General features: G+C 41.2%; 1 protein-coding gene across 1 annotated transcript; it reads left to right on the forward strand.

Moving 5' to 3' along the window:
- Positions 1–2,081: 2,081 nt before the first annotated feature.
- On the forward strand, positions 2,082–52,872 carry PCP4 (Purkinje cell protein 4). The gene is made up of 3 exons (XM_074814394.1): positions 2,082–2,188; positions 21,726–21,777; positions 52,517–52,872. Exons 1-3 carry the CDS (start codon positions 2,180–2,182, stop codon positions 52,642–52,644), a joined length of 189 nt encoding a protein of 62 aa, XP_074670495.1. The 5' UTR covers positions 2,082–2,179; the 3' UTR covers positions 52,645–52,872.
- The last annotated feature ends 19,217 nt before the right edge of the window (positions 52,873–72,089 follow it).

Here is a 72,089-nt window from a genome sequence, read left to right on the forward strand (position 1 = left end):
TCCCATGAACTTGTGTGTGTTCGAGTCCTTCAGGTGGTCTCAAACCTTCACTTTCAATGGGAGGGACTTAATACTCCCACTCCCTGCCTTGAGGTTCAGGATGTGGGAAGAGAGATTACCATTGAAAATTGAGGCAAAAAATGTGTTGACCACCTCAGCCTTCTCCATGTTGGTTGTCACCAGCTTTCCCGTTTTATTTACCAGGAGAGTAAATGTTCTTTTATCTTCCTTTTCTGGCCAACGTACCCCTAAAAACACTTCTTATTATTCTTCACATCCCTTGTCAAATTCAGCTCCAACTGCGCCTTAGCTTTCCTGATCCCATCCCTACATAGCCAGGCAGCATCCCTATATTCTTCCCAGAATACATGTCCCTGGTTCCACTGCCTGTGGAGCCTTCTCATCCTCAGGTGGAGGAGCCCAGCCCACACCTGCTGGGGAAGAGTGTGAGGAGGGGCGTGCGGCCAGGCAGGGGCCAGGCAGGAATTCAGGCAGGAGCAGACCGAAAGCCATGGCACCTCGATGACTGTGTTCAGTTTTGGGCCCCTCACTACAAAAAGGACATTGAATTACTCGAGCGTGTCCAGAGAAGGGCAACGAAGCTGGTGAAGGGTCTGGAGCACATGTCGTACGAGGAGCGGCTGAGGGAACTGGGGTTGTTTAGTCTGGAGAAGAGGAGGCTGAGGGGAGACCTCATCGCCCTCTACAGCTACCTGAAAGGAGGCTGCAGAGAGCTGGGGATGAGTCTCTTTAACCAATAAGCGACAGGACAAGAGGTAATGGCCTCAAGTTGTGCCAGGGAAGGTTTAGACTAGATATTAGGAAATATTTCTTTACATAACAGGTGCTAGGCATTGGAATGGGCTGCCCAGGGAGGTGGTGGAGTCCCCATCCCTGGAGGTGTTTAAGAGTTGGGTTGACATAGCACTGAGGGATATGGTGTAGTTGGGAACTGTCAGTGCTAGGTTAATGGTTGGACTGGGTGATCTTCAAGGTCTTTTCCAACCTAGACGATTCTGTGATTCTGTGATTCTGTGTGATTCTGGGACGGCTCCATGTGCCCCTTGGTCACTGCATGTCTACTGGTGAGTGGTACGTGAAGGTGAAGTTGCAGTGCCTATGCCTCTGTGACTCAAAGGGGAAGGGTGGCTTCCAGAAAGGTCTCACAAAATTTATTTCACTGCCTCTAGTGAGACTGGTCCTGTAGATAGCTTTTGATGAAGAGGCTTCTGCAAGGTAGTCCCTGGACGTGGAAAGGTTTGGCAAGCTTCTCAAGCTCTCCAGAATAATGCGTTAACTTTTTTATTGATTTAAGGAAAATTTGAGGGAGTTAAATGCATTCCCAGAGCAAACTGAATCTATATTTCTTCACAGATACATGAGTCAGAGCATCTGAATGTGTATTGCCAAATATAGTAATTGTGCTCCATCAAAAGATGGATGTTGGAGTATAACAGCACACTTTCCAAAGTTTTGCTTTAATTATTCGTTCAGAAAAATTACCAAAAGGACTCTTTTCCATATACCTGTGAGAGCAGCTAGATGGAGAAATGCTATATATTTTAACCGAAGTGGCAACGAGCCCCACATTATGACTTGCAGAGCTCCTCAGCGCGAGAACAAAGGCAGGTGGTAGAGAACTCCATGAAACTTTGATTCCTTCATCCCATCCGTACGCAGTAGTTGCCATTTTCAGGCTACCTGGAGCCCATACTCTCTGAAGGGCCGCTCCCTCCCCGGACCGGGCGGCCGAGCCCATACCCAGCCCCCGAGTTGCCCCCCCTCGGTGAGGCTCTCTTTCCTCTGCAGGGGTGCGCCGGGGCCCCCCTGCTTGTGCTGGCCCTTTGGGGAAAGCAGCAGCTCCTGCCTCAGGCCCTCCGCCCTGCCCGCTCGCCCGAGGAGGAGGAGGAGGAGGAGGCGGGGGGGGATTCCCGGCTGTGGGGGTCAGGGAGGCCCGGGCACCCGTTGCCGCCCGTCAGCCGCCGCCGCCGCCAGGGGGCGCCGCGCCCTCTCGGATGGGGGGCGCGGGGGCTCGGCGCGGGCGCGGCGCTGATTGGCTGGCGCGGGCCGGGCTGGGCGCGGGGCGCCGCTTCTTAACGGGCGGCGCGGGGGAGCGGGAGCGCTGTGATCGGGCGGGCTGCCGCGAGCCGGGCTGTCGCGAGCCGGGCTGCCGCGCGACATGAGCGAGGTGAGCGGGCTGTGGGGGGGGCCGGCGGGCTGTGGGGGGCCGGCGGCCGTAGCGGCGCAGCGGCGGAGCCCCTCGGAAAGCGACCCGGGCGGCTGGAGCGTGGGGAGCGCCGGGCGTCAAATGTAACCTTCCCTTTTCGAAGCGCAGGTGGGGAGGGCTGGGTGCTTCCCGGGCTGGGAACCCGGTGAGGGTCTGCTGTGCTTCCCGGCAGAGCTGGGGCACCTGAGAGGTGTCTCTCTAATGGATGGGGAGGCTGAAAGACGCAGCTTCTGTTAAACCTCGTCTTCCGAAAAGCACATCTCCACAGGTGTGTATGCTCCTTCAAAGCATAAAACAGGGCAGTGTTTTGCCCTTTGAAGGACTGTGCACACTAGTGGAGAATAGTTTATTAAAAAGGGAAAGTTATCTGCTAGAGCTCATGGAAAAAAATGCCCTGTTTGTAGTTGGATGCTGATGTAAACTTTATAAATAGTGTCCTGGGAAGGATTACAATTAAGGAAAAAAAATGTAAATAGTGCCAAACACGTAAGGATTTCTTGTACCCTTGTAAATAAATAAGCTGAACACTTTCACTTGTGTTTTTTTGCACTAGAGAAGTTCTCTGGGGCAAACTAGTATTTCTGTTAAATGTCATGAGGTGTGATGATTACTTGACAATGTAGTCAGTTAAATACTGAGCAGGCTTAGCTGGCAGATCCCACATTGTCTTTGGGAATTGGTAGAGATACCTGTAACTATGCCTTACCCAGCACCTGTCTTTGGAGCCTATTTCCTGTTATAAAAGACTTGCTGCTTCGTTAACAAATGGATATTCATTTCTTAGCAGCAAGAGTAAAATCATGAGCAACACCAAATAAGTTTTTACTAGTTGTTGTGCAGGTGTTATACTCGGCTGTATTTTTAGATGAGGTGTAAACCTGAAACAAAAAGCAGTGTGGTAGCGTGGTCTCTGGTGCAAGGATTTATGAGGAGAAGCTTACACCTTGGCTTGCAGGTCAGGCCAAATGGGGAAAGCAGAAGAAATCCTCATTGTGCTTTTCTGCTGCTTGCAGGGATCAGGCAGCCCAGGTGTAATGCACCAGGCTCTCTGTGACCTCTCCTTGGCTGCTGCCTGTATTTATATCAACTGGATGGAGTTCATGCAGTGTGGGGTTTTTTTTTGCTGTCACTATCCCTTTGCCACCCAGGCTAGATGAAGTGTTCTGCAAGATATAACAATTCTATTCTACTCCTTAAAGATGGCATTTGGGGAAAAATCTTTTACTGACAAATAATGCTTGGATGATACTGCTGTACTTAATATAATTGTGCAAGGCACTCTTGTTGTAGCCCTGTGTAGGGTTGTATTTGCTCAGTAATTACCCCTTTATAGTTTGAATTACATTGCTTGCCTTTTGGATTTTAAAAGTCTTGGTGAACATCAAGATCATCCCTAGTACCAGCATAGGGGTTCTCTCTTCATAATAGATTTCCTTGTGCCTCACAAAACAGTATTCCTAGCAAACCCTCAGAGCTGGAAGATGTCTTTCTCTGGCACAGCACTAAGCCCTGTACGTATGCTACTTAGCCCTGCACTCGGTGTCTTCAGTGCTACTGTCACTGTCATTCAACTGACAGCATTGGAGAGTTTATCACTCACAGCTCCAATGGAGAAAAGCTTCCTTGCTGTTACCTGCCTGTCAGCTATTAATCAAAAGACCTTTCTTCTTCCAAAGGGCAGATGGAAGCAGCTGGACCACCCCAAACCACCTCACTGCAGAAGACTTGTTAAAAAACGAGGGAAAAAAGATTAGCAGAAAGCAAGCTCCTTGGACATCTGTTTGCTGTGTTTGGATGGGGGTCTTGATGGATTTCACTTGTAATGCTGTAACAGAAAAATATTTTTATTTTATTTGTTTTAATCTGCTAGAAAATCTGAGGACAGGGTGATGGAAAAGAGGCTCAACTAGAGCCGTTGAAAGATTATCCCAAGTAGAATGGTGTTGGGAGGGTGGGAAGGGTTTTTTGCTTTCTTAACAATTGTAAGGATTTGAGTAGAGCTTGAAATGCGCTTGCAGAAATCTCTAAAGAGAGCTTTCATAGCCTTCAAGTTATTTGCTGAGACTTTGCATGGATTCTTCTTTTACTGCTTCATGCAAAATTAACTTATTTCCTGTTTATGGGCAGTGATTACCAGTCTCCTGGTGGAGAAAGCTGAACAGGAAGCAGCCATTCATCTGACTATAGTACTTTTCTATTTTCTAGTAGCTAACTTATTTTATCAGGAAGGATAAAGAACTCATACAGAAAAGCCCTACACTTCTTTCTCTATAATATTTGTCTGAGAATGTGTTTAAGATGCTGGGCAGAAGTCAGGCCCTGTAACTAGTTACAGGGAATTTGAGGTATGAGTTTATGTAGTGGCGTTGCAAAACATGGTTATTGCTTCCTGCTGCTTGGTTTTGGTGACAGATCACTTAGCTGTATTGGGAACGTCTCAGGAAAGTCACTATATAATGAAACACATTTTTAGGTGTTGAAGTGGCTTTGAAGATCTGTCCTCAAATAACTGAGGAGTCTTTTTTTTAGGTCTGTAGGTGTGTTCCCTTATTTTTAAGGAGCCTAGAGAGAACAGCCATGCTGGAAAACATCAACTACTGTCAGTGAGCACCCATGAGATGCAGCCCTTCTTCCATTAAAGATCTCTGACATAGGATGAATTGGGAGAAGTAGTTTTGAGTAGTGGGCTCATAACAATGCCAAATTGCTATTCACAGCCAGTAGTTTTACCAGTGAGCCTCTAGACTCACAACTGTCAAAAACTTGATTCATCACAGAGAATCCTGTCACCTTATCAGTCACTTAAGTATCTGACACATTGCAGATGATGTCTGGTCACAGTGGCAGTATTCCTGTGGCACAAAGGTTCATAAGAAGCATTTCGTCACAGAAACATTTTTGACATTCACTGCCACTCTTCCTCCTGTGCTGAATGATTCTGGTTGTCATCCAGAATCAGGTCTGGATTTGGGAAGGAGCACACTTAAACAATATGGTGTTACAGCCCTGGATGCTGTTCCAGTGGTTCAGGGATGAAGCACACATATAGGGAGTCAGAGCTTAAAACAGGATTATCTGAGATTGCCTTGTTGGATGCATTTATTTCCTTTTGATCTTAAAGAGTCAGAGTGGTATTGCTGGTGTGTAGGGGAGGAATTCAGCTTTAACGTGTGTTATTTAGGTGTCTGGGTTTAGGAGAGCCACTCAAAATCTACCTAATCAGCCCACATGCCTGAGGCACCTGTGATTTAAGAGAAGAACTTGCATTGGAAGAGCCTTACACAGTGTGAGTGAAGTGCTGTACTGATTGTCAGGGTGCTGATGCGCACCACCTAAGGTAGGGTTTGAGCCAGCAGCTTTATATATTTGAGGAGCAGCCTTGCTACCAGCCAGTAGCAAGAATATTCTAGCTTCCTTTTGAAACAGGCATCAAACAATCAGACACATGAAATTCATAAGGGAGAAGAGGAGAGCTGTTAGGGCTTTGCCTCTGTAGAGTGGTGAGGTGTCTTAGCTGTGGAGGCTAAGAGCTGGGGACTTGATCTCTGCATAAATGTAAGGTATTTCGGTCAGGCATGGAATACAAAGAACACCAGGTCTTGTTTCTTCCTTGAGCTACAGCAAGCTCTTTACCTTTGCCTTATGTTGCCCCTGGGCTCTTGAATCCTGCAGCAACTGCTATGTTGTGTCCACCTTCAAAAGGATCATGAAGGGTGCTTGTCTGACCTGTAATAGGAGTGTGTAGGGCATTCATGGGGGGTTGAGCTGCCATGTGGGGTGTGCTTATCCAGATGGCCTGGAGTACTGAACCTCTTCTGGAGCTCAGATTACCTTCAGTGGGGGAGATATCCTGGCAGCCAATTCGGCAAAGATGGAGGCTTCACTGGAAAGGTGATATGGCCTAACACTGGAGTCAAAGACTTTTTTTCTGAAACTTGAGCCTCACCAGCCCTTGGGGCAGGGTGTGTGCATGTAAGACACTAATCACCAAGGCAATCTCTGCTATGGCTATCTTCAAAACTGGTAATACCGCATGGCCTGGTGGTTTGGGCATGCCCCTAAACTGGCAGAGGAACAGATGGTATCTTCCCTCCAGGTTGAGGGAGAACCTGAAACATGTCTCTTATCACTCTGGACAAGTGTAGTTACCAGGAGGCTGTTAGAGAAGGAGAGGAACATGGCCAAGTGTGAAACATTAGGTGTATGTGGAGGCTTATGCCTGAAACTGTAGCTGCTTCAGGTAGTTAAATGGGAAAACTGGGGTTCTCTCATGGGTTGCTGTCCTGAATTCAGTTGAATCTGTTCCACTGAAATGGTATTTTTGGGTCTTGGAACCAGATGTATTTAAACACCAAAGTGAGGATTGTACACCAATAATCCTGATAGCACTAAATTGAGGAGCTGCTGTTTGTAGGGAGAAAATATGCTGTATTTGTTCAAAGGAGCTGCTGTTACCTTGTGCAGTGCTTGCAGTCTGGGGGAGTGTCTGAGCCAGCCAGTTGTCAGGGGGGCCCTTCTAGATGCATTTTTTGGATACTGCCATGACCCCCAACTGTTAGCTATTGGCTTCACTGAGATTATAACCACAATAGGTACAAAACTGTGTAGATCTAAAAGTGCAGCAAGAACATGTCAGGGTGGAGGAGGAAATTCTGCAGCTGTTACAGGATGGGGGTGGGACAGGTAAGGCACATGAACATCAGTTTTTAATTTTAACTTGCATCTATTTATTAGCTGGGTGGTAAATTGCAGCTCAGAAGAGGAGGAAGGAGGGAGAACAATAAGTTTTAGATCTGTCACTTTGCCTACTCCTTACATCAGTGTGGTTTCAGTGGGATCAGGCATTTTCTAAAACAGCACTTAGAAGTAAGGATGGAAATTGATCTTAATTTGGTGAAACTGGCAGATGTACTCTTTAGAAGCACACTGGTTTACTTGCAATGTATAGAATGCCAACAGATTCAAACAATACCGCACCTTAATAAAGAGCAGTTAGCTTTAATAGTATGCTTCAGATATCATGTTTCCCTGTAAAAGAGTAACTTAAAGGAAAAACTCTCGCATTTGTAAAACAGGAAAACTCCAACCTTTATACCGCAGTACTTGGTAATAGAATATCATTTCAGGTTGCAAAGGCACTTTATTTTCTAGTCCAATATCCCTAAATTCGTAATGCATTGGCAAGCTTGCAAGGGTCATCCAGCTGTTTCTACATTAACCAGATCATGCTCATGATGAAATGTGGTGTATAGTAGCAGTTAACTTCAACAGGAACAGTGGGGGCCTTTTCATCAAAGGTTGCTAGGTGTTTGTTGATTTGAATAGAATATTTTATTTCCAAGCCACTGCTATTGTATGTGTTGGGTTTTTTTGGGGGGATGACTTGGAAAATGTCTCAGTGTTTACATGTTTTATCTCTTCTCTGTAGCTTTGCTACAGAAGAACTTGTAATAGTGTGGCAAGGCCCAGACACTGGGTATGTAAATCATGAGGCACCCACTTCTTGGCTGAAGAGGATTGAGAGAAGGTGGCTGTGTGCATCAGAGGAAAGCTATGCCTTTCTTCATCCTGTCAGTTACAACAGAACCTTAAATTCACTGAGCCATGTAATGCTTTCTTCTCTGCAAGACATAGGATCTTCTAATGAAGATAACATACATTCTCCCTCTTTCTGAGAAAAGGTGTTCTGTTTCTTTTTCTTCAGTTGTTTGGACACTGGGTTTCTAAAGACATAAGTAGAAAATAGGTCAAATCATAACCAACACATCCTTTTCCCCCTTCTTCCTCTACTTTTAAGAAAACCAGTCTTTTCCATCTCTTTCCATAAGAGAAATAGAGACAGACTATATATATAGGCTACCTTTCTCTTAAGAAAATAAATAGCAATCTTGATGGAATAAACTCAGAGCAAGGAACTGCAGAAGAGTTGCAGTTGTGAAGCTTACTATTTATGACAGGATTTGAGGTAACAATTTATCCCCACTCTCTCATGTTTGCTCCTTCTCAGACCAGACTAGTCTACTTATAGGTAAATGGGGGAAGTGTCATATAAGCCATGTCTTTGGCTGGTGCTATCTCATCTGATCAATTCATACTAAGTGGATATAGCCTTATTTATGGACTAGTATGGAATATGGAGGAAGAAGCACAAGTTTAGTCAGAAGAAATGAAAATTGTCTGCCTGCATGCCTTGAATATTGGTTACAGCTGAGCTGTCTTTCCTCTTAGAGAAAAGTATTTTACAGACACTGAATGTTCTTACATTATCACTTTAGTATATAGTGCATGAAACATGAATGCTGAAACTCACTGCTATGGTGAGTACTGTGGTAGTAGACAAATTGATGTTGGAAATCTCTTTTGTTTCTTTCAGTTTTAACAAAAAGGGGGGGAAAAAAACACCTGAAGGGTGGTGTCCTTCAGTCTGACTTTGGAAACTTCAAAGATTCCTGGACTGAGACAGCAAGCTGGTGAGAAGGGTGGCACCTGGTATGAGGGCTTCAGATTTTCTAGTGTATGGAGAGACAGAGCTGTAACTATGGCAAAATGTATGCAAGTGTGTGTTTAGTGTCTTTAACACGGAGTCTTAGTGTCCTAATGCCTGACAGAAAGGTCTGAGCTGTTTTGTCACCAGCCTTATTTGCTGCTCCTTGTCTGGCAGGTTTGAATGTAGTTGTGCTGTGAGCCACTGCTGGATAGTGCCAACAGGACTAGAAAGCAGCAGTAATAGACCCAGAGAAAGCTGAACCAAATGTACAGGTTAACCTAACAGCTTAAACTTAGGAGGGGCATGCACTGCTGTGTACTGGAGCAGGGCAAGGCTGTGCTGGCTCACAGCACAACATGAGTCTCCTAAAAGTGAGGAAGAGGGGAGACCTGTGGGGATCCTGGCTAGCTGTACACACTGGTGTGGATGTATTTGGAGGTATTTTAGGTGCACCTTTTCTGAGAATGATGGAGCACAGTTCAGAAATGTCCAAGCTATCACTGACTAGGGCTATTTCTGGAAACAAGACAATTCTGTTATGCTAAAGCTTGTTAACCTTGACAAGAGTTAGCAGGCTCTTCTGGAGTGAGGCAGTGAGACAGCTGGAACAGTCCTGTCAAGTCAGCATCTCCAATAGGAACTAGTAGGATTGCACATGAGAAGCAGTTTTTCACATAAAGTGTTTTAGTTTTGTAGAGGGTGGAGGAAAACTTTAAAGGAAATTGGGGATCTGCACAATCACTGGGCAGAGTGCTGGAAAGCAGACAGTACCTGCTGCTAATGCTTGGGGATGATTTGCATATTTGGGTTCTCCATGACCTACAAAATAAGCCTTGCTACCCAGCAGGTACCTGGGCACCTGGCTGTCAATCTGCCTTGGTGATGCTTGGTTCTCTATGAATCTAACACTAGAGGGATTACCAGGCATTGAAATAGTAGTTGGCAGCATTCTGACTACAGGAGAAGATACATTTCAAGGAAAAGGCTATCAAGATCGTGATAACTCCTAAATTGGCACAAGTGTGTAACTAAGGAGATGAGGCAAAAATGAAGAGATCTGAGGACATCTTTGACTCCTTGAGGATTTTGGTGATATTGGACCTTCTCCTAGTGGCACTCAGGATATGAAGGAAGGCCAGTGATTTGTGAGGATGTCTTTATAGCTATCATAGCACTTTGCCACAGAAAGTTTGGCTTCAGTGAATTGGTGTTTCTGATCCAGACTTATTGATCCATTCTTGATGGATACCACTGCCCACATATTGCTGTACCTTTGTGTCTCTACTAAGAAGCTGTGTGTGTTTCAGCAAAGCCCTCGATAGACAGCACATTGAGGCTGTGTTGATAGATGAGTGCCCTTTTCTACTAGGGGATGCAGGAGTTGGGCTTTGGATGTCCAGGGTGGACTTCTCTTTAGAAGGGACCAAACAAGCCAAGTGCAGACTTTCGGACAGATGCAACATAATCTGATGGAGAGAAGCCTGGCTGAGATGAACCAGAGTGCAATGCCTAGCTAAACATGAAAACACATTTGAAAATGCTGAAGTCCAAGTTTGGGTGGGGCAGTAGAGGAGAGGTACAGAGACAGGAAAAAAAATTCTCATAAAATTCACAAGCATGTCTTTCACTTGAATTCTCTAGCTTGAATGTTTCAAGTAATGGGATTCTTTCTGTCTCTCTTGCTTTCTTTTGTAGAAAACATGCTTTTCTTTCAAATCCTCAGGATTAAATGATTTTTGTTTTAAAATACTGAATGCTCTGGTTGTTGACTGTTAAGCACATAATTTTAACACTAATTGAAATACTGTGTAGAATGCCTTTTATTTGAATTTAAGAGATAGTATGTGGTGTTCTGGTAATCTGAATTATGTTGAAATCTGGTTCCTTGAATGCCAAACATAAATTAGTAAAATGCGAAGTAAAGGGAGACAGAAGATGGAAACTGCTACAAATTAGAAACATTAACCTGATACAAAGGAGGAGGAAGAGCTTACTAGGCAAGAGGGGTGGCTAGGCAGGCAGTTTTCTGCAGATGACATGGTGGAAAAATAAGATGTGGCTTTATAGCTGCTTTACACACATCACTACTCCACTCAGATTTGACAGATACACACCACCAGAAAAAAGAGCAAACACACTGTTGGTTTGGCACGCTTTAAAATGCATGTGCCAGCACACATGTGCTGCAGTTTAAGCAGGGCAGCCAAATACCTAAGGCAGGCCAGCTTCATGCCAATTTTAATTTGCTAGTCAGACTTGGCTAACTATCACTTTCCTTCAGCAAGCTACTGGACAGCATGAACATCCAAGCCAAACTGAATGAAGCTCTTGGATTACAGGAGATCCTCTCTTTGTTTCACAGGGCTTTTATTCTGAGCACTGTTTTGTATTCTTTGCTTGGACTAAAAGCTTGGTGCATGTCCATCTTGGAACTGGAATTACAGGATGGATCTGCAGATGCAGAAACATTGGTAGCAAAGGATCTAGCATTAAGGTTGTAAATTGCAAAAAAGTTGCAAATTATCTGAATTCTAGCAGTCATGCTATGTAAGTCTTTAATAGATATTTTTGACTGCAGTGTCAGGCAGCACACAGCTGGATTTAAGTGAATGTTATCTGCTTTCTGCATGAAACTTAGGGAACCTATTTTCTGTCTAGGTACAGGATGGGTATGTTAGAATATTAACAAAATGAATGCACGACTGTTTTCTAGAGAAGCACGCTAGGGTCCTTTTTTAATGGCATTACATGATGGCTTGCCATGTTCATGTGTGAATAAGGTGAAAATGTCTAGCTGGGTAACAATATTCTTTCACTTCCTATGCAAGGCACAAAGTGCAGTATTGGAGCCTGATACATAAAGGGAGACTGAAGACACAAAGAATGACTATTTGGTGTGGAGAAACTTGCAAGTTTTCATTGAACTTGAATTGCAAAACAGTTCTTTGGAGGGAGAGTGTTTGAAACAAAGTGGGGGAGCTTTTGCTAAATCTGCCTGACCATGTTTCCCCTGGACTTATTCTGTGGCTAGGGCATTACAGGGACTGCAGAGCACTTACTCTTGGGGCACGTAACCTGGTGGGTCTGTCCTGAGGCCAGGGACCTTGGGAAATACCTACAGCTGCTCAGTGAAAATTGCTTTCTTATCTTCTCTGCTGCTGTTAACAATGAAGCTGATAGCAGCATCAATTTCACTGAACAGCTGCAGGGTCCTGGGAGCTTCTGATTTATGGAAATCTCTATTTTTTGGCCAGCTCTTGGACAGAGTTAGTGACCTGGCTTTTCTTGTGCTTGCTGTATGTGAGCCTATTTGATTGCTGTCTCTGATTCCTGGCAATCAAGGTGACCTTGTGCATCGCCCTGTCCATTTTTCTTTTTAGTATGGCAAAATTGTTTCTAATTGCTTGGCTGTGGCTTAGACTCGTAGCAGCTCTACCAAAGTCTCAGCGGGTCATTTCTGATACAGACTAGAACAATGTGGTACAAATCCTGTCAAGCAAGGCCCCATTTCGAGGCAGCTCCAGCAGCCAATTCAAGGTTCCTCGCGTATGAATCTCCTCATGGCACAGAGCCAGAGATAACAGGTTTGCATTTTCTCTTGGTGCAGCCCCTGGGCAGGGTGTCCTGCCATTGCTTCAGCACACTCTCAGTCCAGTGATTCCCCTGATACTGGAATAGCCATAAAGAAGCTACTGTCAATTGCAGATGGCTGGGGAGCTGCTCAGAGTTGCTCTCTGTGACCAGACTGACTGCCCAGGGGTTTGAAGGAGTAGAGTAAGTGATGCATAAACATCCTTGCTACTTCGTCTTGTTCTTGTCTTGAAAATCAGAAGGCTTTGCCCTAGGGTTGAGGCAGAAAGTTCCTTTGCATGGCAACTTGAAACTGCCATAATTAATACATTTTAACAACCCAGCTGGCTGTATATTAGTGCAGTCTAACAGACTGTAACCTCTGAAATATGTAGGGAAATGGGAAGAAAGTAAGAACAAACTTTTTAATTGTACAACTGGAAAGAAAACCGAAAATGCCAACAGAAACTCCAGAATTTTTGCAGTCTGGGAAGAAGCAGCCTGTTTTAATAATGATAGCCAATGTGATCAGATACAAAGCAATTTGTCAGTGCAGACTTTTGCTGTTAATAACCCAAGCTGTCCCTTGAAGACAGCCTCTAACTCAATTACAGCTGGCTTTGTAGCTCAGCAAATTAAATTACCCTAAACTTCAGAAGGGTTTGGAAGAATGAAATATAAAGTAAATATTTGTTATGGAAGCACCATCTGTAATCAGTTATACTATGCCTAGGTAAGGACTCTGACCCCTTAATTGGCTTAGGGCACTCTTCCTATCTGGGGATAGGATACCCAAGGATACCCAAGATACCATCTGAATCTAAATGCTCTTCCCAGATCCCCAAGGTTCTCTTTGCTCTTAATCAGATGCCACAGTCAGTTGCCATTAACTGTCTGTATTGCCTGCACAGGTGGCCAAGGCTTATAATTTAGGCTACACGGATGGACCCATGTTGCTCCATGTTTTACTCCTTTGCAGAGTAAAGATTGCTAGGAGGCAATGGAACATCACAGGGAGATGCAGCTTGCTGTGTTTCATGGTATGAAGCACTGACTTGCTCCAATTCAGTTCCCAGAACAAAATTGCAGAGCCTCCTTCCCATGGTACTAGCTGCTGCCTGTTCTGTTACCCTGGTACAACTGTTTGTGGATCAGAGACATCAACTACATGACTGAAATGATCGAGCTAAATACATAGCTTGTTTCTGTTGATCATTTCAGTGATTGTTTTCAACACAGCTTTGCTGAAGGGTTATTTTTAGCTTGAATAATTTTAGTGCTCTTCTTTTCTGTATGACCTTGCAAACAAATGTAGGCGAACAAACGAGGCCTTGGGGATGGGGAAGTGTGGCTGGCTTGGGCTAGACTGGGAAGTAGGAGTTCTTAAGGCAGGTTTCCTGCCCAAAAGTGCCATTTCTGGCACTGTAGTGCCAGGTCTGATGCTACCAATAGATAAGAAATAACAGGAGAAAAAAGGAAGAGACCACCTTAACCTCGGTCATTTTTCATTTATGCCATTTAGCTTAATCAATTCTTATGTAATTGAAATATTCCTCTTGGGTCACCTTGATGTTTATTCCGTATCAATTTCTAGTGTAATTAGGATATGGGCTGTGTCACCAGTGTCCAAATGAGAGCTGAGGTATTTTCTGGGGGAAGTGGTGAGAGCATGTCTAATCTGTAGTTGATTTTGCCCTCTTTGTCCTTTGCTAAACAAAACCTAACGTGCAGTTTAGAGAAACTCCACAGTACCACACTGAGGTTCCAACTCTACTCATGCGAGTAATTCTGCTGAATTGAAGACAACTACTTGCTCACATATGAGTTACCCCTGTAAATAAGCCTTGCAGAATCAAATCCTCCATTTCCTGTAGAGAAAAAGGGATTACTTCTCATGGCTGGCATGGTAATTAACAGGATTTGGGAAATACATTCTTGCAGCTGCTTTCAAAATTAACTTCAAAGATTCCATTAATCCTTGCCTCAGAAAAAAATGATTACAATGTCTTTGGAAAAATACCTGCTTAATAATGTTTTAATTCAAAATATGCTAATAACATAAATATTAAGCAAGCTACTGTTTGTGCTAATTATGTTGACTACATTTGGTGTTGGTGTAAATATTCAGTTTAGAACATTATATTGAATCTGAATACAAAATCAGCAGGTTCTCACTGTGCTGATTTATAAATTACAGCCCAGTGTTGGCAGAAGTGGGGCACAGTGGAAGTTGTTCTCTGTGCTATTAGAATACTTAAAAAAAGCACTGTAAGTGGGTTCTTACATCCCAGGCAGTGATTCTCTCTGCCCATTTTCATTAGGTGCCTCCTTATTTAACTGGAAAGCATGCTGGGTGCTGAAGTTCTGTGTATGCTCCGGAGTGCCTGTTCTGGGGACTGACTTCAAGCCAAAAGCTCTGTCTGGACAAAAGTGAACAAATCACACCTCTTAAATTGAGGCAAATGCCCCGAGCTCTGTGAGCAACCCTGTGATTAAGGCACTCTGCCCATTGCATGGAGTAGCATTTTTGCATACATGTGTAAACAAAATCTGTGTTTTACATGGACAATGACCACACTGCAAAAAAACCCCAACCCTGGAGCAGGGACTGAAACCCTGTTTTTCAACTACCCTGAGAAGCCTCAGCTTCAATGTTACTCCTTCAATTGGTTTTTCTGTGCCTGGTTGTCCAGTGAATCAGCAGGAGGGCCAGGGCCTTCCACTAGCATGCCTCCCTGTGCTGTCTCATGGGATCTGTGGGTTCACCCTGACTAAGCAGTACCTAAACCTGCATGTCCTCCTTCCTGGGGAAATGCACCAACTAGTACATCAGCAGTCAACCTGATAAATTGTCTGCTTCTCACACAGGCTGCAGCTTGTATGGACAGCTATACCTTGAATATACTGCTTTCCTTCTGCATTTGAAAGTAGTGTTTGAGGCTTAATTTGCACCAGTGTAAAAGTCAAAGATGCAAGCATATGAATCCTGAGGTCCAGGTTGTGTTCTATATAAAAGGATGAAAGGAAATTACAAAGAGATTGTATCTTGCCCAGATCACTGTGATAGTAAGAGCCAGACACTGATCCACAGTGTCTAGAAGGAAAATAATCTGTAGTTATCCACAGCCTTGTTGTTAATTTCTGACAAACACTACTGTGGTTTCTAGGATGACAATGTGCATGTGTGTGCATACTCATGTGCCTTCAGTGAGTGCAGAAGTCATAGAAAACCAGTGCTGGTCACTGTGCCAACTTTTAGCCACTGCAGTTTGAATCCCATCAGTTCATCTCAGTCCACCTGTGAAGTTTTAATTTATTAAAATAGTTATAAGAGAGCCTTAACAAAGTTAAGGACGATCAAGAGCTAGTCAAGTAGAACACTGCTTGACCCATGAAGATAATTACAGAAATTGTCACAGTGCCAGGGATCGTTTAATTTTGACAGCCAGTATTGAAAGATGGATTCTGGCACTCTTGCTCTGGCAATATCATGCTTCCCTGGAAGTGCAAGACAGCCAGAAAAGTGGCAATAGAAAACTCCCTTTGTGTAAAGGAGCATGCAGAGAAGGTGCTACATAGGTGAGAGTAGAGGCCATATCCTGAAGAACTGAGATCCTAGGGTGAGAACAGCCAGGGAAAAGTGGTAGTCTCCGGAAAGCTACTTCTACCAGAAATGTAAGTTTGGTCATAACCAGGAGTGGACTCCTTTGTACTGGAGTATATATTGATAAGCATTTTTCCTTTCTGTCAGTTGCCTAGAAAATGTGGTCTGCAATTTCTTACAATGATGTGTAAGACAGACGTAATGGACACATTATGAAATGTACCCATCTTTCAGACAAAATATTGGCTAGATGTTCTGTACCTGATGCAATTACCTTAAATGTGGGCTTTGAAGGTCACTTTCATCTCTTAAATATTCAGTATCATGTCTATAAAAATGTGGGGGGGAAAAAATGGAGTAACTTGTAAGGGATGGACAAATAGACCAGGGAGGAAAGTTTGCTTGTGTAGCTTCTAACGTGATTTTCATTACTACATTCAAGCTTCTCTCTGGGATTCTTCAGTTCTGTCTGCAGATGTGCTTTAGGTGACTAGCTGTTAGTGATGTGAATGAACCTGTCTGTACATTACAGAAGTTGGTTTGGGGTTTGCCATCTGGCTGTACTGCAGACCAATTTTGTGAAGAATTATAATAGGAGAGAATGAGTGAAATGGCAGAATTTGTGCGTGGCTTTCCAGCAGTATACTTTCTCCCAGCTGTTCATATTCTTGCTTTTTGATGCATAACTTCAAAAAAAACAGCGGTGCTAAAATTCCAGTCCCAGTACTTAGAGGCCAGGTACCCCTTGCAACTTCAGCAAACAGGAATCTTTGTCACAGCAACATCATTTTTGCTGCTCTTAACTTTTTATCTTAAACATGGTAATATATTTTGTCCTTCTTTCTGTGTTGTGGTTAAGAGTAAAGTTTTTCACACTTAAAAGTGTGAAATGCTGAGTGCTATAGTTTCAAGTCAATACATGACACTAGAAAGAGGTTATCAAACATAGTGAAACAGAAGTCTGCAGTAAAGAAAAGTTTAACCTAATTAATCACATTGAAATCCTGAATTCTGCAGAGTGTATACACTCATCCCAGGTCATAGCTGCTTGGTTCTTGCCCCTACTTAGATTTTGGCTCTTCATTTAGTTTCTGACATAGCTTGTGTTCTTCACTAGAGCATGAAAGAGAAACAATTGCAAAATTCCCATTGATTTCAGTTGGCTCAGGATATTGCCTCATTGCATAATTATTGTCAAGTGGCATGTACACATAATGTATTGATCTACTGACAGTAGCTGATGTTTCCCTCAATGCCCATGCTTGTTTTTAAAGTGAATATATTTCTGTTCTTTTTCAATAGCAAAAATTATACTTGCTGTTAAAAAGCATGGAAAACTTTGGATTCTTAGAACCAGGGGAGTTGCATATAATATGCTTGGACAGGAGGGACATGGAAATGGAGACAGTGAATTATGTAGGATGTAGGTCCCACATTTGATAGTCTGGTTTTTCATAGTTCTGTGTTTTTAATCTAGATTTGTCTAATTCTTTAGTTTGTAGGAAGCATGCATGCTAATGAAATGCCCTAGAAATTCCACCTAGGGGAAACTAAAAAAACATACTATCAACCTTCAGACAGTAGTGGATATGGAAGAAGTATGCTTTGGAATCATACTGATGCCTATAGTCTAATGAACCTCAACTGAGGCTTACTTCAGTAGTCCAAAACTCTCAGTGTCTTCAAAGATCAACCAACACTAAAGATCAGCCTTTTAAAACTTTTTCTTACATTGTACCTGGATAAAGTCAACCCTAATTGTCCTAAGTTGAGGAACTGTACAGTAAGTATCTTGTCCTGAAAACAGCAGGTAGAAATTGCTGTTGCTCCTGATCATTCCGCTGTTGACTAAGAAGCTTTTCTTGCTTGGAAAACATGGAAAGTTCTTAAGCAGATATTTACAGTGACATTTTCATTTGCAGAAAGGTTATAAACTTTATAAATTTGTAAAATGTATTTTTCAGTACTTTTTTCATTTTAAGGCTAAAGCAGCTAAACTCTTTAATTAAAGCAGAAGGCTGTGAAATAAGGTGCTTATGAAATAGTTTAGTTTGTGTCAATTTATGTGTCTTACAGAGAAAATTTTGTATAGAGAACAGATGATAGTCCAGAACAAAGGCTTATTTGGCACACAGCTGGCTGACCCACAGCCATTTTTGTGCTGCATTGTACAAGCATGTATTTCCTTCTGTCACACATGTAATACCTTTTGTTAGGGATGGACTTAATTACAAAACAAGGCTTAAGAAAAGCTTAGTATATGCACAGACTTGTCAATCAGTACAGAACATCCTAATAACATTTCATATGTCAATGAAATGACATTTTTGTCCCAATCCAAGTCTACACTGACTTTCTGCTATTCACTTTACAAAAACTTTCAACCTTTTCTATTCTTTTAATTCTACCCTTGGATGCTCTTTCATTCTTTGTTGTAGAAATAATATATTTTTGAAAATTTTCAGGCACTGCCTTACTGGGATACAGTCTGCTGTACCTTGTTGGCCCTGCACTGAGATGAAGAAGCAGAATAATGTCATTACTGTAAGGGCTCATTTGTCAGAGAACTTTCTGGCAGCTTTGTGTCCCTGATCTTGGGGCTTCTGTGGCTCATTGAAAAACAAACAACCTCTCTGCCCTCAAAAATTCTGTAATCAACACCTGGCTACAATCCCTAACACTGAGGTGCTAATTGGAAGCATAACTGAAAAGGTCAGGCTATTCCAAGGCAAGAATAGAATGTAAGATTAAAGGCAAAAATTAGGCTTGGGGGTGCAGGAGGGGTGAGAAGAATGAGTAGAAAAGCTGCTGCAGTAATTTAACATTCTTCTTGAAAAGTCCTCTGGGCTGCAAATTTACTTTTGACCTTGGTTTGTACACCTAAGGGACTAATTTAGTACAGTTTTACATACCACATTAACTAGCTGCTGTGTATAGCACTGAGAATTTAACAGGAAAGTGAACCTGGTCTTTTCTTACTGGGATTTTGGACATATGGCAGTAGTCCTTTTTCCTTCCTTTTCTGACAAATTGGGAGTGACTCTGATTTTTGGAGACATTTTTAATGATGTGCCTTTGATGTTCTTTAAAACCACTGAGTTAAAAATTAATATAGCCCCAAGCAGTCATAAACTGTTTCCTCCCACGCAACATAGCAACAAAACTGTTTATCCTGTTTTACTGTATAATCATTACAGTTTTGCACTCGTGTTCACTTTGGCTTGATGTTTCTTCTTCGATGCCTAGTGGAAAGCTTATTCAATGTTTTTGTCCTACTGCTTGCCTTAAAATGCTGGAGAATTTTAGAAGCAATCTTTGAATGAAGGAAGCTAGCTACAAGTTATACGAAACAAAGCATTAGACTGCTTTTATCTTGTAAAATATGGTCAACAACTTAGGGATTTTCTTTTTAAAAACAAACCCCAGAAATTAATATTTTCCTGTATTTCACAGATTTTAATTTGATCTATTGCATCTGGGCAAAATACCTGTTATACCAGCTTTTGGAGGGCTTTCATCCATTGCTTCCTGAAAATACCTCTAGTAACTCTTCCTCATGTTTAGTCCTCTTGTGCTCTGAAGGACATAAAGCTAAGCTTTTTGGAGCCTGTGGTAGCATCATGAAAGGTGATGAAAGAAGCAAGAAGTTCCAGCTCCTAATAATATCAGCGTCTTGAAAATGTTTAAAAAAAATAGGTCCACTGAATGTATTGAAATCAAAGGCTAAAGGCTCTGCAGGTGGATGATGACACTATATAGCTTTTTTATAAGTTACAATGCCTTGTTAATGGGAAACTGATTTTCACTTTCAAATCCATTGCACTCACTTAGAAGACAGCACAGTGCTTATAATCAAAATATGTATATAACTGAAGGAAAGACTATCAAAGCTTGTTGGCAGACTTTCAGGCTTCATTCTGTATATGTTCAGCGGTCACCAATCAAACGAATGGCTGTAGATACTTAGACTGATTTCAGACTTAAAGAAAAAATCTTGATCTCATGAACAGAAAAAACTTCATTGACCAAAGCTAAGTTTTTATTTGTTTTCTTTGACAACTTTCTCTCCTCCCTGAGGGGAAATCCTGAGATACAAAGTAAATGTGTGGAACCATATTCCAGCACTCCATCAATAGCAGACCAACCTGACAGGTGTAGCCTAGGGAGGAAAAAGAAGCTTTCATAAAGACTAAGTAGCACAGCCTGAAATGCTCAGGAAATAAGATAACTTGAAGAAGCATTAAAAATAAACAGGGGAGGAAAAAGCAATAATTATGATTTTATAGATGGGGAAAAATCCAGTATTTGTGTTCTTGAGAGGTCCCAGTAAATTAACACTGAAATCTAGCTTCAAGTGTGGATTGAAATATGGAAATATTAACTGAACCTTAAATAAAGACATAAAGGTTAATATCTAGCAAAACTGGTTGGTGGGTGGATTTATGGATTTCTGGCTGTTGGTAACTTACACTTTTGTAAAAGATGTTTATCCCTTTAGAATTCCATCCTTTGTTATGGGTCAAGTTCTCTCCTATTTTAGCTCTGAGGCTCCAGGGAGAAATAAATATATTTCCATCGTATGGGGAGACTGTATCTGTGGTTATAGACTCAGTTGTTTTCTCTAGGGATGCTCTGTCTCATTGCACGGAGTGAAGATGAGCAGAGCCAGTAGAGCAGAGATATAGGCACTGAAGTCTGCCACAGAGAAGACGAGAAACCCCACCATTGACATGTGGATGCATGATAGACCATATGAGCTCTTCTGTATTCTCCTGGGGCATTTGAAGAGCTTTATTTTCCCTCTGGCTTCTATAATAGGAGCTAAGAGTACACATGAAAGTTTTGTACTTACATTGTGAGTAGCTCCATATAAGCAGAAGACCCTGAAAATACCGCTGCTGTGGGAGATGGACAGAAACCAGAGCAGTAGAGAAGGCTTTAACCAGATATTCTAGAGTAAATACCTTCAGATAAGTATGCCTGTATGAATTTTCTTAAGTGAATCAACATGACTGTCCATATTTTGGTACAACTGATTTGGTTTGCAGTGCTACTGTAGCTGTTAACTTTCCTGAGGATGTGCTGCCTCTGGCTGAATGCAGCTGTATTTATTCACTGAATTTAATACTTCTAGTTTTTTTACATGTACAACCTTAGAGGAGGAATTATTTAGTCTATTTCAGTAATACACCCAAGTACAAATAATTTTGCATAATAAAGATGAAGTTTTGCCATACTTAAAGTACCTTACTTCCACCTGTGAGATGCTCCCTCTGGGGGATGCAGCATAACTTTCATAGTGACCATTCCTAAGCTAGAAAACTACCTAGTAGTGTAATCACACTAGTACAGCCCTGCCACTGTGAATATTTATTTGGATTGCACTGGTGTTTGCCACGTGTTACTTAGTAGAATGACTTAAATCAGCTTGTTTCATGGAAAGTCATGAGGCTATTCCTTGGTCAGAGTGAATTGAAGTGGGAAGTTCCATCTCCACTTGTGGCCAAAGTCAGGTCAGAGAATCAGGGAAACGGAGGCACAACAGGGACCTGAAGAATGTCCTACTGTAGCTCATACCCTTGCACTGCTGGAAACTTGATTATGCATATCCCATCACTAATGTGATAATTATATACAGTTGCACACATACAGCTGAACCTAAATGGTACTAAGCATTCCTGTTCTGACTGGTAGTGTTTCAGAGCAACACTGCATGAGAGTGAATGACTATCCAAGGTATCGAGGAGAAATCAGGGAGTAACTGCTAGTAATTTCAAGAGAAAAATGCACATTTAAGTTTGTTCTAACCACTTGCTTTGGGTTTTTTCCCCTAACAGAGACAAGGAACCGGAGCTACAAATGGAAAAGACAAGGCATCTGGTGAGAATGGTAAGGGTAGACTGTATTTCTTGATGGAGAATATTGAGTCAAATTGAGCCAAAATTTTTTTATTGTAATGATAGATGTCAGGTAGCGTGGCCTTGGCTTCAGATCTTAACTTTTGAATGTGTTTTAAAAGCTGGAAGGGCTTCAGTGACGTTGTTTTCTTTAATATTTGTACATTCAAATCATTTCCTAAAGTAGAGACCTGATTCTGAGCTCATACTGTGGTAAACCAAGGGGCTCTGTAGAAGTTAATACAGATACAAATGAGTATAGAACAAGACAGTGTTATGTATGTAAAGGACACCAAGAGACTAGGTTAAGTATTATGAGCAGCTGCTATGTGAATGGGGAAGGTGGACAAAAGTAAACTAATTACAAAGGACTTGCTCGTAAACATAGCTTCTGTGGTCTGATTCATCCCACCTGATTTTAGGCCCATAACTAAGATACCGAAGTTAGAAGCCACTTGCATAGAGCTCATTTGAGCGTTGCTAGAGATAGGCTATGCATAGACCATATGGCAAATAGGCTCCGAACTTTGGCACTCTACATCAGCAAATTGGGACTTATGCTCCACTGCTCTAAGGGGTGAGTCATTGTTTTTCAGACTTTAACAAAGGGGCTTGCCGGAATCAATTTCTGCCCCTTAAGTGGCACAAACAATTCTGATTGGAAAATGTTGATTTTTTTTGTTTGTTTCTGAAGAAAGTCAAACTGAGTTTTCAGTGAAAACAGCAATTGTATTTTAGCTGAAATCTCATTTTATTTTCTATAGGAGGCAGAAATGCTTTATATACAAATGATCACTTGATTAAAATACCATCAGAAACATTTTTTTAAAGGAAGACATTTTGATCAGCTTTATTATATACCCAGCTGATGAGGCAGCATCAGTTTGTAGACACTCATGAACAGGTTGAGGATTGAACTATATAAATATGCTGTCTGCTTCTGTTTGTTCATCCAGTTCTAATTAAAAGAATATATTCTGGTAGTCCATCCCATCTACTAAAAAAGCAGGAAGAATGTTAAGTGTCGTCTTTGAAAAGCCAAGGGTTTTCTGAGATGGGATATTTGAGCAGTTATTTAAGATATGCATTTTGGACTTCATGCGTTCGCCTGTACAGAATTTTTGGGCCCTTTGAGGCAACACATCCTAAAACATTAAGAGACTTCTTTATGCTTAGTTTTCCTGTTACAGAGAGGTGACTTTCCCATAAGGGCTGTTTGCATAATGTTACAGTAAATGAAATCTGTAGACGATGTTCCCACTATGATAAAACACAAATTAGAGTGGAAAAAAGAAATAAATATTTTGGCTTGTTATAGTGTCTTGAATTAGTGGGAACAAATGTACCCTGACAGCAAAGCCATTTGCATTCTCAGGTTAACAGGAAAGGAAAGCAAGCAAAATTATGTCAGCCATTCGGGCAGCATGGGAAGCATGTTTTTCTCTTTACTGTTTGAGCACATTATGAACTGAGCTCATTTGCCTTGAATTTGTTCCCAAATAAAATTGGGGAGTTGTCAAGTTTATCTTAGATTTACTGATCCTGCAGCCTTTTAAAAAACAAATTATTTTTTTTCTCAAAGGGAATTTTGAGTGAGAAGGGACTGCATCATTAATTCACAAATATATATGAATCTAGCTGTAGTTTAGTTTTAGGTATCATATAAACAGGCGGATGCACAGTTAATCTTAGACAAATGGATACCAATTATTTTTTGTAATGAAATTAAAACAAAAAAACTCTCCTACGTAAAAATGAGGAACAGTGGGGAGATGGAAGAATCTTCTGATCTTCCCAATCCACATGCTTGCATGAAAGTAAAGCAGAATCAGAACTTTGAACCTGAGGTTGAATTCTAACTCAAAGAAGCGAAAATGTATAGCTCTTTGTCCTTATTAGCTCTGTGTAGTTAGAACTCAAGCAGAAGTGATTTATTCCTCTCAAAATTGGGGTGTGCTGTAAACCTACATGCACAATATAGATCCTGTTACATGTTTTTTGGCCAGAAGTCTGCAGTATGTCCATGTCTTAAATTTTCATTGTAGCTCTTATCAGCCTCTTCAGATGTTTGTTTCCCTGTCAAAAGGAAATTTTTCCCTCTTGTTGAAAAGGTGGGGGAGAAACCAAAAATCTTTCATCTTGTTAAAAAAATTCATGCTATGAAAACGTTTGCAAAGGCAAAATAATCTGGTCACTGTCCTTGCCCTTGATTACAAGATCAGACAAAGGTGCTAAAAACCATCCCTAACAACAAATAATGATGCTTAGCTGTTTTCAGGGCTTTTGATCCACACAGTGGAGACACAGCTATAGGTCACATGTTGTTAGTGCATTGTTTGTAGAAAATGAATTTTGTGCCTGTCTCTAGGCTGGCTCAAAACAGGAGAAAACTATTGAGCATGGTAATCGGCGTTCTTCTTCTTTGAAGACATGTATGGTGTTGCTGTCACTGTAAAGCATTCAGGGAAATACAATCTCTGAAGATTCCTTTTATAGTAGTGATGGTTTTGTTAGACACTTACGAATGCATGCTCTAGTTTGACCTTCCTTAGATAGCAACATTATATCCTTAGTTGTATTTAGTTCCTACCACCACAGCAGTGGTCTCTCTTAGCTAGCCTCCCTTCCAGTGGAGGATTTTATCACACACAAAATGCAGGCTCAGTCCCAATGTCTACTGAACTGGCACTGCCCTGCTCTAGCAACCTTGCTTTTGTTGACTCAGGGGGATGAACAATGGAAAAGACTGAGCTTCAGAAAAGCCTGCAGTGCAGAGCGGTGATAGGTCACAGTATAAGAGTTTGTGATAATGGGAGAAGAAAATCCCACACAAACTGTACTGTTGTCACATTGATGAATGGACTGTTGTACCTACATGGGACCTTCATTCATCAGCAGTTATCTTCCTTCAGATGCCTTCTTGAATAGTCTTCCAGACTGCTAGGTGGTAAGGTATGAGGGACAAAGCTTCCTCTTCTCTTTCAGACCATTGGTCATTAGCAGATAGGATTCCTCTCCACTATATTTTCTATAATATATACCACTATATCTCCTTGGGTTTTATGCAGCAATAAGCCTGGTAGTTCTTGGAAGCTGTATCAGTATTATCAGTACTGAATAATCACTCATGTTGGAGTAACTTTTACTCACACTGAGAGTTTTACTGTTAACCTTCAGTGACCTTTGTGAATGCTGGTCAAACTCTAGATGACATTTGTCTCGACCTTTTAAACAAGTTGTAGTTTACCCTTTCACAGGTTATGATCAAAATCAGATGGTGATTCATGTCTTCCTAAGGAAGAGTGACTATTGCCTTACAGTGTGCTCTCATGGTATGTTAATGGCTACTGAAGTCAATGGAAGAGATCCTGATAGCTTCAGTGGGCACTGTATAATACTGAGCAGCTTTTCCACCCAAAACATACTATATTGCTGTCAGAGAAGTCTATGTAACTTCATTCTATTGTCAGAGTGTGAAGAACAAAAATATTGTTGAGAGTAAATTACATAAACTAGTTTTCCTGGGTGAAAACTGGTCAAAGAACTATTTTTAAAGGAACACCACCCTAATAATTAGCAGTAATACTATGCATACAGAAGTACCTGTAGAAAAAGAACTCATTGTACGTAGGAGCCATGTAACTGTAGCTGCCATAACATCATTGGGTCTTGAAGGACCTTAGCCTACGTGAAAGCCAAGACATTTGTGTATGCAATTATGAAATTGTAAACTCTGTTATATAATGCTCTATGGTAGAAAATCCAAAGGGAAGACAGCAGTAGTGTCCCCATGCACCCCCTCCTATATAAATCTGACTTGGTCTAATAGTGTGGGATAAGAAACTATGATTTTCTTCTTGCTCACCTGGTTTGGTTAATCTGGCCTAGATGTTTCTACCTTACTATTCTTACTACCTTGGCAGTGTCACAAAGTTCCTTCGTAGGTTAACACTTGTCACTTCTCATTCTGTTTAACATTACCCTGTGGTTTTTTGCTATGTAATTTGCAAGCTGGTATTGTGTAATCTACTCTTTACAGCCTAGCACTACTGGCAGGGAAATAATTGCATCAGAATCAATTATTTCTGTCTTCAAATTTAGAATCACACTTTTTCCTATTAATAGAGCTTACCCTTTCTTAAAATATGTAAGGCATGTGATTATTAATTGTTATTAGTAATTTTCTCAGAATATCAGATTTATCATATAGGAATATGAATATTTATAGTAACAAAATATGTGTTTTCATGTGATGAATTCTATAACTTCCTGGGTCTGAGTGAAATGAAAGTGAATAGGTTTTGCATCAACTTGTAGATTAGGCCTACACAGTCATGGCAAGATGGTCAGCTGTACTGAGAAAGTGAAGCCCTTCTCAGTTTCTACTGATTCTTGAGCATTTGTCTTGTCAGTGTATGATCTCTGCTTTGGGGTGGTAGGAAAACTCTAAATGAATAAATGCTCTGCATTTCCTCCTCTCCATACAGTTCACCATGGGATGCCTTTACATAAGGATAAAGAAACAGGAGAGTTAAAGTAAATTCTTATCTTTTGCATCTAAAATGGAGTCATCTAAACTTGCTTAAATCTGAATGCTTCTAAAAAATATTAACAGTAATGATAAAGAATTGTAAAACAATCATGCATGGTAGAATAAGATATCTCTCTAGTAAGCTTTCCTGTTGGAGGGATATGCATCTTGCAGTGTTATCCATAGTCCATTCACCCACTTAATCTACTCAAGGAATTTGGAAAATTCTGCACTCTGTGCACACTGCATTCAGAATCTTGCTAGGTCCAACAGTGAATAATCATCTTCATAGTTATTTAAGCAAAGTGCTTAGCTTAATAGAGCTTTAATTCCTGGCTAGAGGCCAGAATCATTATTGTAGTATGGTCTAATATAAATATCTGTTTAAGAACTCGAAATTAATTTTCCACTAATATTCTCCAATGACTATGTAAAAATGTACTGGTTTTGGCAACAGCCCTACAAATAAACTCACTTGTGGAAAAAAGACTTTGAGAAGGGAGGGAACGCACAAGGCTAACTTGTATAAACATTCAAAGGATCTCATGGAACATGGTTTGCTGTATCTGCCCAGGTCTAGAGGTCATGTTCATTAGTCACAGGAAAGGACAGTGACTGAGCTGTAGCATTTCAATGCCTTGTGCATTTTCTTTCCCACAAAACATTGCTTGCGTGGCAAAAGATGAAATAGGTATTGCAAGCAACTGCTGAATCAATGTAAAAAAAACCCCCAGCCCTTTCAGACCGCTGCTCTGGTATTTCAACCCCACAGCACTAATCAGAAGTTAGAATGGGGAGTACTGTATGAAACTAATACTAAGTTTTCCTGGGTATTAGGTTGAATGTTGGGAGGAAAATTATCTTGCCCTCTTGTCTCTTTTTATTCTGGTGTTTTGCTAAAATTCTCTTTTTCCATGGTATCTGAATAACCCAGCTAGAGCCCCCCCCCCCCGCCACTGCTGGGGAAACTTAACCCTACCCTGGTTAAACCAGGACACCTTGAAAGTGGTGTTTCATGGAATATGATCTCCCAATCAGTAATGCAGTCTCTCTTCCATTTCTTTCAATCTATATCCAGAGCCAAATTCTGTCCTATCTCATACAACCTAGCTGGTGCTAGTGGGGATTTAGGAAGTGAGATGCGAATTATTTGCTGTACTTCATGCCCCATCTCTTAAAATAGGAAGTCTGTCTCAGCAACATTCATAGACGTATACGCAACCATCAAATAACACAACACCTTCACAAAGCCTAAATACAAAAGTGTTTGAACCCTCAGCACAGTTACATAAGTTGTATTTGGTCATGTACAGATTGCTCAGGCTCAGAGGAAGGTGTAAAAATCCTGTGTGAACTCAACACCATGATCTGTTGCTGAGAGTGTTTCAGATGAGTTAGGAGAAAAATTCAAAGTAAACAGTTCTAGTCAAATCCCATGGTCAGGCACAGCTATGCATGGCAAAAATACTGCAGGCAACCTTACCTGCTGAGTTTCATTTCCGGCACTTTCTTGGGGACAGCTACACATAAAGTTTACCCAGAACAAAACCAAATATGCCTTGGGTCCCCTCCTGGCCTCTGTCTCTTCCTTTGCCCAGACTGGTCTGTTTATCAAGGAGTCCGTTCACCTCTTCAGGCAGCCAGCATGTCTCAGCTAATGACAGATTGAGCATTTAATAACAAGGCACTCATTGTCCACAGATCTTCCCTAGAGAGGATGCTGAAAGGAAGAGAGGGGAATTATATGTGAACTTCAATTCCTCTCCTAGGTGACTTTCCATTTCTTGAGGCCAGGGATAAGTCCTCCAGAGGAATATTGTGTGTTTGTTTGGGGCAACGATGACAAGGATTGTTCACAAAAAATTTTTCATATCAATAACTTTTGATGTTCATCTAGCAACAAAAACTTTGAAAGCAATTATTTTTATGTGTTTGAAATAAAGTAGACACATTCTGATCTGAAAATTCTACTACCATGTGTGTCTGTACACATGCAGTGGTCGTCTGGTTTTATGGAGAGGATCCTTGGGTGGAGTTGGAACTAATGAATAGACCTAATCTGAACTGAAGTAATACTTGTAAGAGCAGATACTGTTCTTATTCTTCTGTTATCTGACAAGTCAGGTTTGATACTGTGCATTACTGCTGCATTTCATCTGGTAATGAGAAGCTTGCATTTTTAAATGTTTAGGCAGAAGTCTTAAAAAAAAAAAAAGCATTGTATTAAAAGTTTTGTCAATTAGCAGAGCCAGCAGTGCTCATGTAGTCTGGTCAATGTCCTGTCTTTGGAATTCCCTGTGAGTTTTTTTGTGTATCATTTATAACTACTCTCATGACTACCAAATAAGTCCATCTACTGACACAATGAATATAGCATTATGCACATGTAGGGTGTCTGTGTGTACATTGATATATAATGTTACTTATGCAGCTTTTTCTTGCATGTTGTTTTGGGTTTTTTCTTCCCTGGGACTGCACTGAAGGGGAAAAGAATGGTATCCTATCTGATGGAGTACCAGGAGAGCAAATTAAATGAAGAAGTCCCATAGGGGAAAAAAAACAAAGCAGAACAGCACAACCATAGAAGAACAATTTCAGCTTTTTAAACTCACTTTCTAAGGACTTTAAAAATACAAAATTACTTCAAAATATACTTCTCCCTCTTTTTTTTCCTCTTAGAGGGAGAGGTCCCAGCTAGCTGGCACCTTTGAGATGAAAAAACCCTCACACATAACACTCCTGCTACAAATGAATCTGTCTAGGTACTTATATGGTCCTTACCACCATAGTAATTGAGTGTCTTCCAAGTATTTAAAAATAGAGATAACAATAACATTTTTTGCCCCAGTCCATCTCTTTCTTTCCAGCCTGATACAAGAATAACTTGATTAATTTATGGGATCTTTGTTTTGCACATAGTGCCTGCATACAACTTGGGAGACTTGTGTGCCTGCTCATGTAATGCCCTCAAATTGAGTGCACTCAAAAATGTCAGAAATGAACACATGTATATAAGTATATATACTTACATGGTCACTCATAAAGTCTGCTCCTTTGCAGATGGTAAAAACCAGCAGAGCTGCCGGATTCCTGAGTATTGAGATTTGAAGCAGCCCATGGAAATCATCATGTAACTTGTAACTTAGTTTCAATAGTTAAGAGGATCACAGTCCTGCTAGTCCTGCTGTGTTAGATTGTGCGCATACCCTCACCCCCTCCCCCAAGCTTACTGTATTGTCAGGCAAACCAGGTTCAGTGGGAATGTGGAGGAGCAGTGAAATTGCCTGAAAGAATGGAGTCTGTAAAAACTAAAGGTAGAAGGAGCACCATTTAAGTCTGAGACCCAAGTCTCTGCAGGATACCCATGGGTATCTTGACATACTCCTTTGTCCTTGGGTTTTTTGATATGTGCATTGACTGTGGCATGTTACACTCTGGTTTTGGCTTTCTGACTCCTAGTTTCTGCTCTTAGCTGACAACTATGACTTCCCTGTTTGGTAGGATTTTGTCTCAGTTTCTTTGTCCTGTCAACAATGACAAAGTGATTTGGATACAGCTTCCTGCAGCATTGGGATTCTGGCACTTAGGAGGTGCCTAATTCAATTGGCATTTGAACACCTGAAAGGTGGTAGGAGTGCTAATCCTTTGAGAAGCTGGTCTGTAAAGACTGGGCTAGGTCACTAAGAAAAATAGTTAGTTGTAAATTAAGCAAAAAATAATAATAAAGCTTTGGTGGTGCTGGTGGGTTTTGCTTTTTAGATGACTCATAACTATGCTGGAGTTCCTGTCAGGTGTTAATGAGAAAGCAGAACTGAAATTATGCCCTTGACAAGTGCCATATTTCTTTTGGAACTCAGTCTGTAATTATCAGTGTGCTGCCTGACTCTGCACCAGGGAGGATGACTTCTTTCCATGACTGACATGTAGCTGACAGAGGCTTGCTTCCACAAATGTGCCCTCATTTGAAACCATGCTGTCCTCAATACTATGAGGAGAGGAACGTTTAGTTGTGCTTTGCTGCTGGTAGGAACCCAAATGAAGGACACTGGTCAAGCCAGTCCCTAGATAACTGTAGTAAAACCAATAATGCTACCTCTGAAATGAACATGTCCCTACATCATCAAGGATGGTTTGGGGCTGTATCAGAACTGGAGTCAATGGCGTATGTAAGCTAGCATATTTACATTGGAAATCCATCAAGCTGGAGTGACTTGCACAAGTTGCAGATCTATCTCTACATGTTCCCAGATGCTAATAAGAGGTGATTAAAAGGCTGCAAGAGGTGGATGTTGCTCAGCAGCATGTTTTTTAATTGAGAAATGAAAGAGGAACACAATCAATGCACAACAGTGGTTACCAGGATTTACTGTTGTGGAAACATGGCTTTTCATGACTGTACACACTATCTGCCTTACTTCATATGGTAGGCTTTTGTTATGTTATTTTTCTTTTCCAGAAGTCTTGGTTTTGTAAATGAAATAAAAATGCTTTTCCATTTAAGAGTTCCTTGTCTGTTAGTAATTTGGTAAACGATTAATCATTTTTTTCTGAGGGTTTTTAAGATTTTAATTTATATCACACAGCTGTCTTAATGCACTTAGCTCGATGCTCCAAAATTAGCTTGTAATTTGGTGTTATCAAGCTCCCTTGTGTAAGCAGGCGCTAGAATTTAGAACAGTGGGAATGTTACTGACATGATTAAAATTTGGTTCTTAGCTGAACTAGTGACCAGAACAAAGAGCAGTTAAGGCTGCAAAAAAGGAATTAGATGCTACAACATGAACAAGCATGACACTGCACCTTCAGTCCCAGTGCTCAGGGTGGATTTAAGGACCTTATGTAAAGTGCCTAGGTTGCCTGTACAATATGAGAGGGGTGTCTCAAAGTGGGACTTCAGCCCACATGTATCTTGGGTTACTATGCTGAACAGGAGCTGTTAGGATTAATAATAGTAAACTCTGTCCCTCTCTATAGGTTAGGGGTGAAATTCCTCTTGCCTGGCTGTATTGGTATACATCTGTGTGAGACACCTAAAACTCTGTTTATTGTCAGTACTGAGAAATGTATTCTTTTGTGACATGATCCTTATCAGATGAGCTTCTCCGGAGGGCCTGGTGTTTATAGATCCTAACCTGATTTAGGTATAAAACGGCTTCCGATTCGCTCAGCTCTATCAAATACTAAAATAAAAGTCTAGAGCCTGTATATCTCAGTTAAGTGGATACTCAACAGGGTTTTTCAGAAAGTCAATTTTAGACCTGGGCATTTAATTTCTCCTTAATCCCATCTCAAGCCGCTCCATCCTTACTTAGATCTGGTTGATCCTGGCCACTTCATGACAGCTCTTCCAGCCATTTTCTGTATGGAAATTGGATGTGAAAACATTCAAATATTTCCTGGCTTGAGGTATTTGTTAGCTAGGATACTGGATCTGATGAAAGCATTTGCTTTGGTCAAGCACACTTGATATTGGTTCACTTTTTCCCCAGATCATACTGGGTTATGAATAGGAAGGACTGAGAAAAATACATCTTTTCCAAGGAGGAATTCTCAAGAAAAGAAGAAACTTGGATAGCACCAGATATGGAAAAGGCATTTCAAGAGTCACAGTGGAAAATAGGGCAGGGTGCTCTGGCAGCTCCTGGGAGATACTGTGGGTAGTCCAGAGACAACTCAGCTCTCAGCACTTCTGTAAGTGTCTCACAGTAACATTGTTTAATCATGGTTGATGAACGAGTACGCTAACTGTATTTTGACCATCTCATCTTTCATTCTAATTTATACCTAAAAATCCCTGAGACTGCTGGTTGACTCTAGGTGGGGAAAGCATTAATTATTTGTTCGGTTTTAGTGAAACACTGGTACTCCACAGTGACCAATTTGCTAGCTCCTCTAAAAGCTGCCAATAAAAAATGGACATGTACAAATGTATTCACTAGCAGAAACTAATTAAAATCAGGCTAATACCCAGAAAAAACAATTGTGGGATTTTGGGATTCATTATGTGTCTGTACTAATCCAACAGTAGCTATCCTGGCTCTGCAGTCTCTAATTTAAGTTACAGATCTCATACAGGCAGCTAAGAGTTAGCCTTTTGGATTGCTAATGGACTTTTCACTCTAGGTGGTTCCTGTTCCTACTTTCATAGGTTCTTCAGAAGCACTCCTTTCTGAGAATGTGTTGCAATAGCGCTCTTTCAAACACAATGTGTAGGACAGAGTCCCTCACCTGAACACCTTTTGTTTTACTGCACAGTGGTGGTGCATTGACTTCCAGTGCATTGTGACTTCAGTTTTCTGAGGTTGAAGCTTTGATTAGCCTTTCCTTCTGTAGGTTTATTTTAAGGGCTTGTTCTGTTCATTCTGCCTGCTTTATATAGGGACCATTTTCTCCAGCTAAACAATGCTGTGTTATTGTATGTAAATGATTTTTACTCATAACTTTCTATTTCAGTGTTCATAAAATAATTCTCATTAAAACTGGTAGCACCTTAATTTGGAGCTGAGGTCCTTATAGACAGAGCAGAGTTTCTGACAGGAAGCAAGAATTGGCTATGGAGAAAATTCTGGGCTGGGTTCTGTTTTGTGGCAGATGTGGCACAGCTAAACAGAAGGGTAGGAGGAGAGAGATTAATAAAACTTCAAGATATGCTTATTCTTCTGGCCTTAGACTGATTTCAGAGTTGAATGTTATCAGGTGTGGTACCTTTGAGAAAGGATGTGGATGCACATATAATACCAGACCTCCAGTTATGTTTGGGTGCCATCTGGGATATGATGGAAGTGCATATACCCCCATCCTGGCTTATACAGATTGTTGTTTATACAGTACAGATGAGAATCAGATTCCTCTCTTCACCTCAAATAACCAGGAGCCAGAACCCACATAGGGATGAATGTCTAGACAGAGCTGAGGCAGCTGGATTCAAGGCTGGTTGGCATCCTGAAGCAGCTACCTCTTGGTTGGCCAGCAGACTAATTGCTAGCAGACAGTGCAAAGCACAGGTGTATTATCTCATCTAATGATTTTGTTCATAAAGCAGACACCTGTATTTTTCACTAGCAAAAATTTCTTGGTGATCTTTACAATGAATCTATTCGTAGCTAAACTCTGTGTATCTCTTGTGAGGACTGCCTCTGGGAGGCAAAGACATATTGTGCTGCCTAGGAGAAGCTGGAAAAAACCATTCCTGGATGCTTTTAGCCAAGAAGGTAAGAAGGCAAATGGAAGATAGGTCGGTTTGAACCTTTTTATCAATGGGTGATAGATGCTGTCAGTGGAGGGCACAGACACAGGCTTTGCCAATCAGTCATGAGTCATCATTCTATCCATCAGAATGATTTTGTCTCATCTCAGACAAACTTAAGCCTTTGGCTTAAGTTCCTTTCTCTGTAAAATTCAAGAGAAAGAAATAGCTCTTCTAGGCCTCAGTGGAAAGAAATGTGGAGATTAAGGATCCATAAACAATACTGTATATACTTAGCACACTGGCAGACAGGCCCATGTCATATGCACAGTAGGACCCGGTGCAAGACTTGGAGCTGTTCCACCCATGTCCGGGAGGTTTGGACCTAATCTGCACTGACTGCTGGATCTCTTTGAAACTATGCCAGAGAAAAGTGTCAACACTGCTGTTTAAGTATTGTTTTTAAATGAGGGACCACATAAATAAAAAGCGAGACTGAATCATTGGATGGAGTCCTCTGGAGGTCTCTCAGCTTAAAAACCATTCCATTCCACCAAGAACATCAAAAAGAAACTAATTTTTTGCTATTCTCTCCATTCCTCCCACGCCACAGGCAGACCTTGTGAACAATGCAATCTAGAGGCTGTTCTCAGATGCAGCAGAATTAGTGTAGATTTTTATTCATCATCTTAAGAAGATTACTGCTGCTAACATTAGAATTTTCCCTACTACATGGTGGACTGGCTGAGGTCCAGAGTGAGTTGGAATTAGAATACTTATATTCTTTTATTAGTTCTCTTTCTTCTTGCAGTAGAAAATGCTGCACCCCCCAAAAAAAGAATCAGTGAAGAAAGCTGCATCTAGGGATACTAATGCTTCTTTATAGTTTCTCTCCCTTATATATCTCTGTGTGAGTTTGTAACTCCCACTCCATTTGGTTCTAAGTCTCAGGTTTTAATGAACCCAAATGTAAGCACATCCACAACTGCCATTATTTTGGAGTGGTACTCTGCGAGATCACTAAGAAGTTATTGTTTTCCTCTCCAAAGTATAAATAGATCCAAATTTACTTGAAACTTGGCATGGAAAGGTTTTATAACTACCATAAATCTGACCCTAGCTTCACACAACTCCTAGGACATCATAGTAATTTTCTATGCCTGTAAGTAGTTTTCTCCAGGATTATGTAGTACCATGAAGCATATTTAGGGGCAGATCTCTTGACTGAACTTGCAGAATAGAAACTGGCATCTAATTAACCTGAGCTGAGATAAAGAGCAGCTGCTTCTATTCTGCTGTGTGTTTGTGAGGTTTCTGTCCTAGCAGCAAGAGGTTGAGTACAGCTTCCACTTCTGTTCATCACAGCTTAACATTTCAGTATAATTGCAGAGATAGTGAGTGACCCAGCCTAGAACCGCCAGCTGCCTCTTCCAGTGTCAGGGATAACTTTTGTTGTTGTAAGTGATGCTGTCTGGGTGTGACAGAATGGTTGATAAGCTTGAGAAAACATGCCAGAAAACAAAACGAAGCAATGTAGACTTTCAGTTCAGGTAGTTCAAGAAAAGGTGTTCTACAGTTCCCCCCCCAGTAGCTTGCTTCAGGAGAAAGTCTGACTTGGTTAAAAAGTTGTTCTGGTTATTGCTAGTCAGAAGAGGTTTCACAGACTGAGGCAAGCAACAGAAAACACTCAGGTCCTCAAGTGGTGCAAATTGCCATAGCTATGCTGGCTTTGATTTCTGCTGGCTTACACAAGGCCCGAGATGCATTCACTATACTGAAGCTTTTAACCAGTCACTGTTTCATAGAAGTAGATAGTTTTCTGACAGTGAAACCCCTTATTCTCACAAGCAACAAGTGAGTGTGCCCGTGAGAGTGGGATGAAGCACATGCAGTGGGATGCTCTGGGGTGATTCCAATCTACTGGTCCTTTCTGCCAGGGAGGCCAGGCTGCTATAATGGGTTGGGTTAGCTATTCCATACTTTCTTCCCATCTTCACAAAACCTGAAGTTTTCCTTTCATCTTTCCCACAAGCAGTTGCTTCTCTGGCTTGCTTTCTTACCATCTCCCTCATGCTGTTTCTATCTCACTCTTCATTCTTTTTCCTTCCCCAGAGAATTTCGTGTCTCTTCAGCACAGTTAGATGCTACTACTCCCTCTGCCTAACTTTCCCTCCTCTTATTTTCCTAGGCAAAGTTCCAGTCCAGGTCTTTACTAAAGAGTATACATTCACCAAAAGGTTACTGATTAATGCTCTAATTTGGAGTCATGGCTGACCCCCACCCAAGGTCTCTCATTTCTCTCCAGTCTTGCAAAACACTTTTTCTCAGACAGGATTTAAGGAAGGGCCAGGTGAGCAGGCAGCAAAGAAACATCTGTGGAAGAGCACCACATTTAAGAAAGACAAAGCAGTCTTTAGGATAGTGGGTTTGGAAACAAGGCTTTTAATTGTTCTCTCTGTCCACCTTATTAGCTTGGGAAGAGAGGAGTAAATATTGGGTTTCCTGAGCAAAAGAGAAGAAAAAAGTATTTAATTGGTTCTGTTTACATTCAGGTCTAAAATTTGAGCAGTAAATAAAATGAGGTGGGTGTTAGTGCACAGACTCGTTCTGGCTGTGCTGTATACTGTGCATTCTGTATATGCCAACACTTGTGGTGTCAGGGGTTTAAGTCCTAACTTAAATCCTTCATTGCACTAACCCAGCTTGTGTTTTCTGATGCAGAGGAAATGCATGAAATTTCTAGTCCTTCTTCTAGATGCTAACCTTGTAAACTCATGGGGCTTGTAATCCTCAGAAACAAGGGAAAGAAAAATTAATCTATATGGATTAGAAAACACAGGCTGGAGTAATGATCTGAGGTTGGTCAACTGTGTGTCAGCTAAGATGCTGATCAGCTTTATCAACAATCTGACAAGTCTGTAAATCCAAACAGAACTTAAAGTGCCTGTCAATGCTTAAATTCACACAGGGGAAAACGTTTTCTAGAGAAGTTTTAAATGAGTTGCAGAATTAAGTGCTAGAGAAATCCTCAAACACAATGTATAAGGGAGAGCTTTGATTGTAATCATTTTAAGTGACTCAACTATTTTCTATTTTTTTGAGGTTAAAACTGCAAGAAATCGTTGGCAACTCTCAAAACACCAGCACAGGAATATTCACACTCTGGTTTTGACCCCTTTTAAAGATTTTCCAGCTATCCATAACTTTTACTTCATTTAGTTTACATTCTTTTACTCATATTATATACACTTATTTTCTTTATTACAATCTGCACTGATGGCAAGGCCAATTAACAGAGCTCCCTTTTCAGTTGTAGACAGGCTTGCCAAAATCCAATTGCTTAGGCTGAAATTTGTCATGTTGATTGCTTGCCTCAAGCAGAATTATTTTGGAAGGGTTCAGCAAAGTCATTCCAGTTGTTTCCAAAAATGAGGCTTGAACAAAATGCAAGCATGTCTAGCAATTAAAAACAATTTCTGGTGGCCTTTTTTTGACTGTTCTGAGCCTTTGTAATTTTGAACAGAAATGTAAGATTTGCCATCTGGGATGTGACTTTTCTATCTTCAAAACTGGCCAAGTTATAAATGTTTAGAAAGACAAGTCTTACGTCTGCATGTGTTCAGTGAAGCAGTTAATTATTTTTTAAATGAAAGTTCAACATCACTGAGCCAAACAGTAAGCACTAAACCAACTAAACCGACACTGTCTTTGCAAGACTTAAGGAAATTAGTTTTCCTTAATTGCTACTACTTGCTTCTGTAAGTTACACTTTGGCCAAGAACCGAAACTAAGAGCATGGTGGTGCTCCCTCTGTGTTCCTAAGACACCACAGTTGCTTAGGAGGAAATGTACCTCCTTCCTTGGAACCAGGTGGTCACAGAAGCTGGAACAGGGAAGTCAAAGGATGGAATGATGGAGTTCAGAAGTGTCTCATCAAGAAACCAGAACCCCAGCATATTAGGAAGGGTTTGATACTTTTGAATGGAAACGGACTGGGAAGGAGGAATATGAATCAGGATGTGAGAACCGTGTGTGTGGAAAGGGGCTGGGGTGGACTTCTGAGATTAGGGGATGCCCTGGTACAGTTCTAGGGACTAGGACTAGACAAAGAAGCAGCATCATTGAGGTTTACTGGGAACCATGATAAGGATGTAGCCTGGGAAGAGAGGGGGCTAGCCCTGAGTTTGTACAGATGAGGTGGAACAGAAATGGCCACCACATCTGAAGGCATCAATGAGCAATGAAGTCCCTGAGCCTGCAGCCCATACCTTCCATTGTCTCACTGTTCATTTCCTGTCAGCCATATGAAGCCCACCAGTGAAATATGCAACTCATCCCATTTCCTACTCGTTCAAGTAGAGGACAACAGCCTACTACCACTATCAGTTACCTCATTAAAACAAGAGGTTATGTGGTGGATCTAACAGTTCCAAGCAATCGTGCTGAGGAACAATGTGGGTGTTCATATGTTGCAGCAGAATAGAATTTTTTTCTTTAAATCTAGGAAATGCAACATGCTTCTAAGACTATGAAGGTTGCAAAGTCAAGTATTTGAAACAGGCTTTTCTGGAATTAAAGTTGTCCATGCAAAATTAACTGAATTAATTGCATGATGGTATTGGTGTAGCTTGTTGTTTACTAACTTTTTCATGCTCAACTTTACAACCTTAATATTCTTTTAAGATAGCTTTCTGTGTGCAATAAACATACAACAAGCAGGAGGGAAACCTTTATTCTCTGGTCTCAGTTAGATTTTTCATGTCAACTAGACTATCTGGCACGGGGTTTAATAACTCTCTAATTGCAATTGAAGCACTTAGCTAAATCAATGCCTACCCTTCCTGATAAAGTTGTTTTTAGATAGCAGTTGTTAAAAGGTGCCAGGTGAAAACTTAGTGAGGTGAAAACAAGGATAGCATGAATAGGAACCTTTCTTTTGTTCCAGACAACCTCACATCAATAAAGCATTTTTTGTTTTAAAGTGTTTTTGCATGTTTCATATTTAAAACATTTTATATTTAAAAGCAAACCACTCCAAGACCAAGTTTCAGGGAGGCCTTATGAATCTCCCAGCACACAAAACATTTACCATAAACTTATAACAAAGAATTTCTTCTTGAACTTTGTGGTTCATTGTGCTAGCTAGCCACCACTTTCATTGGCAGCTCAGAAATGCACTGCACTTCAAGCATGTATAACCTTTCTTTGTGTCCTCAGTGTACTGTGTGGGTTTAAGTGCACTATCTGTCAGGATAAAGAGACCATTTTCCCTTCCCTGCTCTATAATCACCTGATATATATAAAGAGCTAGGACTATGGGCCTACCTTCTCCTTTCACTGGGACTTTATTGGAAAACCATGCTTGCTTTTACCAACATTTAAAAAAAAAAGATATGTAGGTGTGATTAATCAATACATAGGCTATAAAAAGGTGGATGCTTCTTCTTGCTACACACCTGAGTAATAAGCCCACTGCAACCCAGCCTTAATGATCTACTCTTCAGTTGGATGCTTGTTAGATACTTGCCAGAACATGTAACTGCATTTTTATGAGAGAACAACCCTTCCACCCTTTATCTGAAATAGCATCAAATTCAAAAAAGGATGTTGCTGAGTGTCTGGAACCTAGAAAGTTTGGAATTTTGTTTTTTGAGGTGTGGGGGGGGAGGCAGAAGCGTGGTTTGAAGTACTGTCTAGTGCCTTTGGTGCCTGACCTTGCTCATTAATCTCTGCTACTTGGAAAAGGCTTCGAAAATTACATTACCCTATACCATCAGTCCTCACTCAATAAACACAGACACTAAAGTCAGGGACGAGAAATCCCACAGAGCTTTGGTATTGACTTGTTAGAATTGCAGGCTTTAGCCTCACAATACAGTAACTGTCTATAAGTAATGAACAAGCTGCTGAGAAGGACACCTTGCCCTCTGGATTCATTCCCCATTCTTTTAGAGAATCTCTTCACTGCCATTTTTTAATGCCTTATGCCAAACAGTAAATTGTCCTAGGTGCCAATAAGGTCTTTTCTATTACTCAGTGAGAGGAAATTTGTGGAAGAGCAGAGCTATGCTCACGTTCTGTCTCGGAGCCAATCGTCATATTAACCTTAGCACCAGTTTCTGCTCTAGAGGAGGGGAAAGAAAAAACGATCACAAGGATATATGGGTGGGGTTGTATTTCTTCCATTAAGGAATGCTGAAGCAGTAACTTGTGTGCTTTGACATTTAATGAACGTGTGTGCATATTGCCCTGTAAAATTGTAATTCTCTATTAAGTGCACATCGGCTAAGATTTCAGTGCAGAAGCCATGCCTCCTCCTTACCCACCAGTGATGCACAGGACCCAGGAAGGAAGGGGAGGGCATTCATGTTGGGGAACTGTACAACGAGGTGGTCACTATGTTTTTCTGTGCATTTCATGCAGACTATAATCTCATGTCAGTGGGGGCCTTCCTTGGCTTGGATCAGCAATGAGAAGCACAGCTAGCAATACCTTTTAAAAGGTACTTGTCTCCTCCAGCACATCCAGTACATCTGACTCACCCATTTTATTTCTTCTCCTTTATGTAGTCTTAGTCTTGCAGGCAAGTAATGGCTACCTTTGACACATGCTAGGTGTAACAAGGTTCCTTTGAGCATCTCCACTCTTCAGCAGAATGTCACCAGCCATCACCTGGCTCATTATTAGCTAAATAGCAGAGTAGAGATTCTGTGTTTGCAGTAGCTTGCACATTCAATTATAGTTCTCACAGCAACTGTCATTTGCCTACTTGTTCATATGAAGCATTTGTTGTGCTGTGTTAACTGTAATCCCTTATTAGGGAAATATAAGAAGTCTTACTGGTGTACACTTAAAATAAAGGTTTTTGAGCATGAAATAGTCTCTCTGTAGCAAGCAGGCACACATACATGCATAAAAATTCAGTATCCTTGAAATAAACTGAAAGGATAGCAAGAGGTGCTGTTACAGGTTTTTTGTCTGTTCAACTATATATCTATAAAAAAAGAAATGTATGCAGACTGTTCAGTCAGCTCCTGAGGGAACATGAGAGAATCCAGATCAGCTGCACAACTGGCAGCTTCACTGGCAATCTCAGCAGAGGGAACAAATGTTCATTTTGACCCTCTGTTGAAAGTGAGCTGTTCTCTCCTTGCTAGCTATGGGATGGAGGCATACAGAGTAGTGTGAGAAGGTGTGCCTCTTTTATTTTCTTCCTTTCTGAAACAAATACATTTTCTCAGCTGTTACAGTTTCAGTGTAGTACATTTCATAAGGGCTAAATAATTTATTTGATGAAAAAGAATTTCACATGAAATAGCAGATAAGTGTGATCATATGAAATTCTGCAATCTGTAGTTCAGGCACCACTCAGGGTCAGGGAATGTTACTCATTTGACTAAATATCAATATCTACATCTGAACTAGTCAACCTGAGCTCCCTTTATAGCAAATAGAGAACTAGCCAATACAGGAAGGGGATTCAAGGGTGAGATTCATGCTATTGTAAAATGTCTACCTAGTAGGTCTGATGAATTGTACCTTCAGAGTGCCTATTTTTCTCTGTTGGATGGTAGGTTTCTTTCTAAAGCAAGCTGCTGCTGAGCTCTGATGTAAATACCTGCAAGTTAGGTTAGGTGAATTTTGCTCAGAAGTTGGACAGAGCTTTATATCTAGAATCCAGTTTTTAAATGTTCGGCCTAATGAGCTTCTGCACAACATGTAACATGGCCCTCCAAATGGCTGTTGGGTGAGACAGCCTGGAATACACTGACAACACCCTCCAGCATATAATTCCTTTCAGAGCCGTGTTGCCACAGGATCTTAATTTATTTCCCTCTTATTTCTATTTCATTGTTATCATGCATTCTCCTGAGGTGCCTTTCTTGCTAAGGAAGTTAAGCAAACCAGCCTGCAGGGGAAATAAACATATAGTGTGGCTTTTTGTGTTCAATGGAGACTGTTCAGATAACACCCCAAGCAAAAGAAAACAGTGGAAATTTCCTAGAACCCTCCTGCAACAGAATTTCTTTGCTGTGTGGTAGAAAACTACAGCTGGGTGACTGCTTTCAGGAGTCAGAGATGTTAAAATTTTGTACCTTTTTTGAGAGAATTTCACTATACAGAACATTCAGTAAGACCACTGGCCAGACTGCATCAATCCAGTACTGCATCTGCTTGCACTTGTGGATGCTGGAGCAGAAGTCACAAAGCCAGTTGATGCAGGAGCATGTAAGATCTACTGGCAGGCTAAGACTCATGGTAAATCGATGTCTATCAGAGTATGCTGGTCTTCGCTCAGACTGTGACTGAACTACCTTGGAGCTGCTCCAGAAGCCTAGGTTTCAGATCCATTGCATCTCTGGGCCTCTACTGATGGGATGCGTTTGGTTTTGTGGAGGGGTGGCAAAATTTATTTTGCCAAATACACTCCCAAAAAAATCTCTTGGAGCATGATTGTTCAACTCAGCCTGTGGGCTGGATCTGGTACCCCGTGACAATTTTCTTCTGTCTCCAAAGGACTCCAGATGCTTCCTTGGGCATTTTTAACCTTACAAGCTCCACTGCTATCTGCAAGACTGAGAATAGCCCAGCTGCCTCCACAAGCACCCCCAAGCTGGGCTATAGTGTAAGATGTTAAAAAACCATGGTACATACCTGTATTAAAACAATGGCTTTTTCATGATGGGATTGTGCCAAAGTAATTATCCTATTACCAGCACAGAACAGTGCCCATATTCATGCAAATAAAAGTTGCAGTGTTTGGACATAATTTAAGTTGTTCCTTGCATTTAATTTATGGTAAAGTAAATGCTTCTTACAGATAATCTTATTTACAAGGCGTTTTTTGATACCACGTTGTAAGGCATAGCAGGTACTGAAATTACTCTTTTGCTTAAGAGTGTAATGTTGAATAGCAAAGCTCAGTTCCTATACCTTATACTGTCCACTGCCGAGTGTGTGGTTAAATACTTTGTAATTAAAACCAGGTTATGGATTTTACAAGAGGAGAATATCTTCTTGCTGTGACTTTCTAAGCGCTCACATAACAGTTTTTATTAAAGTTACTATGAAAACTTAAAATAGTGCTCTCATTAGTTGCTAACAGAGATCTGCCAGTATACAATGATGCCTAGAAGCTGCCCTTATTTTCCATTTTGAAGATGAGCAGGGCAAAATCTCAGTCTTCATATTCTTAATTTTGTGTGTCAAGAGAAACACTTTCTGACACCATACCACAATTCTTTTGATTGACTCCTCTCCTTTTTCTGATTGACAGGTTTTCCTCTGTAACCTATGCTATCTTCCCCAGCTCATCTCACTTTGGCAGTGCATGAATTTGAGCCCCCTTTTCTGCTACTTCTATGTGGCATATTGTGATCACTGCCATTTCTCTGAGCTTATTCCCTAGCTACTCTTAGGAACTGCAAATGTGGAGGGGGGGAGCGTTCCTGGAAAGCAAAGCCGTTGCGTGACACAAGGGAGGCAGTACTGCGTTGGAAGATGAACACCTCTCTCTCACATTTTCCTTGCAAGGGCTCTCAGGTACTGTTGGTCATCACACAATTAATAGCAAGTGCCAACTCATTTTGAGTCAGTTCTCTCGCAGTCTAGAGCTACAGAGTGTTTTGAAGTGCTGAAGGCTACATCTCTATTAGAAAATAAAATGTGCTAGAGCTTCTTCTCTGACTTTGATGTAAAGTGGCACAGCATGGCTAAACTCTCTTTCCCTCAAAAACCCAGGGTGTTCTCATTCACCCTGCCTGCAAGGTAGGGTCCTGGCTATGTTATGCGGCCACAGTAGCCAGGCAGTGCCTGGCAAAGGGCTAGGTGAAACAGTGCAGCCATGCCAGTGGCTCCACTATTACATGCTCTAGAGAAGCTGTGGATGGCGCCTGAGTCATACCGTGGCCTTGGGTACTGTCCTGGTGTAGCCATAGCCTAGGAGGTAGCCTTGAGGAAGTTCTCCTGTTGTTATTTTGAACTTGATTGCTGAAGACGCTCTTGCAAAGGTCATAGTACTGAGGGGCGGTGGAAGGGGGAGAATTTATTGTTCTGCATTTGTAACCACATTAGGGTTCCCATCTACGGCTTGGAGTGCCTGAATGCTACCATAATAGGAAAGTAACTGATCATATATTAATCAAGGAGTTGACTAGTGAGTCAAGACAGTGGCTTGCTTCACGCACGGCTGAAATGCAGCTCGTACCATAGTTTAGCTGTTTAAAGGCACAGTGTTTACTGAGGAAGTGAGAACTGGAAATTGCACAGGAAATTAAAAACACATCATATTGATTCCTATTTAAAACTTGGCTGTGACATTGGAGATCACATGCATGCAGCTGCAGAAAGAGACTCCATAACTTTGGACTGAATTTGTGAGGAGGATCATGGCACTGTCTCCTGGAGGAGAGGATTTAGGACTGTATTATCCCTGCTGGTGGGGCACTGGTCTGCAGAGACAGAGCGACCTGACTGTGCCAGCTCTTGATCCCCAGCACCATTTCCTTTTAGGTCCCAGAGGCTTCCATTTTTTTGCCAGTCAGTCTAGCACTCCTCAGGTGCAGCTTTAGCTAGTAAGAGATGAAATTACACAGCTGATGGCCATTTTAATTTGCTATGTTCCTTGTTAAACTTCCACAAAGTTTGATCTCCACATGGGGATGTGAATTATGGCCTCTAGTTTTGTGCCCAGAATACCTCATAGATACCCATTAACATGTAAGTCTATGCAGCACTTATACATTTATAAGCCATTTTAAAAGTCTGTAAGTGATACATTAATTATTTTGGAGATTAGGAATGATTGCTTAAATTATATTAGCATTTAAAGAAAAATAATATTTGCCTCTATTAATTGTTGAGCAAAATCAATTCATCTGTAGCTGGCTACGAATTAGTTGAAAATACAATTTTTGTAAACTGAATTTTATTACTATTCTTTTCTGTTTCATTATACGTTATCCCAATATACATAGTTTTGTGCTTCTTTGTTTATCTTATGTCAGAAATAGTATTGCTGCTCTCCAATGTTATTACAACTAGGAAAAAAAAAAAGATGAATTAGAAACTTCAAAAGCCTCATGCTGAAATAACATTTTTAAAATTGTATAAGAACAACTGCTATTTTCTACAGCAAAACTATTTTTTCAAATTTGAGATAACACTGCATTACAAAAGTAAAGGTCAATTTGAAGAAGAAAGTATTCTGGTTGCCTAATGAAGTTGTCTTCTTTATACCAAACTATAATTTACAGTCTAATAGGAAGATGTTAATTCTTTCCTGGTTTGCTTTGAGTGATACTAAGGGGCCGGTTGGTGTGGTTCAGATAAGAATAGCTGTTACATTTAATCTGATCACTAATAATAACCTTTATTTCCCTTCACACTGTGTTTTTGAAGTCACAGGAGACTACTGAGCTCCAGGGTTTGTTCTTCAGTTTCAGAGATGGTTGCTGTGTGGACATTGCACTTCTCCAGCACCTACCATCTTCAAATAACTGACCGTGGAAAATGAACAACCTTACATAAACCCATAACCTCCCCCACCGTTGAGTGTCTACCTATTGACACTCAAACAGAACAGGCAGCCTATGAATTTGAAAGGTGGCCCTTAAATGTCTGAGTTCATTATGGAGTGAAGAAACAAGAACAAATGTAGTGAAGTAGTCCTTGTCACAAAATGAGTATCTCACCCTGCAGCATTTTTAATGAGTAGGAAGGAAAATGATTGGTTTATTCCTGAGCTAATTAGAGAAAAACTCTGCCCGTAAAAGTGAAGTAGTTGGATTTTCTATATAACAGTCAGATAGTGATAACCCATTGTGCAGATATGGATAGGAAGGGGAAGAAGACAGAATTTCTGTCTTGCATAGTCCCATGGTTGCTGCTCATAGGACTGAAGGGATTGTGCCTCTTGTGTCTGAGTAGGCGATGGGGCCACAAGACTGTCACACTGAGGTAATTCCACAAAGGCCTGGTACTGCGTTAGCATTATGCTAGCGCGTTGGTAAAGCAAGTAATTACAAGACTTCCAGGGATTCAGGTCTTTTGCAGATGACCACCAACCTGGAGATTAGCCAGTAATATCACAAAAGCCAATGGCTTTAAATGACTCTATCAATCTAGGAAAGTTAGACCAAAATTTCATACAATTTTGTGTTGTGGCATCAGGAACATGCATGTAAAAAAAGTAATCTCCAAGAGGTTTGTGCCTAGACAGTAAGTCAGGAGGCAGACAGAGCTAACAGAAAGGCCAATAACACCCTGATGCAGTAAGGGCAATCTAGGCAATGAGAATATTGCATCACACCAGCAGTATCATGGAGGTCCATCCCTCAACATGTATAGTTACCATGCTAATGAGCTTTCATCAGCCCACTGGGCTATAACAAGCAGGCTACTCATACAAATAATTCTCTCTGGATCATCCCATCACTGGAGGGGTGCTGAGGCAAAGTCCTCACAACAGCCTGTCTCCCCAGACCACAGCTGCAAGCTGTATACACTAAGCTAGTGAGGTCGCAAAACCAGTGCAATGCTCAAGGCCCTGGGACATGTTTGTTCCTGATACCACAGAAAGCAATAAGCTGGAGCTGCTGAGCTGATGATCTCAGAGAGGCCTCTACTTGGCATTTTATTCAGCAAAAAAAAGTCTGGGAAATAAATAAGAGAAGGCAAGGTTAGATCAAGGCTCTCTTCTGCATGTCAGTACTACCCTCCTTTCTTCTCTTGGGCTTGGGCAATGTCCGCTCCCCCAACATTGCCATCTTTTCAGCTGCCCTGTGAAGTAAGAGTCTGGTGGGGAGCAGCAGGGTGACCAAAACAAAGGGTCAGAGCCAGCCTCCTGGGTAATGTGGCCCTGGCGCTTTTATTGAGAAGCAGACTGTTGCCTTTCTTCAGCCATAAGGTCAGTTATGGTGTTATTTTTCCTCATCTTGCACAGAAGGAAAAGGCTAGGTTGACTCCCATAGAAGAAGATGGGACCTGTCTTTTACTTCCTCACACCTCAGTTGAATACAGAAGGGGAAGAATGGCCACATCAACTCTTGGCTTTCAAAACTGGTACTTGTAAGGAGTTAAATCTGGCCTCCATACATCTAAGCACCCGTACATTTTCTCTAGCTGTCTGGTTGCTTTGTGGAGTCTAGTCTGATAAAATGACTCTTCCCATCACATAAAGATAATGCTCCACATGAATGTCAACATCCGTGAGATTCCTGCCCATTTTGGTCCTCTTTAATTAGGGACTGTTCTGCCTCATTGGACAGACTGGTGTAATAGCTTGGGATCAGAGTAGCATAAAGATTGTCACAGCTTGAATAATCTTTTGAGCAGTGGGAGGTAATGATCCTGCCTGAGGCAAAATACCGCTTCAGGCATGTTATGGGGCACTGTGATTCTGTCCCACACTTCATTTAGTCTTTTTGCAAATGCTGTGGTTTAGCCCCTGAAAAATGCAGTATTTTTATGAGTATATTCCATCTTCAGTACAGTCCCGTAATTCCTGTTGGATGTGGGCCGGGTGAGCAGGGGCGGAGGATAGCACTTAAGACATGAAATGCCAGTTAGAGGCTCCAGCCCATGCAATTTTTCATGCTGAATGTTTTTCCAGAAGGTGACAAGCAATCTCTATTTCATGTGGAGGATGGAGAAATTCTGAGAATAAAGAGTGAGTTCTCTTTTCCCCCAAGGCCATCCCTCCAGCTTTTGCCCTTCCATGAACACTTTTAGGAAAGACCAGTCTGTTCAGCCTGTGTTCAGAGGTCACAAAAGACTGCTTTAGGCTTTTGTCCCAAGTGGAATAAGCAGTGTTTTCTTTTTCCAGTGTTGTCACAATTTATTTTACTTTATAGTTGAAGAGTAAATGAAAGAAATAGCTGAAGGCATATTTGTGAATAATTACACTTGCACCACATTTCTTGAGAGTTTGCTGGGTAAGATTTGTGTGTAAGATTTGATTGTTTTCCTTGTTACTGACAGCTTCATTATCCATCCAGCATTTGCAATGGATTACAAGGCACTGTAGCAGGTTATGGAGACAGCATTCTAATGTTTCATCTGGAAATGGAATAAATAGATCTTTTTCAATTGCAACGATGTGAAATGAGCTTTCAGCATATTAGATTTGGAAAACAGCTAATTAGATGTTGTTTCAGGCTCTCCTGCTGGGATGACTATTGTATATACTGAAGTAAAATCTGCACCCTGCAAGTTGTCTCAGTCTTTAGTCCTGCAAAGTAGCCTGTAGCACCAGACAGGCTGATCAACAGTTGATGTGCTCCAAGGAGTTTGTTCCACCACAAGTCATATTTGCCTGAATTGACATATGGCCAGAGTCAGTCCACACATGATTTTGAAAAACTCATCAGATACTAAACTTCTGCTATGGCCAACCCATCACTGTTGGTGGTGATCAGAACCCAGCACAGACATGTACTGACTCCTCCAGCTTGTCATGGCATGTTCAGAAGAAGAGTGGGAGTCATTATCTAGGAAAGGGAATTTGGACTAAGTATGAAGAAATCTTACAGGGAAAGCCTTGAAATAACTGAGTGGAGTGAGAAAGGTTAGGGGGTTTATTTTTTATGGTGTTAATGAAGCTAAATCCCCTCAAAAAGCAGAAGGCGCAGGCCAGTGCTTATCAACCCTTTTTGATTTCTGAATCCCTCAAAATCACAAGTAGCTTGTGAATTGAAGGGTACTGACAACAATCTTGTTCCTCCTAGTTTCTTCATATGGACCTGTGGTAGTCCAGGGATCCTCAGATATCCATGTGGAAGAAATCTGCTCGTAGTCTAGAAAGTGTGCATATCGACAAAAGTGTGTGTGTGTGTGTGTGACAGGATGGGGAGGGAATCCAGATCTACCTTTATTGCTACATAAAGATAGCTTAGAAAAAGGTGGCTTGTTATCAGACAATGGTTGGCCCTCACTGGTAGGAATGAAGAAAGCAAGTTCGAGAGTAAAGCCTCTGCAAGTGCTTATCTATGCTCTGGCCTGCTGAGAGTGAAAATTTCCTGGCTTTTCAGACCACTTCCAAGCTAGTGATCCCTTGTGAAGGGAGAGCTAGGAGTGGGAGACAGTGAAAGCAGGAGGGACATTTCTATGGGCTTGCTTTCAGTTCTCTGCATAAATTTCATGATTTGAGCATTCAAACTTAATAGCCTGCATGTTTAAGATATAGCAACAACTACTGACAGGTAAAAGCTCGTGTGGCATAGGTGCGTAGATAGTAGGAAGGGTGCAAAAAGGCTTTTAGTCACTCATCTTGGTGCAGTAAGGTCATCTCTAGTCTGTGCAGATCCCGAGCCCAGGCTGGGTTTTCACTGTAATTAAGTGGGTCAGTTGTTAATTCACAGAATCGTAGAATGGTTTGGGTTGGAAGGAACCTTAAAGATCACCTAGTTCCAACTCCCCTGCCATGGGGGTGTGTGTGTGTGTGTGTTAGAACTCATGCTCTTAACTCCTAACTAACCAGTGAAACAAAAACAGTGTAGTTAGTGGGGTGTGATATATTTTAAATCATTAGGCTACTTTTAGTAAAGCAATTCAAGGTAAAAACTAAACTCTTTTTCTCTTAGCATAGAAAAAGCCAAAGAAGGCACACCACTTAATTCTCTCTTCAGATTGACACTCCATCTGTTAAAGTATCTGTGTTGTGACAGTCATCAATAGAAAATGTTTTGGGGAGAACTCCAAGAAAATCCACTCCCAAAGTTTAGGAAATACCCCATCCAGCTCTTTTTAGTTTAACACAGGACTTAAAACTCATTAAGCAAATATGGCTGTGTATTTCTATATATATTCACTGTATATTCAAGTGTGGATATACCATACATGTATATAGAAAGAGAAGGGGAGAAAGAAAACACAGGTATGTCATATACATTATATATAGATGGTATACATGTTGTTTTATAATGTACATTATGCATATATGTGTAATCAGCATATAAATATTTCTATACCATCTGTAAGCTAACAATTAATTTATTCATTACCCACTAAATGTCTTGACCCTTTTGAACACTTATAATTTCTTAATCTACAAGTCTAAGTCATGGCTGAAAACTTCCTACCATTTCTCCTTAGGCATGGGAAAAAGTGAAATACAGAAAGAGTTCATAAGGAATTTTGGTTTTGTTTTCAACGAGAATGAGTCAAAAAATAAAAGGAAGTCAGGTAGATTTTAAGATATGGTAAATTATTGTAGATCTTCATGTATGGTAAGTTATTGTAGTACAATTGATTTTAAGGCAGTGACGATGATTCACATCAAGTAAAGATTAACTGGCCTGGAAATTCTAGAGAAAAATTATATTAAATGCTCGCTTTTCTTAAGTCTATTAAATCTTAATGTAAGATTTCTGAGTCACTACTGCAGGTTAAATACTGCTAAGACTCGGTTGTAATAGGAAATGAGTTGTACAAGCCAGAGTTCATCAAGAGGTATGAAACCAGTTGTGTCTACTTATCCATCCATCTGGCTTTCCCTATTGGCATTTCCAAGGGAGAGTAATTTATATACAGAAAAGCTAAAATTGATGCATAAACTCCACTTTTGTTTTCTACTGCTAAGACTGACAGCTGAGTGGCTAGGGAGGATCCTAAAACTCAGAATGTTACAACAAAAATGAAAATCATCAAGCAATGAGAAGACATTAGTCTCATCAATTTCAAAGCTGATTAAATGCTTATTACAAGTATAAACATTTTGATAAAATATTTCTCCATAAGAAATAAGAGTATTTCTCCGTAGGTGATACTCTTCTCTTTAGAATAAGTTAATAGGACCCTATTAATAGAGGAGAGATTCTGACACAGGGACAAGGTAACCAGTTTTTATTTTCCTATTACTGATATCACAAAGTGGTTGCTTATAGAGCTAGCTGATCAAGCTCTCAAAAATGTCAAATGAAAAGTCTATATTTACATGTTCTGTCTGAAAATTCTTAGTTTTTTACAGGATGATTTAAAATTCTTTTTTGGTTTGTTTCCATATAAAATGTTGTGAACTCTTGTCTTAGTTCCCTTTAATCCATAAATACCAAATCAAAACCAAGCCCCCTAAATACCAACAAAATATAGTAAGTCATTGTGAAGATAATAATTCCTTTTGAAATTTGATTAAAAAAAATAATGTCCATTTCTCTGCTGTATACACAGAAATGTGGAGAAGATGGTATCTGGCAATAGGAAAATTTTCACAAAGTGTTGTTGTGTTATAGTTACTAGTTTAGGAACTGGTACCGAAATGTCTGTTTCTTTAACAAGCCACTCTAAATTTCAGAATATAACATGGCTTTAATGGGAGAGTTCAGTTTTCTCCTTGGCAGTGTCAACAACTTGTGAGCATAAGGAAGTCACTTCCAACCTTCACCTCCCCTTCTCCATGAAAAATAAGGCAATAATTGTATTTCTGTACTTAAGGTGGTTGTGTTGCTTCAATAGTTACACAAACTGTGCAGATTCTTGCAGATTTAATGGCTGTGGAAGTGTGATGTAATGTTAGTATGATTCATTTTCTTCCATAAATTTTCTTTTTGACAACCTAAATTTTCATTATACTGTATAATCAAAGTTTTAGTAAGCTCTCAAGCTATTCTTCCCCTCCAGAAATTCTCTTTCTTCTTACATTTTCATCTTCTTAAATGTTCTTCTAAGTAAAACAAAATATTAAGTGAACATTTCTTTTATGTTAACATAGCTGCATTTATTTGGTTATTGTAGTTAAAATAAAATCAGTGTGGAATATGTCAAAACCTTCCCTTTAAATATTTGCCCAGTTTAGAGTGGATTCTGGTCATAGAAAATGGACACAAAGATTGAGTTCTGAATAAGAACAAGAAGTAAAGGCAAGAAATATGAAGATTCATGCTAAAATCATGAAATGGTGTCCCTGTTTTCTAGTGGGAAGGAGAGACAGAGTGGGGAATAAGTTTCTTTTCATTTTAGTACTACATTGAAAGTGTTTCCCTTGAAGTGCATTAACAGTACTTGGGGATGAGCATCCCAGAGGTATTAACCTCAAGAATACAAACCAAAGTGGTTCAAAATGAGTGAATCCTCACAGCTGTTTTAAGTAGAGCTGTCTGCAGACTCCTGGCATGACATTCACTGCAAGGACTGGGACACAACAATTATGTAAGTGAGTTTAACAAACAAGTTTGAGAGGAGAAACAGTGTTACGACGAGGTCAGTGGAGTGAATGTGTGTTCTCACTTTGTTAGTCCAGGCAGATTAGGTTTATTTTTGCAAAGATGGCAGGAGTTTTCGCAGGGCTGCACTTTTAATATGTAGGTGGATGAAGCAAAATCCAGCAAAGTCAGCTGGGTTGTCCACATGGAGGCTGAATGCAGTTGAACAAAAAGCTGAGGACTGGGAATTAAAGAAAGGCAAAGAGCCAAGGATTAAGGCTGAAGGGCAACAAGAGCGCCCAGAGAGAAGTGAGAGAAGCAGCACAGTGGCAGAAAGATTGAGCATAAATGATTCAAAGGGGAAGAGCAGTACATGTTGAAAGACATGAGGAAGTGAAAAGGTTGGAAATTTGCCTTAGGAAGTATTATCTCTTCCTCTAATGCAGGGTGATAAGAACAGGGTCTTAATCCCTACTTTAAAATATTTTAAGGTGCCTTTGTTTTAGCGTAAACATGGTGATATGAATAATTTCTAGCTACAGGGTGTCACAGGAGGGTCCCTCTGCCCCACACTGTTAGCTCCTGGGGTGGGAGAGGACTTGCTCAAATGTCAGACTGATGCTTGGTGACTGCCGAGCACCATTTGGATGTTGCTTCTCAGTGCCTGGCTACCAAGAGGCTGTTACGGACTGCTGCTGGGAAGGGGTGGGGGATTTGCTGTTTGCTGAAACTGGTCCCAGTTTTTTTTCTGAATATGCTCCCCATCATTACAGTTGTGTCTGTGAAGGGAGGAGGGGAAGGTTTTTCACCGGTGCTGTCCAGTGGTTATTGCTGTTTGAAAAAACTATTGATGTTTTGTTTTGTTTTCTTCGAGCAGATGGGCAGAAGAAGGTTCAAGAGGAATTTGACATAGACATGGATGCGCCAGAGACAGAGAGGGCGGCTGTGGCGATACAGTCCCAGTTCAGAAAATTCCAGAAGAAAAAAGCGGGGTCCCAGTCTTAGTAGCTACCTCACAGCTTAAAACAAAGTAATCCTGAAATGATTTATCAAGAAAATCAGAAATAACGTAAAGATGCATGTACAGAAGTTATCAATATTTAAAAACCCATTGGCAGATAACAAACCATGAGTTTGTGTGTGACTTCATCCCAGATGCTTCACGCCCATTATCCTCTGTAACTCACCATTTTACTTGATGTTGTAATAAAAAGTTAGGGTGAAGTAATTAAAGTGTCTGCTTTCATCTGTCTTTTCATATTAATCCAGCAACCACAGTGTTACAAATGAACCCAGGCCAGATGCCTGTTTTCAGGTAAAGCTTGGAGATGTAACATCTCCGTATGTTACAAGTTTTTGCTGAGGGATGACAGCATGCACCTCAGCCCTGCTTACCTCATTTGGAGAATTCCAGCTGCCAGCTGAATGTGACAATAAAATTGCTTTCTCGTAATGAGCTGAAAGTAAAAAGTTGCAGACAGAAGCTGGCATGAGGGGAAGAGGTGTAGGAACTGGTGAGCAGTTTATTGTTGTCTTGCAGTTATGCCAATAAAGTGGCTTAAGTGGGGAAGTTGTCTCTGTCCTTCCTCTTTGTGTGATAATGTTCAGAAGTACCCAGCTTGGACCACATTGACTCTTATGGAAAAATAATAAAAATCAGACAGAAGATACATAACCCAATTCCAGAAACTTTATGAAGGTTGTTTTTTTTAATCTGTAAAAATAGAAACTGACCCTCCAAACTCTCTTTTTGATGCAGCTTTTTACTCTCTACATAATAAGTAACTATTTCTATGCCATTGCTCTCATTCATATTATTTTCAGTATTTGATGAGTAAATCATAACAGACTCCCCATCTCTATTTGCACTGTTCTGTATTCAACTTTATACGAGCCCCTTACTTTAACACTGTATTAGCCCAGTTTTTGATCATCAAAAAGCAGCCACAAAAATGTCTGTCTTAATTTGGGAAATATTTCTGTTTTCTCCCTGTTGTAAAACAGTAACAGACTAGTTTCAGGCTGGATCTAAGTAGGGATCTCGCCTGGCTTCAGACCTGATCAGGAATTGGATGCCCATATAGTGCATGAGGGTGGTTCAGAAAAGGTTTAAACAAGGTCTTTGTACTCAGAAAAAGGAGCTACTTAGATTGAGCAAGTGGGACACACACTACATAGAGATGAGTAAAAAAAAAAATCTTATCCTCTTCTTGGCTTCATCAGTAGATTTAGGGGATCCAGTAGACATCTTTGTCTCTAGGGAAATCAGAGACAGAAGCATTTTCTGAAGGACTGGTGTTTGCAATTGTTCTCCAAGGCATCAGCATTGAGCCTCAGTTCTAGGCTGACGGAGGTAGGTGTGCTGAGTGGTGACAGCCTGCCTGCCTTTAACAGCCTGGAGCTGGGTCTCCTTCAGGTGTGAGAGATTCAGGTATAATTCCCAGCTCTGCCTGGAGGGATTAATTTCTTTCTTTCCCACCTTCCACTGGAGTATTCTGATCTCCAGGGCAAAGGAGTCATTTATCATTAGTCCCCTCATATAAACAGAAAGCTACAACCAAGGGGTAGGAATAGGGGGAAAGGAAGGATCTCATGCTGGTGGCAGTTGCTTCCCATGAGAGCCCACCATAGCAGCAGTCCTGAAGGGGTGCGGACAGAGTGTCTGACAGGCAGGCTGCAGGCCTGTGAAGGGAAGGCCCTATGCAGGTTAAGGCACTTGTGCTGGGCAACAATTTAGTGAGGAGCCCAAACCTGAAGGTGGATGATAGGAGCTCTGGCACCATGCTGGTTAGGAGGAGCCCTTGGAGATGCTGAGCAGAGGAAGCCTTATGGATCCTGTGGGCAGTGTAGAAGGCATGTGCAGAGACATGTGAGGTGCTTCGTAAGCATGGCAAGACTGGGTGGGATTGGACAGGGCTTTTTAGATCTTAGTTTGGGGATGAACATCTAAATGCTGCCCAGACCCTGCCTTAGGCACCTCTGTCTGGGTCAGGTCCCAGCCCTACACATGACTTACCCACACACCACCTGCAGTCAGAGTTTTCCAAGCTGCAGCTCAGAGCTTTCACTCTAGGAGAACGTATTAGCAGCACTGTTTCTCCTCTTTTAGGAACCGCACAAATAAACCTCAAATACCACTGCTGCTGTGCTCAAAGTGTGGTTTGTGGAGGCCACGGATTCCCCACTTGACTTTCACAGAGACTGCTCACCATATAATAATCACCTTAGCATAATAATTTAAAAATTGTAATGGGTTTGGATTGTGTTGGTGTCATTTTGTTTAGATGAACATATATCTGTAATAAAGGACTGCATCTGTGTTCTGCATTATGTCATTTGAAATAGTGTGAGCTCTGTAATGGCTACTTAATTGAATAAAAGCTATGGGTAAGCACTAGGCTTTTATATTTGATCTGACATTCCTTGGACTTAAATTTCCTACACAACAGGAATAATCATATGGTTGGGACACAGAGAAAATGATTACATTACTGAAGCACAGCAACAAGGGCTGTTAGTAAATGAATTATGGCTCTTTCAGCAGCAGGGCTATTCTTTAATGTGAAGTTCAGAGTGCATCTTGCAAATACAGTCTTAATATACAGTGAAACATAATGAGGAAATAGTGAACTGGCATGAAATTTGGATTAATTGTGGCTGCCTCTGTCAGACAATTTCCTTTTTATGAAAATGTGTTTGCATCACAGATTCAGCTCATGTTCCCAGGAGAGGAGAGCTTTCTTGCTCCTGAGTCCTGCTTTTCATTGATCCATTTTTCATATCCAAGGTGGCAGTTTTTAATTTCCTTTCTTACCAGTAACTCATACTTTTCAAAGACCTGTCTGGATATTGCTGAGGTGAGCAAAGGAGTTTGATTCAACCAGAAACTTCACTAAGATGGGTGAAAGAAGACACTTAAACGTTCCATGTATTATATAGGTCTTTTAACTTCCAGACACTCACTGAGCTCTAGTTAACTGGCACTACCTAGCTAGGAGTAACCAAGTTATGGAAAGCAAAATTTAAAATAGGTGGATATCTGTGCTGATAAACCAAAAGTTCCCGTAGGTAACATGAAAAATTACTCAGAGCAGTAGATTTTGCAGGAAACAGGGTTATCACTCCCACTACATACACCCACACCCTTCCCAGACATATCCGTACTGCTTTTGCTCCAAATTACTGTCAGATTGTCCCAAAAGAGAATAACCTACAGTCGAATGATCAGAACAATTGCCTGAGCCTTAGAAATCCTTTGTTCACATCGTTGCCTGGACCGTAAATTAACCCATAAAAGTAAACAGCAAAAGAGACTATTACAAGTAAAGAAACACCATCAGAAAGCATGAGAACGCCCAAATGAGGAAAATTGCAAAGGATGTGAAGTCTGTCAAGTTAAACACAGAAAGACAATCCAAAGCCAACCTGTGGCTCACTGAAGGTACAGAGTTAGAAATGAAACTTTTTTCAAACACTCCTCAGACTGGTAGCTTACTGGAGAATTGTGGGGATGTGGGGAAGCGAAGGTCTTGCAGAAAGTAGAAACGAATCTTGCATTAACGCTCAGAGCAGAGGCTGCCACAACAGAGGTCTTTTTTGTAATATATCAACCTGAGGAATTAATCATCAAACTGAAATGTCAGTAGAAGAGACAAAATTAGTAACAACAGATCACTAGGACTGGCGGAGATTCACCCATGTCTTGTAGAGGAGCTCAGATACACAGCGGCCACCTTGTTCAACACATTGCTCGCACTGGCCTCAATTCCAGGGGAATAGGTGGTGGCAAATTAATAACAGAATTTAGAAAGGGCTCTATGAGTATTCAGACATTTACAAAGACTGTCTTCATTAGGTAGCTTCAGAGAAACTATGATATGATGTAATACATCAACGCCAGCCTGACAGCAGCTGTGATTCACAAATCTGCTGGCAGTCGCTGATGGAGTAAACTGGTGGGTAATAATAACCCAGGTGCACCTGGATTTTCAAGTTTTGACAGGACTCATGAATGCATCTTAGAGAAGCTAAGCAGTCTGGGAACAAATGGTCAGGTCCTCTTGCAGAAAAACAACTGGTTAAGGGACAGAAGCCAAAAGGGTGGGATGGCATGTCTGGTTCTCACAGGAGCAGGGTGTTGCTGGTGGAACACCAGCAGCATCTATGTTGTGCAACATTCTTAAAAATCACCTGAAAAGAGGGATGATGAAAAGTGAGGTGACAAATTGTTGTATTGGTGCTTTCTACAAGAAAAATCCCATTCTTTGCTCCCTAGTTTTGCAGAAGGCTCCCCGAGATCCACGAGGAGACGAAGGTCATGTCAGGGCCATGAGGGCATTGACAGCCCTGACCACCCCACCCCACCCTGCCCGTGTCAGCCCGCTGGAGCTCCCCCACCCTGTCCAGGGTCCAGGGCCACACGTCAGCTCCCCAGGCCCATCAGCCCCTGCCTCAGTGATGCTGCAGCAAGACCAGTCTCCAGCTCCCCACAGCCCTGCCCTGCCCAGCCATGGCCCCACCAAGCTGGGCCCACCCCCGGGCACATGTCCAGGCCTTGGCCCATTCCAAGGGAGGTGTCTGATCCCTGGGGCTGGAGCTGCCCTGGTGCTCCCTGGCTGCCCTGCTCCTGGCTGGAGCTCCCATGTCCTGGCCCCAGGGAGCTGCCTGCCCCACTGTGCCTTGCAGTCTCCCTGTCCACGTTAGGGGTCTGTCCCTCTGTACATCCTGGTGTCCCTCCCAGGGAGGAGAGAGGGATGTAGATAGCTTTTGGTTATACAAATATGTATAAAGGTCAGAGGCCCCATGGAAACAAGTGACATTTCCCTCCTCTGGCTTATTTGCCCTCAGTCACCCAAGCTGCAACACAACACAGCTCAATGCTGTGCTGCGAGCCCAAGAAATGGGCAGGATGCCCCAGGCAGGTCCAGGGCAGGTGCAGCAGAGTCCCTGCTGGATTCCTGGTGGCAGAACATGCCCAAACGGGTGTCAGTGGTGGCTCTGTCACCTGCTCTAGCCCCGGCACAGCGCCTCAGCTTGCAGCCTGCTTGAAATCGCTCCAAAGTATGTCGGCCAAGCACAGCGGCCAAAATATGTCAGTGAAAGCATCTGCCGCAGTATGCAATGGAGATGGACGGGGTGGAAGGGAATTCTCTGAGCAAAAGAGGAGCACAGCTGGGAAAGGAGAAAAGGGAAAGCGCTGCCAAAACTTACTGAGCCATCTGAAGGTGATTTCTCTTCGGCTCAGGTAATTGACTCCTCGTGTCTGGTCTGTTTCAGGGCTCGCGCCTCAAAGGAGCACGGGCTCTTTGGCACAAAGCTGGCTGCTGCCAGGAGGTGATTCTGCAGCCTCGGTGCTCCCCAAATGCCGGTCCAAAGACCACTCGATCCCCAGGAACCGTGAAGCAGAGTGGGGGCATTCCCACGCAAGCCGGCGAGCCTTGCTGACAGCCACGGTCCCTGCTCCTCTGCCTCAGAAGACCAGCTGGAGCATGTCACAGTTTCTTCTTCATGAAAACCAAAGCTTGAGGGGGGTGTGGAGGAGAGAGCACGTGATAGGTATCCAGGTGGTATAATGGCCTGCCTTTGGGACATGGCTGTGCTGGTGCTCTCATGCAGGCATCACCAGAGGCCTCTGCAGCTGAGAGGTGTCTGAGGTGCCCTCTGCTACCCCCCAGTAATTACCTGCCAGCTCCCATTTTAGACCTGGCAGCTGACTGTGGAAACTTCCAAAATAAAGTCCCAGCGGTTCAGCTGAATCACCACTGAAGGCCGTTTGGGCTAGGTTGCTTAATGTTTCCTTAAGACCCACAAGCTAACAGATGCCTTGTGGCAAGGAAAAGCTTCCTAAGGTGTCTCCTGACAGTCATCAGTTTGCTGTGAGGCTGCAAGAGATGGTCACACCCCAGTGTCATCTCAGTGCCATAACAGTATGGCAATGCAGAAACACCTTTATATCCATTACTGAGCATTTATCACTCACCACAGTTTTGACCTGATCTGAAATCTTGTTGAATGTGGTTATCACAAGTCCCAGGTCACTAGACAGGCCTGTGCTGGCCCACTGTTTACTTGCAATACTAAGAGATACGATAAACTTCAGATTTAAATTATGGTTTAACCTAAATGAAATCTTTTTTTCAGGATCAGCTCTATACATATGTTCAAAGCCTGATGGGAAGAAAAGGAGAGGGCATTATTGATAGGATTAAATTAATATTTAGACATCTATCTCCTGTAAATATTCAAATACAGATATCCTTCCCATTCTGAAATCAGCAGACTTGACTTGGGTTCGTTTATACAATCAAGACAATCTTCACAGTGAAAAGATCTAGGAACTTACTCTAAAAAGAGGAGCCATACCACTTTAGTCCATTAAAGTCTAGTCACAAATGGGTTATTTAGCTCAACTCTTAAATTGTGGCAGTGATTTTTTTTTTTCCTCTTTTTTTTTAATCCCTACACTCTCTGTAACAGATGGTCTCCTGCCTCTTAGTATTTCCAGTGATGGGGAGTCTAAAACCTTCCTTGGCAGCTTGTTCCATGGCTGAATTTTTCTTAAAGCTATAAAGGTTGGTTTGTATTTGACCTAAATCCTCCCTCCTGCCATTTAGATTAATTTGTTCCAGACCAGCTATACCCAGTTTCCCTAACCTTATCTTGTAGGTATCCTTTTCCAAACCTTTTAATAATTTTTTGTTATTCTCATTTGAACTCTGCCAATATATCTGTGTGCCTGAAATGAAATGCAGCCATCCAAATGAAACATAACCAGTGCCAAGGACAGCAGCATAATTATCTTGACTATTTTACAAGTGACAATCCCCTTACCACAAATTTACATGGCTTTTGGCATTTTTTGTGACAGCATTATTTTGTTGGCTTATACTCAGAACATCATTTCCCTTGAATATGGAGCCTCTCTGCTGTAAAACACCTTTATTAATTTTATAGTCCCACTGCACCTCTGCAATATGGGGATGATACAGAAATCCAGGTAAATGTCTTTATCTGCAGTTCTTTGGCCTTCAGAGCAGGCAGGGATTGAAATTGGTTCAGATTTTTTTTGTGCTTTCCCCTTTCCTATTACTAAATTAATACAGTTAGGTGCAGAGGCTTCAAAGATCTTGAAGTCAACCTTTTTTGGAAGCTCAGAAAATGTTTCAATGACTTCCTGTTTTATTCTCAAAAGTTGTCTTGCTTTTACTTGTGATGACTAATTATTTGATAAGAAAAGTCTGACTATCCATATCTAAAAATAGCTCTTGAAATAAGCCTGAGGACTCTTGCCCCTTCTCAGTGTGTTGTGATTTAATGCTCTTTCACAAAGGCCAAACCTATACTATTACTCACATTCAGTAGCAGTTTCCACCATAAATATTCCCACTGAAGTCTTCAGGACTAATGTGACAGAGGGAGGGTGCGTGAGGAGGTGATCTGTTGGCCTCATCAAGTACACAAAGTATAGTGACTTTCTGTACTTAGTTTGCAGCTTTTGGCAAAACGGTATCACTGTTTTTCTGTAACCATTGTCATTTCTTCTTGGAAGCCAAGTCCACATTTAATATAGTGAATGATATAAAAAAATAACCACAAGATGGTGGCAATGATTAATAATAACAACAACAACAACAACTACAGGAAGGGGAAAATTGACACACTTGCAGAAGACTGGTGTCTCCCAAACACATTAAAAGAGTTCAGGTCACACACACAAGCCACAGTGACACATTTCTTTGTGTGTATGGGCATACCTATAAGTCTGGTGTGGTCAAACTCAGTTGTTGTGGTGGCAGCAAAGTGGCTCCTCTTGGCAGCAGGGATCTTGCTGTTGTGTCCCTGCTTTGCCCAGGGTCGCTGCAGTCCCACTTTCCCCACTTCTGCACAGGTGATGCAGTGCCGCCTGCAAGCCAGGCGTGGGAAATGTGCCTGGTCCCCACTTAGATATCATACGGAGGTACATGGGTCCCCTTTCTAGGAATATGTTTATTTCTTGGTTTCTTTTTAATCTCCAATTATCTGATAATTAGACACAGCTCAGCCCCATTCTGCACAGCCTTGAGGTGGGGCTAGCTTGCAGGGTAATTGATGGGAGCACACATCTGCAAGCCTCATTGCCAAAACACAGGGCAGGCCAAAAATAAGCACCAGCACTAGACTAGATCAGCCACGGGGTTGTAGAGTCAACACACTCCCCTAAAGCGCAGAGTGGTCCCAGCATCAGGCATGGCTTCTCGGGCCCCAGCAGCTGAGGAAGAGGACAAAGTGACCTGTTGGTGGAGGATGGTAGCTGAGTGTGGGAGCAGGGGTGAGCTAAGGTGATTGCTGTAGTGGAAAGAGTGGGGATATGGGAAAGAGGAAGGGGACACATGTAACAACAGTGCATTAAGGAGAAGGCATAGGGAGTGGGTGGAGAATTACAGCAGGAAGGGTGGGTGGAGGGGGAATGGTGGCAGGGAAGGGAGGTGATTGCCTGATGTTGAAGAGCTGGAGAATTTCATTTCCCACTCACTCTTTTGCTGATGTAATGAATTACTTAGATATTTCCCATCCAGTTATGTAAAACTAAACAGTGTAGTGTTGTCTTTAGGGGATACCTGGGCAACATCACTAGTGCTGAGGCACTGCGATGCGTTCAAATTATGCAAGGCAATTGGCAGGCATTTAGGGATCACAGCTGTGCTGTGTAAATTCTGTCTTAGAGTTAAAAATAAAAATCTCAGTATTTGATCAGTCATCCTGTAGTTTGCCCTCTAGACTTTCCCCTGACATATGGTACCTACAGTCTCTGGAGAACGTCTGAAACATCTTCTTGCATCTAGGGCTTAAAAAATGAATTGGGAGACATCATATTTGGAGAACTTGAGATCATTGTTCAGAGGGAAAGCAATTTTATTCCACTAGAATTCTTCTGCCATCAATATTCCCCTGATCATAAAGGCTTTTTCTTTACAAAGAATAAGTTAAGGCAATCAATTGTTTTTTTCTACTAAATGAAAATTGATAAAATACAATTTGGAAGCAGGTAAACACAGAAGTCATTTTCCACTCAGCATTAGCTTACATCTCAATGGACATTAGACCTGTGTTTATTGAAAGATAGGTTATTGCCTGGGACATTGGGGTTTTAACAGAATGGAACACAAACTCCAGTTTATTGACATCTGCTGCATAGCAAAAAGATGGATGATTAGCGCCTCTATTTCTGCTCTTTTTCAGTATTGCTGTGCAGATGCACACAAGGGAAAAGTATGCATTATGCATCATATTCTATATACTTTTATACAAAAGAAGTAAATGGTCGTTTCATAGTTAAAGAAGCACTTTCCGTTAATGCAAATTTTTCTTGGCATTAGAGAGCTACCTACGTTTTCTCCATTCTTACATACATACATGATTCAATGCTCATCATCTGAATTAAAAGTCCATTATCTTGATTCTGTGCTGCACATTGAAATTGTAATCCTGCAAGCTTTGTAGTCAATAAGATTAATTTAAATAAGTAATTTTCAATAGTATTTATAGTTTATAGCTGCCAAAGCTTCAAGGCTAGGACTAGCAATGAAGAAAAAACTAGGAGAGTAAAAGTAAAAGGAGTAAAGGAAATCCTGGAAGTATCCACTGAGAAGAGGAATTCGCTTGATGACATTTTTTGCTTGCATAAAAGCAGGCAATTCTCCTTTGAGGAAACAAACACAAAATGATAAACATCCCTTTTTCCTCTGCACAGCATCCCTTCAGTGCCAATGCACAGGCAAAGCTCTGGCTCAGATGTACACCAGCCGATATGCAGCTGCTACCCAGGAAAGCAGGCACTGGAGAGCAGCCCCGGGTGCACCAGCATGACTTATGCTTTGCTTCTGACCTTGAATTTTATTTGCATCGCGTGCCACCTCACCGCACAAGCAGCCCAGCAGGGTGGAGCGGGGGGCTGGGCTGCAGGACTGCAGCACGAGTGAGGATGTGCTGCATAAAGGTGAGATAGAACTCTTGGCCCTGCTTCCCCACTGAAAGCTATCACCTCTAAATTTACCACTCCATGTCTGTCTGAGAGCCTCCTAAACCTCAGCCTCCCCACAGCCTGCTCTTGCTGGTGGATGCAGCGTGTCTGCAGGCACAGGCGGGCAGCCCATGGGCAGCTTTGGTGAGGTGTGGTGTCTTCCCACACATCAAGACCTACTTGATAACAAAACAGGTTGCAAATTTTGTGTGTGTGTCTGTGTCTGTGTGTGTGTGTGACTACTTCATTCCAAAGGATATTTATCAGAAAACCTTGAAGACATCACCCAGTCCCCTTTGCAATTCTGCAGAGCAGCAGCCTGCTTGCCAGTTCTGGAGTGTCCTTCTAACTCTCTGCCTTGGAAATTGCTGACAATATGGAGGTGATGGATCTGAGACTTGCAAAACGCCACAGAACAGTGTTTTGCATCTCAGGGATACAAAACCACATGGCCAAGGAAGACACGTTTACACAGAAAGTTGATTTCTCAGCTGCTGGGAGTCTTTCAGGGAGTGCCTTAGCCACTGTGGCATGAACAGGCACTCGTGTTGCTTTTTCTTTGTCCTAGCAACCAAATTTCACTCTCTTGATTTTCCTGCTGCTTTTTGCTAAAACGTTCCCAGATGAGTAGCTTTTCTGTTGATACACTACAGATGAGGCTTGACTGGATTGCTGGAGTCAACATTATTATTTTTAGACAATAGGCTGAGGCTTCTGATGCAAATCAACTTTAAAAGGTTACTTCTGTTTACGGACTTTAGGCTATGTTATTCCCTCTTGTGAATCCATTCTCATGTGCTCTGTCAGCAGCAGTGTTCTTTAGGTGAGATGATTAGTCAAGGCCAGTTAATTCCCTTTCTCTCTTCTCTGACATAAACTAACCTGTTGATTTCCACTAAAAAACATCTGTTGGCATTTAGGAACACTTGTTATAGTGAGCCTAGGAGTTCAGTATTATTTTCAGTCTGATAATTTCTGAAAAAGCAGTCATTTTTGTTTTCTTCTCACAATATCTGTCAATTTAAAACAAAAGCAAGACTTGCCAAGCTTATGTAAAGCTGGATTGCACTTCAGACTGTATTTTTGTGCATTATTAAGTTTACTGAAATCTCAGGGGATGAAAGTTGCAAAAGCAAGTACCATTTAAAGTCATTGGCACTTATGCACTTTAATCTCCTGGGTGCTTTTGCAAGTCTTTCACAGACTGTGTAAATGTGCTATATTCAACTGTAGCAATTCCGTGATGGATGAGGTTTCTGCCAAGCAGCGCCTCTCTTCAGAGTGCATTTCACTGTTATTAACAAGCTCTCACCTAAAGCAAAATAGATCTGACTTAATTTGCACCAGTTTCCAGTTATTAGCCATCCATTGATAAACATAGCTGAAGTGACATCTGATTGGTTTCTTATATGTCTGTTGCATCAAAAATAAAACCAAGCAATTTCTGTCATGTTACATATCTGCATCTATTAGCAGTTGTACAAGGTTTGCCTGTAAGGAAAGTTTTGAGAAAGAACCAATATTATGGAACAGGTATTTTCCACACTACTGTTTGAATTAATCTCAAACCTGCCCTGTGTCTTGAAAGCTCAGAGCAGTGGTACCTGTAATTCCAGGCAGGTGCAATAGTATTACTGAAGTACAGCCCAGACATCTTTCTGGGACTGAAAAGTACAAGATGAATGTCAGGTGTCTGCATTCGTCAGGGGAAGAGTACAGCAGTCTGGTAATCTTCATGCCTGTGAATGTGCTCCTGTGAGCTCCTTGCTGCTGCCTCTGCTGCATTAGAAATGGCTGAGCTCGATGAGGGAACACGTCTTCAGCTTCTGCAGTTAAACGGGACACACCTGCTCAGCAGAGCCTGGGTTTAAAGCTGTACCCTGGAGGAAGAGGACCTTTTCCTGCTGCAGAAACTCCCTTTTCTGGAGAGCAAACCAAGCTGGCCCGCTGCCTATTTAGGTGCTGCTGCAGGCTTCAGTGGCTGCAGCAAGCAGCCTTCCAACCCAGCCTTGAAAGTATCCAGCCTCTTTCTCCAGTGAGAAGCTCACCTTGGTTTGGTGCTATAGAAAGAGCTCCTGCCTGAGAGAGAGAGTTTATCCTGTTTCCAGATGGAGTTGATCCAATTCATTACTCCTTCATTATTTATATAGCATCTACATTCACTACAGCAGTGCTTATGTTAGAAATGCTTAAGTGATACCAGATGTAAATAGTTAATAGACTGGAAAGTTACAGTTAATAGAGGCTTGGAAACACATCTAATAAATCCGTCAACAACAAAGGCCAGGCGTTGGAGGTGGACTACTTCCAAACCAGTTTTCACCAAACTTGGAAAAAATAAGAAATTAGTAAATGATTCTGAAGACATTGCTTTTAATGAGGATATGAGGCTGTTATTATATAACCCAGGATATTTATGACTTCACCTCATAGCAGTTTAGGGATTTTCATTCTACAGTCAAAAATCAGTTGGAAATTGTCAGTGAGAAATTGATATTTTTACAGAATCTTTTTCCCTCTAACCTGAAAAGAAAGATGGAAAAAGAGCTCATTGCTACAGCCTGACACTGTGCTTCTCATTAATCAGAACCAAATATTTTAGAGAAATCTGTTTCTCGCCTACATATAATCAACCAAATTAATTGATCTAAGATAGACTTCTTTCTAAATACCCTGTTCAGCAGAATAACCGTATTATTTTTCCACTTAGTGCAGCATGAGAGGCTCTGTGTTCAGCTGAGGTTTTAGAAAAGTGTACTGCATCTCTTGGTAACAGCTGCATTGCTAAAATAAGAAGCAAGTCTCAGTTTCTGGGGTTAAAAGTTCGTGGTGTTTTTTTTTTCCCCTTTTTTTCTGTTTTTTTAAGCGTAGTTTCCAGAGTCATGTAGAAAGCACTATTTCGCCTGGAAAAAGTGAGGAGCCACCTTCTAAAACTTTGTTGACATGTTGATGGATAATTGTCTTTATAGGTCAGTAATGGAACAATTTAAGTAGTTGGGATTTTTTCTGGGTGCTGGGCTATAACCCGTGTCTTTTGTCTTGGAACTGTTACACTTAGTGAAGTCAGAGTGAGGAGAAAAACAGGGGTAATACCTTTTCTTAGCTATGGTATTTAACTTCAGACCTTACAGGATTATCTAGTTAAGTTCATTAACTAAACTGTCAGTCAGAGAAAAGGTTATTTTCAGCTCTCTTCCGCAGACAAACAATGAATTTAAAAAGATGCTAGATGTGAGATATTTAGATATGAGGTGAGTTTCTGGTCAGCGCATCCCACTGTTGTGTTTAGTGATACATATTGCCCATGTGGGTACAAACACATGTGTGTTTTAAAAATTCTGAATGACAAAAGCATTTAGATTCAATATTTTGATGTGTACAAAATCTGAATTTCACGTAAGAGCTTTAGTAATTCCTCATGCGCAGGTGTTCTGTTCTTTCAAAAGTGTGTGCATGACCTTTGAAAGAAATTGCCTTGTGGAGAACCCTCCTGAGTGGGTTATTTCTGCTTGGGTTATTTCTGCTTTACAAATGAAGCTTAGTTCAAGGTCCAGGGGAAGCTAATGGGTAGTATATTCACCAAGCAGCCATTTTCTCTAATTGAATTCCTGGAGAGGAATAGCTGGAGGAACTGGTGGCTGATCTGTTTGCCTTGGCATCTGGCTAAGGAGAAATGAGTGACAGAAATCTTTGTAAGAGAGGTACTGTCTTTCTTGGGTGGAAATAAGGGACAACATGAAAAATAAGGGATCCTTTAGAGAAGTATATTTCCCTTAGGATCCCGAATTTTTTTTTTTTTTCCTGAATTTTCCTATGGCTGTGACATGTAAAATTCAGTTATTATAAACTTTACTTTGTTGTTTAAGATATTATGTAAATTCAATGTAACTCTAATACATATTTGTATTTCATAATCATTTCTTGAAACTTCTTTGCCTGTGTGAGCGAAGCCTAAGCCTAAGTGATTTAATATTTAGCATATTTCTGCAATCTGGCAAGGTCGTCTTTCTACTGATATATTTGAGTTAGGAATTTACACAGCAAATGCCATAACTATTAAGTGTGAGAGAAAGCTAGAATTCTGAAAAATAAAGATGTTTGAAAATAGAACCTGACCTTCTCTAGTACAAGATTCCTGACGCCCTCCCCAACATACATACACCCTTTACTTAATATTTCAGTTCCCGTCACACACATGGTACAAAAAACCATAAATCGATCAGAAGTTTCCCCCTTTTGCAAACATCTACAGTTTTCAAAGTCATCTTTTTTCTTCCTTCAGAAAATCTGGTTCAAACAGTGAATAAAAATTTTCTTCTCAGAAATCAGAATGTGAATTCAGCTATTTGAGAACAAATGTGTGACAGTGAATTAAATAATTCTGCATATTTTTTTTAGAGAAGAGTTACTCTTATGAACAAGTAATCTGTCATCTGTTCTTTGTTGTAATTTAACCTTCAGCATTATGTCAAACCAGCACATACAGGATGAGATTGTTCTAATTTTAAGATTGTCATAGTTTTTAGCGTTAAAAAAGCAGCATTCACCCATCTGCATCTTCATCATCTTTAAGAGGCTTAAGAATTACAACTTAACAAATATAAACTAATATTAAAAAGTCATTTGTTATATCTGCAGAACATTTTAAGTTTCTTTGTGCTTTCCTGTGCACAGCTGAGTACTCTGTGCCTCAGAAATTCCCAGTTGTCAAGGCTGACATGAACAATCTGCTGGCACAGAGGGAAATGTGAAGGAAACCTCCCGCCCTATAGGCTTTAAAGTTAAGCTGATGTCAGAGAGAGCATACTTGCTATTTCTGCAGTGTAGCAGCTAAACAAGCATTCAGTAGTTCCCTTTTCTGTTACTCTGAAGGCAGAGTGATTTCTTCAAAAGTTAACTTTAGTGTTACCAGCTGCACATCATGATATGTTGTCCAACTACAGACAGTTTTATGGTAGTGTACTGTTTATATTCACAAATACTGCTAACGATTCACTTCAGTCCTGAAAATATTTATGCAGACTTGTTCCCCTTTCAACTAATTGTATACCAAGAGACACAATTTAGCTTGTCATCAGTGGCCACAGAAAAGCAAGCTCCATTCTTTTCAACAAGTCTTTGCTTACTTCCTCATCTGAAAAAGGAGCTGATATATTGATGGTAAAGCATGAAATGCACTTGCTATCAGGGTCTATCTTTCTAAGGTGTGAAAAGTTTTGGAAAACAACCTTTTGTGATTGTCTAATTACTGATGAGAGTAAGCATGGACTATACCATGCTGTATTTTTATGCTACAGCAGTCATATTGCCTTCTGTATCCCCACATTTCTAAACAACCAAAATGGCTTTTAAATCGTTGTTCTCACAAGCTAAGCTAGATCTATATTGATGAACTGCTCTGCAGGCTGCCTTGCAGTTAGCCTCTCTGGTTCAGTACCATGCCAAAATGGCTTCAGCTGAAGCTGTACTAAATCTCATGGCTATTCTCTCCTCCACCATGCAAAATCATCTATGTACTCATTGCAGTAAGTGTGATGCCTTTCCTTTTTTTTGGAGGTGCAATTTGCCTTATTGATAGACCATTACTACTGCAGTTACTTTTACAATCACAGTGCATGAAAAGATGCAGTTTGACCAGCTGACATAAATAAATCCTAGCTTCAAAATTAGACCATGGTTGTGCTGACTATTCTGCTTCCCTTGTGTGTTGAACTAACAAATGGCTCCAGATGCTTTGCCACATACAGCTAGTATTTATTGCCTGAAAAAAATTCACAGAATAAAATGATCATCAAACACTAAGCTACAATTAAATACCAGAGCAATCCTAGCCTAGCCTGCCAGGATAAAGCTAGCAGGTGTTTAAGTAAACTGTAATCTTCTGGAACAAAATTAAAATTTTTGCTCCTTGGAGTTGCAGTTCTCATGGTAGCTGAAGGCACATTTATATAAATGACATGAAAAACTGAAAACCCTCTGGTGATTTTTGTGATAACATCTTGGGATTTGCTCTCAAACAATGACATCATTTGGGAGAAACAAAGCAGCATGTGGTAGCCAGCTCAGCCACTCAGAAGGTGGTGGCAGGTGGGGGAAGCTCTCACCATCACTCTCTGAGTAGCCCCGCGTCTCTGGTCCTCTCTGGCTGGTCTTCCAGTCCTCCATCAGCTACAGCCTCAGCCGTAGGGTATGGCAGAGGCTCCAGCAGCTTGGTCTCTGCTCTTCAAGGTAGTGGAGCCTGGGTGTCAGTCTGCAAAGCTGTGGACTGGAACTTTGCTGAAGAGCCTGCCAGAAGGATGACACCATGGGTGAAAGTCTAGGTGTTGGCGTTTAGTATATGTGAAACCCTTGCAGCAGGGAGTTCGTGGTTGATTTGGCTCCTTGCCTCTTGCTCAGATGGCATATGAATAAAATAACGGGTGGTCCTTTAAAGCAGGGTGGGTGTGGTCACTCTATACAGTGCTTCTGGAAAGGATTCAGATTTTAAGTATCTTTTTTTTTTTTTCTTTGGAGGAACTTCTGTTGACTAGAAGTGTTTTCCCACCTTGGACATTTTTTTCTTTTGTCAAATGTGTCACCCACAGGCAACAGAGAGCCATAAACCCCATGACCCCTGTCACCTGTTCCCTTCCACTAGAGGATTTCTTGTCAGAAGCAAACTTACTCCCTATTTATCTGAAATCAGATCTGGGGGAGGAAATCTGCTTCAACCAGAGCAGAAACCAGTTCCCTTCCTTCATTACTCCTACTGTGGTGCTCCAATACATAGTTACTGAGGGACCATATAGTTGACCTATAGAAATAACTCTTATTTTGAGCTTTTATCCAGCTACAATACTTCTTCAGTCTGAATACTTGAAGCAATCTATGTCCCTAAAAAAAAAAAAAAAAAAAAAAGAGACACAATTTGATGACCCAAAATGACAGCAATTCAGCACAGTTTTGATTTCCAGAAAGGTGAGATTTTTCTTTTTTCCCCTCTTCTCTCCCTTCATCAGACCCCATCTCAGCTCAGCTTTTGGCACCATTTTGTCCTACCAGAGCAGCTCCCCCATCACTTCTGTGCCTGCTGCCAGCTCTGCACTGTCCCTTTCCTTCCTGTGGCATCACTCGATAAAGTCATGGCATTAATAGTTGCGCAAAATCGTGTTTCTCACCATGATGGTTCATTTCTAGAAGAGCCACTTTCAATCAGTACCAAATAGTCTTCCATGGGGAGGGCTGCTGGGCGCTCAACACTTCTGAAAGTGTAACCATTTACGTTCCTGCCTGTCTGTGGCTCTAGAGAGCCAGCTTGAGGCAGTACTTCAGCTGTACTTTATATATGCAGCTCCAGGTAGTTAAAAGCACTTTTGCTTCCAGCAGTGGTGGAAAGAGTGGGATGATATGAGAAAACAGGTACCTCTTCTGAATTTCACCAGAAATCCTAACAGAGATTGTCTCACTTTTCCTACAGCCTGTGTTTCACATGAGCTGTTTGTTGAAGGACGACCAGAGGGAAAAACCTTTAATCACAATCCACGCTGACTGGTTTTTGATCAGCAAACCTCCATCACTTCAATCAGTAACTTAAGAGGGAGAGACACTGCATTCTGGCTATCAAGCTACTCCTTCCATCAGCTTATTCAAAGCAAGTTTTCTTTGACATCCATCCCCCATTTTACCTTCCTTTGTTCTACTTCCCACCTTTAACCCTCTCTTGGAGAGCAAGATACTTTATGGCCATGGTTAAGGTTCTTAAAACCCCATCAGAAAAGACAAGTGATGGTGTCTGATGAGAAGCTGCAATCAGCCTTCAGCCATCAGACACTCTTCTGGCCACAAGAGCAGGACACTTTTCGCAATTCAAGTTTGTTTATTGCCTGAGCTAGCTAAAGGCCATGAAATGCTAATGTTAATGCTATGAGCACATTACTGCCTCTTTAATTTATTTCAGCTAACTTCTGTTGATGGCATTTGGGTAAGCTGAACTGCCAGTTGAACTGAATTTGTTGTGCAGTTCGACGTAAAAAACCACACTGGAAATAGATCTGTATTCAGAGGCATCTAATTAGGAAAACATCATGATAGTCAATGCAAATGTTTTCCAAGGCACTGCATCTGTGCACCATGCATCAATTGCATACTGAGATTGCAGTATCCATTTTCCAAGTCATAAAAGCCATCTAATGAGAAAAACATGCACTTTCAGCCTGCCTGTGTGAAAGAAAGAGCAAACCTCAGGTTTTGGTGCTTAAGCTTCTGTGTGTAAATTTCCTCAGTAAAAAAAATAAGAAGGAAATAAGAAGGAAAATTTGCAGGGCAGGATATAACAGAAATCTGTGCAATGTTTATTTGCTAGAGTTGCGGTTTAGAAATGCTGGCTCCTATGGCATTAGGCTGCATAGAAACACTGTTTGATGTGCAAGGAATCATCCCAAATGGATCATTTTTGGAGGCCCAAATACTGTGAACTACTCTGAGCATGCTGACCTGTGTCCCCTTCTTTCTTCTCTTGTTTACATGGGTGTTTATGTCTTAAAATGCACATACACTTAAGTATATATACAGATATATGTATATACATACACCAGAAAAGTTCTGCGCCTTCCTGAGCAGTATGCAGGAATAAAGAGCTTGTTGTTCAATTTTTAGAGAAAGCAAAAATAAGGCTGAAAATGGATTAGACTATCCATCAGTTACATTAAGCATAGTCTTTCTCACAAATCCATTTTTTTTTTCCTTCTTTGACTTCACTATGGAGAAAAATGAAGACATTATCTTCACTGGGAGTGCTTCTGGATGTGAGTCCAGCTTCTTTGTGATCTGATCTCTTAGACCCAGTGCAAGTTACACGTGAAGTAGGCTGAGCATGTTAATAGTATGAGGGAGAGTGTCTCCTATATATAAAGTTAGTCTGTTATACACTTCTCCTTTACTGTCTTTCTGCATCTTGCTACTAAAGGGAATAAACTTTCTACAAAAGATGAAAAAAACTATTAGGAACATCATTAGCCATTAAAAGCCTTGCTGGAAAATAAAACAACAGAAGAAAAAAAATCTACTTTTTTTTTCCTTATATATGCCAAAATTGATAGATACTGACATACAATAAAAATCAACTAAACTATTTTGCAGTGTATTAAAGTGAAGTACCTGATTTTAGATTAAAAAAAAAAAAACCAACAAACAAAACAGTAACTGGGCTAAAATACAAGTGTTAATATTCTTACATCTTGGGAAGATTTTGTGGAGTTTTTCATTGAAGCATTTAAAATACTTTGAAAGCATCAGCATTGCTGTTGAGTTTTTTTTCTGTGCTTCTAAAGTGTTATAAAAATCCTTAAGGATCTGTGCAAACTCTTTCTAAAATAAAAAAGAACTTGCTTCTAGTGACTAAACCTGACTAAAAATAACTAGTCCATCAAACTCAAAAGAACAAGCAATTTTATTCAAGTTCATATGGGGATTT

The sequence above is a fragment of the Strix aluco genome, chromosome 2 (genome assembly GCF_031877795.1).
Source record: "Strix aluco isolate bStrAlu1 chromosome 2, bStrAlu1.hap1, whole genome shotgun sequence".
In the NCBI taxonomy this organism is placed as follows: Eukaryota; Metazoa; Chordata; class Aves; order Strigiformes; family Strigidae; genus Strix; species Strix aluco.

What these genes read in the sequence shown, in the direction of transcription:
- PCP4 (XM_074814394.1), top strand. An exon ending in CAAGGCATCTGGTGAGAATG is followed by an intron (nt 21,778 to 52,516) that starts GTAAGGGTAGAC and finishes TTCTTCGAGCAG; the next exon opens with ATGGGCAGAAGAAGGTTCAA.